Source organism: Ylistrum balloti, unplaced genomic scaffold, assembly GCF_031769215.1.
Source record: "Ylistrum balloti isolate Yb309-2 unplaced genomic scaffold, AGI_CSIRO_Ybal_v1 Utg370374, whole genome shotgun sequence".
In the NCBI taxonomy this organism is placed as follows: domain Eukaryota; kingdom Metazoa; phylum Mollusca; class Bivalvia; order Pectinida; family Pectinidae; genus Ylistrum; species Ylistrum balloti.
Genome location: NW_026782262.1, coordinates 290181 through 350203, shown reverse-complemented (window position 1 = coordinate 350203; position 60023 = coordinate 290181). Strand labels below are relative to the sequence as shown.

At 36.3% G+C, this 60023-nt stretch overlaps 5 protein-coding genes and 1 pseudogene across 6 annotated transcripts; 1 reads left to right on the top strand and 5 right to left on the bottom strand.

Moving 5' to 3' along the window:
• Window positions 1–10260: 10260 nt before the first annotated feature.
• LOC132554053 (C-type lectin domain family 4 member E-like) lies at window positions 10261–14751 on the bottom strand. Its single transcript, XM_060218349.1, has 4 exons — window positions 14691–14751; window positions 13435–13659; window positions 12539–12715; window positions 10261–10418 (listed from the first exon to the last, which is right to left on the bottom strand). Exons 1-4 carry the CDS (start codon window positions 14749–14751, stop codon window positions 10261–10263), a joined length of 621 nt encoding a protein of 206 aa, XP_060074332.1.
• Window positions 14752–18807: 4056 nt separating this feature from the next.
• LOC132554055 (transmembrane protein 230-like) lies at window positions 18808–22151 on the bottom strand. 2 transcript variants are annotated; one of them, XM_060218352.1, is made up of 4 exons: window positions 22093–22151; window positions 20353–20595; window positions 19681–19803; window positions 18808–19264 (listed from the first exon to the last, which is right to left on the bottom strand). In XM_060218352.1, the coding sequence occupies exons 2-4, from the start codon at window positions 20440–20442 to the stop codon at window positions 19127–19129; spliced, it is 351 nt and encodes a 116-aa protein (XP_060074335.1). In that variant the 5' UTR covers window positions 20443–20595; window positions 22093–22151; the 3' UTR covers window positions 18808–19126. The 2 variants fall into 2 exon arrangements, with proteins under 2 accessions (XP_060074335.1, XP_060074334.1); XM_060218351.1 differs by having other exon boundaries at window positions 22012–22098.
• Window positions 22152–22399: 248 nt separating this feature from the next.
• LOC132554044 (stAR-related lipid transfer protein 7, mitochondrial-like) lies at window positions 22400–28661 on the top strand. Its single transcript, XM_060218341.1, has 8 exons — window positions 22400–22893; window positions 24450–24679; window positions 24895–24944; window positions 25363–25473; window positions 25658–25702; window positions 25900–26037; window positions 26437–26521; window positions 27261–28661. Exons 1-8 carry the CDS (start codon window positions 22484–22486, stop codon window positions 27413–27415), a joined length of 1224 nt encoding a protein of 407 aa, XP_060074324.1. The 5' UTR covers window positions 22400–22483; the 3' UTR covers window positions 27416–28661.
• Window positions 28662–33208: 4547 nt separating this feature from the next.
• LOC132554052 (ficolin-1-like) lies at window positions 33209–39734 on the bottom strand. Its single transcript, XM_060218348.1, has 5 exons — window positions 39671–39734; window positions 36187–36299; window positions 35255–35351; window positions 33928–34089; window positions 33209–33474 (listed from the first exon to the last, which is right to left on the bottom strand). Exons 1-5 carry the CDS (start codon window positions 39732–39734, stop codon window positions 33209–33211), a joined length of 702 nt encoding a protein of 233 aa, XP_060074331.1.
• A 2392-nt stretch (window positions 39735–42126) lies between these two features.
• Window positions 42127–44429, bottom strand: LOC132554051 (toll-like receptor 4; annotated as a pseudogene).
• An 8570-nt stretch (window positions 44430–52999) lies between these two features.
• LOC132554050 (toll-like receptor 4) lies at window positions 53000–55438 on the bottom strand. The gene has a single exon (XM_060218347.1). It carries the CDS (start codon window positions 55436–55438, stop codon window positions 53000–53002), a length of 2439 nt encoding a protein of 812 aa, XP_060074330.1.
• Window positions 55439–60023: the final 4585 nt, after the last annotated feature.

Here is a 60023-nt window from a genome sequence, read left to right as displayed (position 1 = left end):
TCCGAGCTAGTCACAGCCAGGATCCTGATGGGATCGTGCGAGAACCCCGGAACCTGATTCTTCGCTAAAAACAACTCTATTCATAGCAAAGCCTCTGATTAGGGCAGAAAGAGAGGAGGACTAACCGATCTCCTTCCTGCCATAACAAGCAAGAACTCTGGCAATAGCTGTACGATAGCCAGCAATAGTGCCAGGTGGCAGATAGCGGTACCTAAACAGAAAGATTAGGAAGTCAGCAATCAAATGCAGAGGCTTCGAATGAATAAGCTTCCTTGCCGACACACCAATCACAGAAGATCATCCAACGTGACTGGTAGACGGCAGAAGAGGAAGCCCTGATTGATTGCTCAATGCAATCTGACACCTCTTGAGAAAAGCCTGCCTTGGCGTGGCTTCCAGAGATAGCCTCAGCGCGTGAAGGTGGAGGATCTCTGGTCAAGAGTGTGTCGTTCTGGGCCAAGGCTGGCGAAGGAGATTCGGTCTGGTGGGGAGAGCCAAGGGCTCCTCCACCAGAAACGACAAGAGCTCCTGAAACCAAGCTTGCCTCGGCCACAGAGGGGCTCTCAGAAGTAAGGAGCAGTGATGCTCCCAGAACTTCTGTAGAACCCTGCCCACCAGGTTGAAGGGAGGGAATGCATATGCATACGTCCCTTCCTATTCCAGAGAAAGGGCGTCCACAGCCCACGCCTTACGGTCTGGGACCGGGGAGACGAAGGTTAGCAGCTGGTTATTCAGGGAAGTGGCAAACAGGTCTATAATAGGTCTGTCCCACGCCTGACAATTCCCCTTGAAAATCAAGGGACACAGCTGCCATTCCGTCAACACCGGCTGGTGGCGCCTGGAGAGTGGCCACCAACACACTCAGCCTGCCAGAAAGATGCTTGACCGCTATGGTCACCTGCATGTCCTGGCAGAGAAGAAGGATGTGGATGGAGAGGGCACACAGGACATGAGACCTGGTGGCCCCTGTCTCTCCAGATACGCGACAACTGTTGTCGGTAGCCACACTTTGGACTGCAGGATACCCCTAAAGGACTGCAGAGCCAAATGAACAGTCTCATCTCGAGTACACTGATGTGCTCCGAGAGTTGTTCGCCAGACCACTCCCCAAGCGGCATTGGCCATCGAGGTAAGCTCACATTCCTGTCATGAACGCGTCCATGAACAGGATCATAGAGGGGATAGGCTTGGTCAGAGGTACCCCGTGGAAAACGTTCTCCTGAATGGTCCACCAGCAAGAGAACTCCCTGACCGACTGGGTAAGCGGGATCCAGGCCTCCTGGATGACGGAACCCAGTCAGACAGGAGGAACATCTGGAGAGGTCCGATGTGAATCCTCCCTAGGGGGACCACATATGCCAAGGAGTTGAGATACCCCAGAAAACTGAGGAACCAATGTACCTGGACAAGCGACCAAGTGATGAAAGTCAGAGCCAGAGCCCTGACCTTCTCAAACTTCTCCAGAGGTGGAAGGGCTAAGCCCCGAACCATGTCAAAATGGTTCCCCAGGAAGAAGAAGTCCTAATATGAAGGAACCTCTGACTTCTCTCTGGAAGGAATGAAGCCGACTCTGAGCAAGAGTTTCAGGACCAGACGAGTGTCCTTCACTAACGATTCCCACACCAAAAGAGGCATGAGGGAGTCGTCGAAATAGATCTGGACGTCTATTCTGCGTGAGTGAAGGAAACACCAGCAGCAACTTGGTGAACACAAAAGGAGCTGTCGTGAGCCCCAAGGGCATCTCTGCCTTGGCAGCATGGTCCCTACTTCCTCCTGGAGCACCCGTGCCCTTTCTGAATCCCCGGGAGGAGGAAAGAAACAAAAACGGCCAGGAGGCGAGGGACGAATCCTGAAGAAGGGGAATACCTAGACCCTCCCTGACCACCGACAAAAGCCCAAGCGTCCTCTGTAATATCCTGCCACTGGGAAAGGAAAGCAGAGAGACGTCCGCCCACAGGGAGTTCCGGATGGGGCAGATCGAGCCCCTGCCAGACCAGAGAATCGTCTGCCCACCCGGAGCCTGAGCCTGCGGGAGAAGGACATGAGCCCGGGAAAGGAGAACCACCGTCCACCCGGCCATACCCTTCGCCTTTCGCGGCCAAGAAGCAGAAATAGTCAGGAACCCTTCTTCTTGCACCCCAGGAGGTTTCTTACCCTTCCTACCCTTCCCCTTGTTGCCGTTGAAGTTGGGACTTGGGCTGTGCAGAAAACTGAGCAGCCGAAGACTTCGCCTTCTTCTTAGGAGGCACTGACCCCTGCGAGGCACTGGCCTTCTCAGCCTGAAACCTCTTCACCAGAAGTGCTGAGGCGACCGAGTCCTCCTTCATATCCTTCTGAACCCAAGGAAGAGCTCCCCTGAACAGGGTAGAGCCCTAGAAGGGGGCATTCAACAAGCGGAAATGGTAGGGTTACTGGACTGGGCGGAATTTCAGAACTGAAAACTGCCTAGCCAACACGGCATTGACGAGCAGAGAACCTGCAAGGCTGCCGTGTCCTGTATGTCGGCTGTTCTGTCTCGGATAACCGACACTCAGGCAAATCGGATACCCTGTATAGACAAACTGTCAGGAAGTCTATGTATGACAGAACTTGGATGGAAAGGTGCAACATTCTCTCCATCCTGTGGTGCTCTTTGGGATCGAGCACCACCTGGTCCACTGATTTGCCGGGCCAGGCAGCCAGCTGTCTCAACTCCAGCTGTGCTGGTTGAGAGGCCAGCTGCCCATCATGTGTGGCATAGTGGGAAGCTGAAGCCTCCGACAATTCACCAACACTGAGATGCAGACCGACAAACCCGGGAGCACGGGTAGAGAAGGAGTCCTTCTCTAAAACCGGAGCCCGGGCCGTGGCCAGAACCGAAGACATGATATTGCCTTCTGGCAGAGACCGATCTGAGCGAACGGAAGCCCGAGGAGCCACCAGGGAACCCAGAAGGATGGTGGATTCAGGCGCCGATGATGCTGAGGCGGTGGGCAAACCTCCGCCCTGAGAATCCGGGAGATGTTGGCCCGGAGGACCCGCATCCCAGAAAGCACATGCTGAGCCTCGGCTTCAGCAGTCTCAGGGCCATCTTCCCCTTGTGAACCCTCTTGGCCCAGGAGAAAGATGAATGACATCGTCTTCCTCTGCCGAGCCCGCACCCTCGATGTCCATCTCCTCCTCAATAGAGACCGAAGTCCCCTTGGGAGGAACAGGGGCCGCCAGAGGAGCCATCTCCGCAGAGGGGAACTCCTCTTTATGGCATTTGGACGCAGCGCGACCAACAGCTGTAGCTGTAGGCTTGGGTCGGAGACCCGAAGCCGACCCCTGGGAACAGGAGACCGACGGGTCCGCGCTGGAGGCGGAAGTCCTTAAGGTCTGGCAAACCTTTATAGGACCGGCCAACAAGGCCCCCGAAGTAGCAGAACATTGGGGGGATTCCGCACTGCTATGACATCTCCTAGAGGAGAGACCAAACCCTATGGGTTCCACGAGTGAAGACCCATGGGGTAAAACCCAAACCCCTGAGGGAATGGGAAGGGTCCAGCGGGCCGGGAGTGACCCCAGAACTGGCCAAGATGGCCTGCCTGAGTCTGGGGCTGGACATCCTGTCCAAAGGACCAGGATGAACCGCCACTCCCACCAGGTGGAAACCCAGACATGTACGGGCTAAGCCCGTAACTGCTGAGTAACTGTTGGTACCCAAAACCATCCGCAGGTTGGCCTGGGCGACCCAGGAATAAGTGCCCGCAGGCACCCCTACTCCTTGAGCCCGGAGGAAAGGGAGACCGGAAACCGGACTCCTGGCCTGAAGCCCCAAACCCTTGGAGGAAAACCCCCTGGGAAACCCTGCACTGGGAAATCTGGATTGGGACGGAAGTCCCAGAGCCAGAAGCCTGTGAGGGTGGGAAAACAGACCCCGCGCTGACACCAGGATTAGTGAACTCAAGTGTCACTAATCCCCGTAGCCACAGACAATCCTGACAAAAAGTCTGTGGCCCCTGACCCTATACCCGAAGGCACAGTTCCGGAGTCAAAGCGGCCCCCACCAACGACGCCACCTGGCGTGCCGAGGTCCCTGAAGGAATCAGAGACCTCGACCGGAAGTCCCTTTCCGACGGTAACACCGCCGCCTATCGAGAGCTACCGGCCAATTCGACCCTTGACTGCGCCGAGTCAGGGTCGGGCTGTCCCCCCCCCTACTCCAGGACGCACTTGGACAGGGGGAGCCACCCCCTGCTGAAGGGCGGAGCTCGGTGGAACGAGAGCACCCCCAGCAGGAACGCTCTGGTTCAGAACTTCAGGAGGGAGGTCTTAACAAGCTTACTTCCCTTACCGGAAGAAGAGGACGAATCCCTCTTCCGGCGGAAAGTTAGCTGGAAAGGCATGGGAGCCTAAGCAGCAGACTCCATGTGCAAACAAAGTTCACATAGTGAGGTCTGGCTGCAATGTCGGCAAATGGGACAGGTATCATGGGGTTCCCATTATCTATAGAAATAGGAACATCCATGCGCTGACCCCCGACGTAAACCCGGCACCTTTATCCAGCATCGAAACAATAAAAAATTGTAACAATGAAAACAAGGATAAAAAGTTTTCTAACAATCAAAAAACTACGAACGAGATCATAAAACCTACCGTACGCAGCAAGATTGTACTGCAAAAAAAAAAAAAAACGGTCGTACAAAACGGCCGACAAAGCAGCAAGAAAACAATTTCAACTTCACGAAAATCCGAGTGACGAGACAAGTAGTCACGCACTCGAACACGCGGAGGAAAAACATGGCCGGAAACGAAGTTCTCGAACAATCAAAAAACTACGAACGAGAGCACAAAGCCTACCGTACGCAGCAAGATTGCACTGCATAAATAAAACGGCCGTACAACACGGCCGACAAAGCAGCAAGAAAACAATTTCCAACTTCACGCAAATCCGAGCAACGAGACAAGTAGTTCAAGATCACCTACAATACAATAATACTGATATTGAATACACTGAATCAGACAAGAATTTGTACAAGATCACCTACACAATACACTATATCAGACAAGAATTTGTACAAGTCTACAATACACTGAATCAGCAAGAATTTGTACAAGATATACACAATACACTGAATCAGACAAGAATTTGTACAAGATCACCTACACAATACACTGAATCAGACAAGAATTTGTACAAGATCACCTACACAATACACTGAATCAGACAAGAATTTGTACAAGATCTGCAATACAATACACTGAATCAGACAAGAATTTGTACAAGATCACCTACACAATACACTGAATCAGACAAGAATTTGTACAAGATCTGCAATACAATACACTGAATCAGACAAGAATTTGTACAAGATCACCTACACAATACACTGAATCAGACAAGAATTTGTACAAGATCACCTACACAATACACTGAATCAGACAAGAATTTGTACAAGATCAACACAATACACTGAATCAGACAAGAATTTGTACAAGATCACCTACACAATACACTGAATCAGACAAGAATTTGTACAAGATCACCTACACAATACACTGAATCAGACAAGAATTTGTACAAGATCTTCAATACAATACACTGAATCAGACAAGAATTTGTACAAGATCACCTACACAATAAACTGAATCAGACAAGAATTTGTACAAGATCACCTACACAATACACTGAATCAGACAAGAATTTGTACAAGATCACCTACACAATACACTGAATCAGACAAGAATTTGTACAAGATCACCTACACAATACAATACACTGAATCAGACAAGAATTTGTACAAGATCACCTACACAATACACTGAATCAGACAAGAATTTGTACAAGATCACCTACACAATACACTGAATCAGACAAGAATTTGTACAAGATCACCTACACAATACACTGAATCAGACAAGACTTTGTACAAGATCTGCAACACAATACACTGAATCAGACAAGAATTTGTACAAGATCACCTACACAATACACTGAATCAGACAAGAATTTGTACAAGATCACCTACACAATAAACTGAATCAGACAAGAATTTGTACAAGATCACCTACACAATACACTGAATCAGACAAGAATTTGTACAAGATCACCTACACAATACACTGAATCAGACAAGAATTTGTACAAGATCACCTACACAATATACTGAATCAGACAAGAATTTGTACAAGATCACCTACACAATACACTGAATCAGACAAGAATTTGTACAAGATCACCTACACAATACACTGAATCAGACAAGAATTTGTACAAGATCACCTACACAATACACTGAATCAGACAAGAATTTGTACAAGATCACCTACACAATACACTGAATCAGACAAGAATTTGTACAAGATCACACAATACTACACAATACACTGAATCAGACAAGAATTTGTACAAGATCACCTACACAATATACTGAATCAGACAAGAATTTGTACAAGATCACCTACACAATACACTGAATCAGACAAGAATTTGTACAAGATCACCTACACAATACACTGAATCAGACAAGAATTTGTACAAGATCACCTACACAATACACTGAATCAGACAAGAATTTGTACAAGATCACCTGAATCACAATACAAGATCTGAAATACAATACAATCAGACAAGAATTTGTACAAGATCACCTACACAATACACAATACAAGATCACCTACACAATACACTGAATCAGACAAGAATTTGTACAAGATCACCTACACAATACACTGAATCAGACAAGAATTTGTACAAGATCACCTACACAATACACTGAATCAGACAAGAATTTGTACAAGATCACCTACACAATACACTGAATCAGACAAGAATTTGTTCAAGATCACCTACACAATACACTGAATCAGACAAGAATTTGTACAAGATCACCTACACAATACACTGAATCAGACAAGAATTTGTACAAGATCACCTACACAATACACTGAATCAGACAAGAATTTGTACAAGATCACCTACACAATAAACTGAATCAGACAAGAAATATACAAGATCTTCAATACAATACAGCGCGTCAGACAAGAGCTATATACCATTTCCAACACAATAAACTCTGACTAGAGTCATACAAGATGTCCAACACATTACATTCCGTACGGCTAATACAAGACTTTGACAAACTGTATTCGAGCAACACTGATCAATTGTTATCAATCTTTTGCACACTTCAACTCTTTTCAACTAATTAAGCTGAATCGGAGAACAAAATCAATTATCCAGAGTGATGCATTTGCTCCTCAGAGTCATCCTCGATACTCCAGAGTTACAATCACTTTCGCTGTATGCACTCTTTGAACATATCATGGCAAAATTGAAACAATTTTATTGGTTCCAGGAGAAAGAAACGTGACCAATCGAAGGCCGATACTGCCCGTTTGAAAATTACAAAGGAGCGACACCCAACTTCAAAGCCATTACAATATACAATTGTGCGACCACGATATTCGTTTGATGTACATCAATGGATCAAGCAAGACTTTTCGTCTTGTAAACAAGGTGTCGCACAGGAACATTCAATTTTACGAATTATGATCATATGGGCAAAATAAAAGCATCTTTACAAGGTATATTATTCCCTATCATTATCATCACAAGGAACTCTTTATCTTAAAGGCGTTTTAGGAGAGTAACAAAAAAGGGTTATTGTATATATGGATCCTGTTACCATGACTACTAAATCAAAATGTATTCCATTGCTATTTATATAAATGATTTCAACCGAGGTCTTACGACATACTCTATCTCACTATTCTGGGAAATAAACTATAGAAAGACTATGCAATGACACCTTTCTATAACGATTTAGCAATACACCAACATTGTGCCAGGGAGACTGTTTGACCCTCTATATCTCTTCCATGATACAAAAGAGGAAATCCATGCAAATGTATAATAAAGTACATTCGAAACTCGTTATCTCGAAACTCAAGGGACCATGTAAAATATTTCGACTTATCCGTATTTCGACTCAAGCGAAGTGAATAAATAAGGTTGACGATGTCATTTCCCTAACGTCGTTTACGGTTGAACGAAGTAGGGTTACGATAGCACGCAAACAGCGTGGTTTAATTTGATATTTGAAATGGCAGTAAATGAACAAATACATTTATCCTACTTTCTTCTTTTATTGTTTATTCATCTAAATAACAAACATGTTATAACAACTCCAATAAAATGCAATTATACTCACGTCGTCCCGTCCCGCACACGCGTACAATATCCTTATTGACCAAGCACATATATATAATATATTTAATGGAATGACATACAACGAAATTAAAATTTGCTTTTGATACGCTACAAGAAACGATGCCAATATGACTTTATTACGAATGCAAAAAGCGGCACTAGAAAGGTTTTACTTGTTACAGAAACACAAGCACTAGACTTAACAAATCACGCACAGATATAGACTCTATCAGTACCAAGTCGGTGACCGATGATTACAAAAAATGTCAGCAGAAAATTTCTTTTAACAATCTCAACTCGATATTTCTGTGGTATGTAACTGTATGTGCCTGTGTTTGTGGTGATATACAAAATAGCACTAAGATAAAAAAAAAACTTTCGGACCAACCATCTCAACTCGATATTACTGTGGTATCAAGGCCAGCGTGTCTTTGCTTTTGGTAATATATAGAACATCATGAAGATAAAAATAAAAATAGCATGTCACCAGCGTGAACCCTTTCAACTACCTATATAAACGTATATAATTGATGAGGTTATACTTCATTAGTCCTGGGTTTCGTCATAAAAAATTCATGAAGTACTGTAGTCATGAACAGATAACTGAGAGATAACATCTAGGATTTTGTATTAGAAACATCTTATGTTGAAACTGGATGGAGTCTTTTAATCTATTAGTTATACTGTACAATGCACGAAAATGTTTTGAATTAGCTCATTACACGCTAAATTTATCAAAGAATATTGTATCATTGTTAATCTTTCACAATTATTTATTTCAACATCATTGTTACAATAAATGTGCTCGTTTCACCTGTAATAATCTATCTTATCTTATAAGTATTTTAAGGTGTCAATGGAGGAGACACTTCATCCTCATTGCTCTGGTGGTTTTGCGACGGGCCTTCGGTATGCTATTCTGTGAGGTTGCTCATTAGTAGTGTCCAGATTAGTTTTCAGGGTTTAGGTTTCTTGGTGTTATTTTCGATGTCCTTTTAGGGTATCCATGTAAATCATTTGATCGATTTGATTTCTAACGGCATTGAACTGTTATTTTCGATTCAAACCTGCAATGGCCATTACTCAACATGTAACAAAGGAATCTGATTTATCACAAGTTTCAATGAGTTTTCTCATCGTTTATCTGTGATAATATGTTTGCTGTTGCATGCTTAGGTGTGTTTTCAGAAATGACATGATAGTGAAATCAAGGCATTACAGTTCGCCATATCGTTTTTCTTGATTTGAGTTATTCGTCCAATATTCCTTTTAAACAAACTTTGGTGACGCAGTCGTAAGGTCGAGATACGAACTAGCACCTTGCTAGATTAATTCATCAGCTAATAAATATGCGCGCTTTATAACCAAATACTGGCGATCCGTCTTACTAATTGTTTATTATAGCACTCTCTTTTGACACTTGAAATGTAAACTCGGTTATTCCATACATTATGTCGTAATGAAAAACATCTTATCGGTATTCGATCTGTTACCCTTTTTCTCTCACAAGTAACTGTAAAGAATTATTTCATTCTTTCTTTTTTTAAGGTTTCTTTTGCGTATTTGTTTTAATTAAAGGCCTAATTAGGATGCAACTTTACTAAAAAAAAAACCCACTAGCAACATGTACAGCTACCTGAAAATGATATTTAAGGTATCTATATATTTTTTGATAATGTTTCCTTACTATCAAAACTTGTTATCCTACGAATGTAGGTATGACTTGACAAGGTGGATGTGTTACATACTACTACTAATAATAATATATACTATATTCCTATGCAGTGATGATTTTAAATTTTACTGAAAGGAACTCACACATAAGGAAACACCTATATAATATATATTTGCTAACACAAGCTACCAAAGTCCTAACAACAAATAATGTATTTAAAGGTAACAAGACTTAAACCTTTTTAAATACATTGTAGTTCTTTGAAATATATCAATGAAATGTTTATTTCGTATAAAACTCCATAAAATCGTTCTTCTTTAGGCATGTGTACAGGTACACATTCGTGGTACTCTCTTTTTCTAACCTCTACTTCATTTCACATCCGAAATACCGTTTTTCGTTGCATGGAATGTCACGATAACTCCGGTTTTTTTAAAACAGCACAGTCTTCTGCTCCTTTACCATCATTCGGTTCACCGCGCTTCCAGTTTTCTGTAATGGCGGTGCCAGTACTCCACAGGAATATCCCCTCGGTAGCCTCGTCCGTTGCCCCAACATGAATGGGTATTCCTATGTTACGCAAAATGAAACATTAGTGAAATTGTGTTCCAATGACTTAAGGTTGCTTCGGACTACAGTACTTTTTTTTTTTTATGGATCAATTTTTTGCGGTTCCGTCAAAAGTTAGATTAGAAACGATTGTTAAGTTTTTCACGCAAGGCAAAAGACACTATCATTATCGCCATTGGTTTTACTTTGAATGAATCTTTGAATTTTATCTTCGAAACAAACTGACTGAAACAAAGAAAAAGGAATGTAACATAAGAAATGTGCTGAGCTTTTTATATTACTATACAAGATTTAACACACATATCCAAAATAAACGTAAATACATTAAAGCAGATAATTAAAAAGTGGAACACGACTTACAAAGATGTGTGTGAATATTTCACTTTTCAAATATTGAATCATTGATCTTTCAGTGAATTCATTTTAAAGTCCATGAAATAATGTCATGGACTTTACTAGCCAGTTTTGGTAGTATAAATATATGGTTATTAACTATACTTAAGTGTATTTCGTAAACATTTCGTCCAAATAAAAGAAGAAATATTCAGAGGACGAAATCATAGAAATGATCGTGTTTCTGGTTGACAACCTCTTAGAGCAGAGTATGAAGTTTAGATCTTCCAACAGACTATTGGCATACCTATGGGAACCAACTGCGCCCCTTTTTGTTTTTGTTTTTGTTTTGTTTTGTTTTTTTCATACGAGGTTGAATTTATCAAATCTGGTCACAAAGACATTGCAAAGTCCTTTAGTTTCACCTACATATATTCATGACGTCTTGTCAGTAAATAACAAGAAATGTATTGACTTCGTCCATCGTGTATATCAACTATAACTGGCAACCAAAAATACGACAGACTCTTGTACATCAGCTGCGTATCACGATCTTCTCCTACAACGAAACCAACATGGATTGGTTTTCCCTAATTTGAATCTTCCATTAATGGATAGCAATATTCCTGAATTTCTAACATATGGTTTTTATTCAAGGGCTTATCCCTATCATCACGATTTTCGTGCAAGAAGGCGTCAACTGACTGACAAACTAGCATAATGGTTCAAAAGATGCAGGTTGATGAAAATTAAGAGGAAGTTTTATGTTCGTCGTAGTGATCTCATTGAGAATGTTCTATTTCTTTGTGTGACATAAAGCTGAACGTATTTGATACTCATTAGTTTGCCTTTTGGTTCCGTTGTTGTATACCTTGTTCTCATTTGAGAGCGTGACATTACTTGGATTGACCAGTGTTTACATGGCGGGTGTCATCGACGAAGCAGAAGATGTTTACTCTTCCGGAATACCAGGTTTAATTCTCCTAATACTTTTTCAGGAGTTTTCGTATAAATCTTTCTTACGTTCATATTTTGCTCTAATTTTATGGAATTTTATTATGAATTATGATTATGATGCCATGTTGGTATTTTCTTGGTGTTTTTGCAACAGTGGCAGGCCTTCTGGAAAGGGAGTCATACCCAAGACACTGCCTGCCACGCTTAAATTCCGCCACACACTTGTTCACTTAGCATACGAAGGGGTATCATTCCCTAGTGTTGCTACCATATCAGCATGGATATCCTTCGGTGTTAAAAACAATTATCAGTAAATCTGAACTGTACGCGGAGAAGATTTTATTGAAATCCAAGAGATGAAACTTTCACTTCATTTGCAAAATTGTCTTTAAAAATTATATCATTATTGCTATGATAATTTACGTTTCTATCACATTGATAAATTATATGGTTCACTGGTCAATGATTAATAGATTCTATATAGTAATATTTCTCATTGAATACTGTAAAATTTTATCTTTTCCTGGGGTTCAATTTTCGTGGTTTTCCAGTAAATCGCTTTTTCGTGGACATTTGATTCGGTAGATAAATATAGCCCAATAAATCTGTTTAAACTAGTTATATCCATTCTTGGATAGCTCTTGAATTCGAGATTAAGAATACCCACGAAATCATCGGCAATAAAAACTCCACGAAAGTAAATTATTTCAAAGAAGATGAAAACTGGGTTTCATCTTGGCTTATTATATAGACAAAAGGCAAACTAATCTCTAGTCGGATTTTTTCTTTATTATTATTATCAATATCATCATTCTTATTCCGGAACTTACCTTGTAAATCCATAAGTCCTGCAATGTAGTCAAATTTCTCACTTGAGTCTAGAACGAGCAGTCTCCCTCCTAGACAACCGCAAAACGCTTCTGCTTCAGAATGCGTTTTCTTTATAGTTAGGAACAGTCTGGTATACCATCCTAGTTGTGCATTATAGACAAAACCACCAAGCTCTCCTTAAACAAAAAAGTAATTTCAGTATCATTTCTAACTGTTTTTAATAACCATGGTTGCGTCCTATATTTCTTGTGTTTATCAAGAAAGGAATAAAGTCGAGAAACTAGCATATACAATTAGTAAAATTTAAATAGTTCGCTTCCTGATTTATGGGGAAATCAAGTCATTCAAATTGGCCTTAAAACCATCAAAAAAAAACATTATTAGTTCTTTGGTGTACATACAGCTATTAATTCCCATTTAGACATTTGTTACACCAGATTTCCACCGAAAAACTTCAGATAAGAGTGATAAAAGAACTTTAACACATTACACTTTAAAAACAGAGTTATACAATATCTCCATTACAACCCACTGAGACCAGAGTTGTACCAGATCTCCAGCACAACACACTCGGACCAAAATTATACAATATCTCCAAACCAGAAGACTCGGGTCATTATTATACAAGATTTCCAACGCAGGATACATACACCAGAATTATACTAGATCTTCTAAACAATACACTCAGACCAGAGACATCTTACGTAGAAAGAATGCAGTTATAAAAGATGCCTATCCGATACTGTTCATCGAATCTATCACGTTATAACACACACAAACTTGGAATCTAGAGCAAAAGTTATTTTCCAAAGTCAACGTGTACAAAAAACAAGGTCGATACACATCCTCTGCTAACTCACACTCAGGCCAGATATATTAATTACATAAAACTTACTATTCCATAGACGATTTCCAGGTTTTGTTGATGCAATGGTCTTGCAGTTGAGGCAGCTGCATTCTCCTGAACTGTCATTATATGTAAGTAACTTGGTTACATTTGAACAGGAAGCAATGCAAACTGCCAGTGATAACTCAGTTGTTGTCAGTATAGATGAGCTGTACAACTTATCAACGCCGGTTACATCCTCCAGCCAATGATTTGATACAAATATTCCCATCACTAAAATACAAACAGATCGACTTTTAATTACTGTTACCTGTTACGTGCATGCCACGAACACATGTACTTGGTTCTTTTATAAAGTTAATTATGGGGTTAGTGAACCTTCCCATCTAGATTTTAATATTTCATTTGATTACTTTTGGTTTTCATCAATCGCCTCCTTGGGTGTCAGCATTTTGGCCCTGAACATCACTGACGAGTCCTAGAAGGACGAAACTGCTGTGTGATGTAGCATCACTGACGAGACCTAGAAGGACGAAACAGCTGTATGATACAGTCTAATTCCTTGTTTGGCTCTACTGTATCTAACTATGAATTTGTACACAAAACGTAATGAATAGTTTCGTCCGTCTAGGACTCGTTGTTGATTAAGTGTTTAAACTCTAAATGTTTACAAGCGACTGAGAGGAAAATGATCGCAAATAATGTCAAATCAAGGAAGGGAGGAGAACATGCGCCAAAGTGAAATTAATTTCTAAATGTTCATGTATCCTATATTTTTTAAAGAACATCAAGTACATGTGTACTTATTGTTGCCGTGATACTAAAACCGTGACATGCAAGTTACGCTAAACTTCAGGAACTAAAACATTCCACCAGAAATGTCTGCTATATGCAATCTCCATGATTGTACAAAAGGGCACACAAGTAAATAGCACCTTGTATTATAGATTTAAAATAAGATCATGAATTTCATCGCTTCCATTACACAGATCTATGAATCCAATGGAGTACTCGTGTTTCATGTAGATCCCTAATCTACCGCCATCTCACTATGCCGTGAATGGTGAATAAAAAAAAAGACTGTACAGATAAACAGCTTTCTTTATGAATCTAGTGATACAGAAAATTCGCTAGATATTTCGTCTTTCTAAGGCACTTCAGTAACACAAGGTACCAAAATCATACAAATGCTACGGTCTATACCAGTCAAATGTATAATACAAGTGTTGTACTCGTAAAAATTATGACGATTTAATTTATTTTCTCTCTTTTTTATCAAAAGGGATACAATTGAAACAACTTACCATATCGGAGATCGATGATAACGAGAGTTACAAATGGTAAACTTATTTTTCCAAAAGTCATCGTAACATCCAGATCACTGCAGTCTAAGTCTATGTGTCCTTGGTTACATACGATAACACTTTTTACAAGTACAGGAGTATAAAACACTCCCAAATGACGCTCCAATATTAATGACTTTTCAGTGTATGTGCATAATTGATAAGGTGTTTTATTCCGACTCTTTGGTACCGATTTTCCCCGTATGTTTCAACAAAAATGTCGCCAACATAGGTTGTTCTTAGGACATAAGCTCAGAGCAACAAGAATCACAACCATGTTGTTAGGTTTTCCATTTATTCTTTTCTTTATTTTCCCTGTCTTAGAGTTGGATAACAGGGGAGTTAACAAAGTATGGCCTTCTGTATAAACTAATTAGACAAAAAGAGTTATCACCACTCATGATACACGTTATCCGCGCACTCCAACCCACCACCGCCCTTTAAAATTACAGTAAATTTCAACCACAGGTATAATATAAGTGTTGAAATAAACAATAAAATTATATTACAATCTATTCAACAAAGGAATTCAGAAATATTATGAGTAAAAGAAATAATTTACAAGAGTTATTATCCAAAGGAGATACTAATGTGTGAAACCTCCTTAACTTGATTAAACTTATACAACTACGCAAATTCAAACTGCAACATTGCCTAAAGTTGACCTTAAAAGAATGCAATCAGCGATAAGGTATGATAAGGACACGCCCATCATGATGAAAGGTACATTAACATTTCAGCACAGAATATTGAACGATAAGAGATGTATAAACAATATATACAAATAATGGCATTAAGTATGGAACAACGTTAAATAATCCATAAGTATACCATTAGGTTCATACTAATAATGATACAGCGGGACAGCTAATTATTAAAACCTTCATGAAGCAGGCAAGTACAGAGATAACATATAGAAAAGTTGACCTCTAGGAAATATGATGATAAATGAAGCAAAAAAAACAATTTGGAAAATACATACTTCCAACATCTCACACACATTTGTTTCATCAGACCAAAATTATACCATTCATTCTAATAGTCACAAATGAATACTGTACTCCAGCAAGAAACACATTTTAGGCAGTAGCATATAGTCACAGTAAGTGAAATATCTGTTCTGGTGTGTATGACCTGTAACCAACAAAAACGTTTCCAAACAAACATAGTAAAGTACTAAACAATAGCAATTCATGATCAGTCATGAAATAATACATCAAACTAAGACACTGAAGCATCTTTGTATGGCATCAAACATCTTATTGTTATGATACAGCCATATGTCATAGATTACTATAATGGCCTCTTCAATTATTTCATGCATTATAAGGAAACTGTAATTACATTTCAATTGCTGATAACTTTCAATAGTAGTTCAAAACGCATCAATGATCATAAAACAATTAATAAATCAATCATGGAGATCAACAGTTGCAATATTTAAAGAATTTAGAAAAAATAATACAAATATGAACTGTCACCTTGTAATGAAAATAATGCATATTACATTGGGAAGCATTTGACAATGACATTTCAATTTAACATTCAGTACTTAACAGAAATGTCAATTTGTATATTTACTTCAAATGTTTTAGTTAGTGGGGATACAAATTCGTTTAAGATGAATATGTCTGATTATATCTTCAAAGTCGCTTGAAAGTATATTAAACATGAAATAATTAATATACAAAGTTCATAGGAACTCATATGATTAATGGTGGTTTCATCACCATGGTTCTCCTTGCAATATGGTATCCACTGAGCGTTTTGTGAAGGTTCCCCATCCAAGTCAATTAAGAACTCTGTTCCTAACTCCATCTTTCTCTGATTTTGTACTCCTTCCTTGAATTACAGGAGAGGTCAGGCGAACTGTCTGTGGAAGTGCAATATCTTTTAGGCTTCTGAATGTTTCGTTTTGGACGTCCCGTATTATTGTGAACAGCTTGTGATTGTTGGTCGGGGTCCGATGTAGATAATTTCACTTTACCGTTTGTAGAGACTGCTCTGACACGATATTCGATACACTGTCAGTGTCTTTCTGGGGAATGTCAGAGCCTATGAGTTTGAATTCTTTATTGATATCTATGGGTACAGTTTGTACTCCAGCATGTACTTGAACAGTCTTAGTAACATGAACGTGGTCGTCCGGTTGAGGAATCACGCTTTAGCCGGTCTACATACAAATGTATGTATAGATCAAGGTAGAAGTAGTTGTACGAGTGTCACCAAGTGAGACGATATTATATTCATTACCACACACACTCCTTTGTAAAGACCCTGAAGTTTCTGACCCTTTCCTGTGGATACATGGTATTGATAGACATAAGACAGACTGGTCAACATGTTCAGGGAGATATTCTCTTATCACCACTCATCTGTTCTTCATACCATGTAAGTGTCAAGATCAGCAGAACCATTGCCTTGTATTGGATTTACTGAACATATTGGAAACGATAGTCAGAATCTGAACAGAATTTTACAAGGACAAGATGCCGTAAAGCGTGGCTTATCCCCCGCGCACAGGTGTTGGTATGGAAGCCAAATATGCTATATATGGCACTGTAATAATTTGAGACTTCACACACTTATGTATCAGTACTTTGCACGTGATGGTCTATTACAGGGAAAGCACTAGTAGAAAATAATAAACTCACATCTCCTCAACTTCAACATTATAGATATATATAGAGAGATATAATTGAAAATTTAGAATCAACACAACAAATGTGTTTCAGTAACATTTTCAGGCATAACAGCTATCTTCAGGCAATAAAAGATTTACTATGTAAGAGATGTGAAACATAATAATAATGATAATGATCACACTCTGAGGGGCCAATGCCTTGAAGTTGTAGCTCAGAAAAAGCCTTCTTTTGAGGTTTTTAAATATATTTTTGCAAAAATTGAAAAAATATATTAAAAAAATGAAATGTTGTTAATAGCAAAAGGTTCAACTATGGCACTAAGTTAATATGTGCAGAACGTTTTGTGAAGTTGAGTGGAAAAGTTTGGAAGATATAGCCTGGAAAAGCCTCTTTTTGTGTTATTTGACTATGTTTCCATGGAAACAGAAAAAAATATAAAAAGTGAAATGTCGACAATAGCAAAAGGCACAACTAGGGCAATGACTTAATATATACAGAAAGTTTTGTGAAGTTGAGTTGAATGGTTCTAAAGTTACAGCCCGGAAAAGCACTTGGACGGACAGACGGATGGACGGACGGACGGACAGAGCCCAATTTAATAATCCCCCCTCCCCCAAAAACGTGTTTCGCGGGGGATAAAAATATCCTGATGTAGAAGTCACAGAATTGTTCATAGCGAAAACTACAGCTGGCAAAAAATCCTCCAAATTTTCCTCAGTATTGTTTACATATGGGATAAGCTTAGTTACAATCACGTTCCTTCACATGAACGTAAACAATTATGAACGCTGTAGCCAAGTCGTTCAAGGCATATCCTATGCAGTGTCAAATACATTAGCCTACCATTTTATCCATCAACCGTATCTGGTACAGTAATATGTCCCAACTTAACAACTGCAGGACTATACCAGAATATGTTTTTCAATACAATTCATGGACCTTTAGGTGAAATTCAATGAGTTTTCCAGGATATGTATAAAGCCTGGAGTCTGAGGTTTCATTTTTGTAAATGATAAACCATAACAATAGCTTATTGGATGATAATCATGGTACCACAAACCATGATACTGCCTAGATGACCATTAACAGTGTTACAAAATATTCAAATAAAAATAACATCAATTTCATAACAGAATATGATCATGAATTCAACGCCCTGACAAGGCACAAGTCAAAAACTGTCTTCCGTCAATTTTTGTCACAATGGCCAAATAGCAAATAATTAACACAATGCATTACTGATCCTAACTTTCAGATTGGAATTATCCATCGTAACTGTACATGTACCTGAGTTTGATAACATAGATATGGAACAATTTCAAATACTGATTCCTTCATTTATTCAGGATCACATAGCTCTCAATATCTGACAATGGAAAACAGAACACTTCCTGAATATGTTTCATTGCAACAAACCAATTATAACAAAGCTGTTTGGTGTTATTACACAAAATTTATTCACTGCGATTACAACATGTTGCAAGATTTTAAGTATAATAACACTATCCCCAATGAAAAATAAGTGATTTAACAATATTTCTAAATCGCATATGCGAGATTTAGATTAAGTACATTAGGGGAAATACAATATTCAGAATATCTAGGCTAATTTCAAGGAATAACAACAAATAGTTTCTGTAATTATATCAAGATATTAAAGCATTCAAGAAAAAGTTTCAAAATTTTCAAAAAATATCTTTATGAAACAAATTGTCCTTATTATTCTGCCAAGTTCTTCTGTTGCTTGATTTATCAATCAAACTCGGGTATATCATCATATGAATATCCTGTGTAGCCTTTGTAGGCGTAATAAGCAATACGGACGTGGTAGGCTCCTGGGATGAACATCAGTGCACCAATGAGGAGTACAGGCCAAGTCCTATCCTGGTACTGTTTAAAAAAATTTTAAACATAATAAACAGACTGGAAACAAGAAGATAGAAACTTATTCTCATGCTACAAAAATTAAAATATACAATTATTTACACAAAAAATAAACACACACAACCCTAAAAAAAAAAAAACAAACAAACAAAAAAAAAACAAAACAAAAAAAACTTGCCTTTTTCTATGAAAAGTGTAAGTTTAAAAAATTTCAGGGAAGAATATGATTATAACCTATTGACATGATATGGTTTGAAAAGGGAATAATGTAAATGTGTAATTCAGTATGTGAACCAAATTCTTTACATAGTTTATATAAATGGATCTGTACTCTGCCTTAAAATAATGCACAGGAAATATACCATTACGTGAGCTATGGCAGAAGCATAGAAATTTATGACAAGCGCTTTTTTCTACTGTACCTGAGCATCAATGTATCCACTTAGCAACAAGGCACCAATAATTATCAGGAGACTTCCTACTGAGAAAAGTACAACAGCCAAAAAAATGGCTTTGTATGGCACCTTTGGAGGTGGTTTCTCAAACTACAAATATGAAAATGATTCATAGTCAAAAGAAATAACATTATTTAAGTTGGTGAGAATTTGGTAATAAGCAGAAAGCACAACTAATGTAAATGGGGAGATAACTATAGCATGAATGTTCAAGTTTTTAAAACATTTTCAGCACTAGAGTTACAACTTTGGATCTCTGGAAGAGTACAACTCTCTCTAACTGTATGATATACATGTAATTACAATCGTTTATCATTTTTGAGGAGAGTCCAAATCATTCTGACATCCAATTGATGCTTTTACATTGATACTGACACAAAAAAATACAATAGAACATCAAAATATGTTTCAAATGAAGGTTCAATAGCAGTTAGCCATTCATTAAAGTTTGACTTTTTGACACCTGCTCAATTGTTGTTTATCTTTTTTTAAATTTATATATAGACATGATTTTTATATACCTAATGGTGCCATACGCACAAAACATCCTACAGCAACTACAGAGGTTATGAAGTTGTAAACTTTTAAATTTTAGATCATTTGTTGTTTGTAGAATTATACAAGTTCATGTATACTTACTTGTAGATCTATATAACCATCATCCCCTGACCTGGTCAGTTTGTGGTACTTGGCACCTTCGCCGTCAACTGCATTTCTTTTAGGCATCATTCACAATGATATTTAGTCACTTGGGAAGGTGAATAAGTCTTAAGCTCTGGTCAAAAGCATTGGGTGCATGTTCATAATTTACACATACTTCAAATTTCACTTGGCATAGTAACTGAACAACTCTCAAGTCCTCCTCATTGGATTATGTCATTGCTATAGATGAACAAAAGAAATACTTGAATTATTTTATTTTTTAAAAATTACCTTACCTTATGTCACCTTATGTTGCTTCCACCGACAGGACCTACTGGAATTTTCCGTTAATGCAGGGTAATGAATTGTATATTACCGGACTATTACAAAATTTAACAATGAATTAAAACTAACACACTACATTTGTAACATTGCTGAGGTATATACCATGTATTTACTTTCAATAAGATATTTTTCATAACAAAACAATTCATTCAAAAAACAATTTGCCTTAAATGTATACACAGCAGCTAGAAAATCTTGCATGTAATTTGTTTCCCTTCAAAAATAAAATATTCACTTACAGTATTTCCTTTTTCTACGGTATCATAAATATAAAACCTACAAATTACAATGTATATTGAGAAAAGATAGATGCTATGTGTAACAAATGATTACCTTGGTAATCTGTGAAAAAAAGGATCTATATCTTAGACACCCTACTCATGTAATAAGAAGGAGTAATGAAAAACACCCAGCTACCACTGAGGCTCGAACTAGTGACCCTTCTGTCTCTAGCCAAACACTCTACTGCTCAACTAAAGGGAAATTCCCACTAGCTGAGGCTGGTAAGGTTACCTGTACTCTCAACTTCTGTATATACACTTTCATTCCAACTCAACTTTTCATACACATATTAATTCTCATATACATCACAGGGTGATCATGTGGTTGCTATGGATATGATAATTCTCAATAATGGGTAAGGAAAGGCAGCTGATCCAAGCCACTCACAATAGGACAGCGTCATCATTTTGTATGATGAACAGCTACAGGTTTCACAACAACTTACGGTTAGTTATGTTTTGCCTGATTGTATAACAAATATCATCAAGCTTCGTGCTGACCAGCCAAACTAATACATTCGGGTCCTGATTTACCTGTCCATGCAACGGACCCATGTAAGGTTTCAATTTATATGAAGTAATAGATGTTTTTACCATCATTATTTATGATCTTAAATAATATCAAACATACATTTCATACATTTTAAGCGATATATAGCCATGGTCAGCACCGTTCGGACTACATTCATGAACAAGATGCGGAAGCCAGTTGTATGGCATCCAATAAAGCAATTGGAGATACAAAGCGTCTTGCCCATGAATGACACCGCTAAATGAAAATTCCTTGCAAAGAAGAAAGACAATTGGGGAAACCAGAGCATACCATATGACTTTAAAGCCTAAATTTGAAGTAACAGGATCACAACAATTATGGGGATTAACATTTGACAACGAGTCTTGTACACAGTACTTGTCAGTAGTCAGTACATGACCACTAAGTCATATACCAGAAAACCACGCTAAGTAAGTATTTCGAAAAGGGGTAGACTAAATAATATTGGTATAGTTTTCTCTCATTCAAATACTTTACCGTATTATAACGTGTATGTGTCGTGCCGTCTGCATATCTAACTCAAGGGGAAACTTAAGATCAACAAAAATTTTGCAATACCTCAAGGAACGTGTAAATATTGATTCCGGAAGTTGCATACGTATGATTGTTTAGAGTCATCTCCCCTGAAATTGTGTGGTCGTCAAAGCAATGTCAAGGGCATAAGAAAAGTAGGCGATAATATCCTAATTCTGCACAAGAATGCTCGTAATTCTGTAATCAAATTGCACATAACGCTAAAAAAATGTCTTAATAGTAATAAGTATAAATATTGCATGAAATTGTATGGAAACTATTTGCATAAAGATTAACAATTTTACTTTTGACCTTTGGACTAGTTTATCGACTAGTTTAGTCTGCAAGAACGTCAGCCATGTGGTAGGCCGGTGAACTTGAACTTGAAATGTCCGCCCGAGTTTCATAAGATTATTGGTGCACATATACTTCAAAAATGAGCGTGGATAACCTTTTCCTGCAATTAAGGATTTTGACTCATCGTCTTCTCTCAAACAATAAGAAGAAAACACAGCAGATTTTGTTCAAACGAGCTACAACGCTAGCTGAAAAGAAGGGGGACGCCTTCTGGCAGACAGCGATTGTCCGAAAACTTTTAGACCAATTTGGAATATTGAATGATTTGACAATTAAGCAGTGCAATGGTGTTGTTGCACAGCGTTTACGGAGAACAACACAGATTTTGTTTTTGTACAGAAGAGTTTACGGAGAGTCTGTGGTTCGGATCATTAACAGATTTAGTGATCCCTTTATGAGAAATGGAAAAATCAAGAGTGCGTTTTGTCTTTACGGAGCAGCTTTGTTTTCTTGGCAAAATAACCAACTAACTGACTCTGATCTAGAAAGGTTAGCATCTACAAACATCGTAAAAAAATATAGTGATTTGTAACCATGTGTGCACGTGTAGTAACCGTGATTCACTGATTGGTTTGTTTCATAATGTTGACCTCTGACCTTACAGAGGGCATATAGTTGTGCTTTGCATTATATATACAGAAAACATGGTCAGTGTCTTAAAATATAAGGTGCATTTTGGCGAGGGCGAGCCGCTTTTATCGCTCAGTCCCTAGCCCAAAAATTGCTTATATTTTAAGACACTGACTATGTATTATGTCCTGCAACATTGATTGAAAAACTTTTAACAGTGTTGTTTAATCTGTGTTTACCTGATGTTGAAGTTACCCTGAATTTTGCCTGAGGACAAATACCGAAATAATTGCTCCACACGGAAATAAATTTTCACACTTCATTATTTCTGTCACTGCCAAACACAGAAAAATATATGTGGTAGGTGTATTCTGACAATGGCAGTGCCAGTTGCAGGATAGATTGATATACAATGTAGTTATATACTGGTGATTGAGTCATTCAGAAATTGTTCTGTCAGTTAATCTTTTAATATTTAGTCAGTCCTGTCTTAACCAGCAACAATTCATTCCTTTATTCCATAATCAAATTTCGGTCCACATGGGGGAAGTATAGGAAATATGTTGGGAAGTAAAGGAAATGTGTACACAAAAACATATTGTAGAGCACATGTACATTCTTTATTCTAAAATTCACACTATTACTTCTGCTGAAGCTGCAAGTGAATTATACTTTAAATGCACAAAATAACAATATATGTATTAACAATTTATAGAGTTCATGGTTCTGTTAGTGGAAATCAAAACATGTGTCTGCTTTGGCTTCAATATCAGACATTATACAATTTAACAATCTAATGGCCTTCAAAAGGTTTAATTTCCATGTTGGAGCCACATCAGACTCCTCAGTAGGGAACTTGTACCAGTAGACGAAATGGTGAGATCAGATTTCTGATAATGAGGTGACTGGCGTATTCTGCTCAGTTTTTATAGAATATATTTTTTTATCTTTTAATTGTTTATCATTTGCATTTAAATTCAGAATACTTATCCATTATTTGTTTATTACTCGTATCATTTCACATCTTCAATAGCACCATCAGCATTACCTTGATGATTGACATTGGGTATCAATAGTCCTGTATGTATATTCTTATATGTTAATTGCATCCAATATTTATGATTTGTGTTACAATTGTAAATGCAAATAGGAATGTTGGTGTTGAAGTAAGAGAATTTTATGCCCCGAGACATGGCAGGGATTCTGATAGGTCATCAAAATAATTATTGTAAATGAGAGAGGTACATCTTAAATGTGTTCTTATGGAATTCTATAAGTAAAATATGGCTCGAAAATCTAAGAAACCAATTTTAGAATCTATGCATGCTATGAGCCTTAAATCTCATTACTGAATGAAATCTTTTACAAAGGGAAATATTGAGAGGATAAAAATAGTCCAATATTCTGATATTTATATAAGGTAGATTTTGATGTTTGCAAACACTAAAGAGGGATGGAAATGCTTATATTTTTAGCTGTATTGAAGACATGAAACACATACAGGACATGTTGAATGCAGACTCCGAAAATGGTGCAGGAAGTGATGTAGACAATGGTTCTCAAAGTAGGGGAAATGAAAACAATGTCAGTCAGGGTGACAGTTGTGTCAGCCGTTACTTGGAGACATGGTCCTGTGTCATGAATAACCCCAATTTCAAACTTTGGAGCAAACCTGTCGAAGGATCACGTGTTGAGGAATATAAAGGTATTGCTATTCACTTGATTTTATATTTGTATTTGTACTTGTTCAGTAATGATGGTTGTGAGCTTTCAGTTCTAGAAAAAGTAATCGGCCAAAAGACAGAGGATTTAATTGGTTTAAAATCCAAATGAATGGTAAATTTTACAGTTAAGGACTAAACAACTTTGGTATCTTGACATGTTTGTTTTAATTTAAATATCCTTCCTGTTCTTTTTTAGTATATGGCACATATCACGACATTACACCTATGTCATTCTACACAGTACAGGTACGTTGAACCAAAGCTGATGCATTTTAATTTGAATATCCAGTAATAAACCCATGTCTAATATGCAGTCTGTGTGATTTTTTCCCCTGTAAAAGTACACACAAATGCTACAATAATGCTGATTAAATTTGGGGCAGGAGGGGGCTGATATTTTCTGTATTTTGAGGCCCATTGCTATAACATAATTACGAATATGAAACTTTGATCCATGAAATAATAAGAACATGTAAATATCAACAATTTTTTTTTTTTTTTACCCAAATTCTCAGAAAATTTTCATAAACCAGCCACAGTTGAATATAGAATATATACTGTTTGTAGTTCTGACTCCAAGAGCTGCTTATCATATTCTCTATTGAAACTTGTACATGTATTTCTGTACATATGTATAGAACTGCTTTATATTTACTATTATCAGGTGGACTTGCAGTATAGAAAGAAATGGGACAAACGCGTCGTCAAACTAGATGTGGTTGACCAGGACAAAGGGTCAGGAGCAGAGATAGTTCACTGGGTTACAAAATTTGTGGTAAGTTTTAAGTGGATTAAGACTGAGTTAGCTTTTGATCAAAATATATACCATGTAACATACTGTATATAATAATGACAATAACCCAGTTTGCCTTCCTCCGATATTTTTTATCAGAATGTTGATATTATGTTATAAATACTCTTTGCCTTTATCAACAGTGTGAATTTTTGTGATTTTGTAGTGGCCAATGGCAGACAGAGAGTATGTCTTTATGCGAAGATACAAGGTAATGTTGATCACATTTATGTTGCGGACGAAATAGCTGGAAACTTTATTAGTATTAAAATCTATCGCCTTTTTATTACTATTTTATTTTTTTGTAAAGATAACTGGAATTGAAATGAAGTGTTTTAGACCAATGCTTGCATGCATAATATATATTTATAAACCCACAAATAGACTTATAATTTTAATTAAATTCAGATTGATCGTCAGAAGAATGTGATGGTGCTCATGTCTCATAGTACAGATCATCCCAGCATTCCAGAAAGCAAAAAATGTGTGCGAATTACCAAATACGAGTCAGACCTAGTCATCAAACCTCATACAAACTTCAACGAGGTAAGATATTGTTATACATTGACACTAAGTTAATTTGCATTGACTTTTTAAGACTACAGATGAAGAACCTATGTATTTATCCTTGAAACAAGGTCTTTTGATTGCCTTAATTAGCTTTTAGTTAGTTGAACTACTTTAATATTGCTGAATTGGCCTCACCTAGGTTGAGGTTGAGGTGGTACTTTTTCAGTTTTAAGTCAGTTTAACATTTTCAAAAGAAATTTGCTCATAGAGATAGCACAAATTTCTGTTCAGATGATCCTTTTGTTGTAAGTGTTACAAAGTATTAGTGTATATTACCCCAAATGAAAACTTTATGTATTGAAAATTAATCTCTTTTAATTCTTATTTATCATATTCTTCTATGTGTCAAAACAAGTTGCTTGTTCTGTGTTACAGAATGGTTTTGACTATGTTTTGACTTACTATGATGATCCCGAGTCCTCCATTCCATCAGTGGCTTATGAGTGGGTAGCAACTCAAGGTGAGTTGTCTTTCTCCCCTGTCATTTTACAAGGGAAACATCTGATGTTATATATCTGTCCCAACATGTCCTATATCCATTCAGTGTCAACTCATCTTTAAAGGACAAAGTGTTAAACACTTGTTGTGTGTGGGTGTGCCCCATGTCAATATGTAAAGTTTTAAAAGTTCAATGTATATTTTCCTAATGGTACTGGAAGTGTTCCTTTTCAAACATTCATGTAATTGTGTAATCATGACACATCTCACTGAAACTTGGGGTTAGACATTGGCATCTCTGGTAAAAGTTTACACCTGGTCAGGGTAAAACAAGGGAGAACTAAACCTTGATGTTTCTCTTGGAAGATTTTGTTGAAGTCATTTGGAGAAACAGGGATTTTTATCATTAGGATTTTGTGTTTGATAAGAGCCAGAATTCCATTACTCTATTTTTTCCTATCCCAAGAATTAAAATTCCAAAAATAATGGTACTTTAAGAAATTTTTTGACAGTTATGGGCTTAGAGAGTAGTGTATTGGTGTCGGCCTAGTTGGAGATATTACTAGCAGAGAATTAAGCTTATGATTGAATTTTTATTTTCCGAATTTGGGATTTTCAAAATTCAAAGCCATGGGTACAACTTCTGATGTAGTGAAATAAAAAAATCTCGGAAAAGCTTCAAGTTTGATGAGGAAAAGTAGGAGAAAAGACTGGAAAGTGAAATTCACATGAATCTAATATGATTTTATCAATCATTTCAGGCTTACCAAAATTTCTTGAGGAAGTCCACACTGCTGCGAGAAACCTCCAGGAAACCAATCAGAACCAGAACAGTTTGAGTAATAATGACTCTAATTCAAACCAGAACAGTTTGAGCAAGTGTGACTATACGCCAACCATTGCACAATACTGCTGATCATACTTCTGTACATATTTATACCAAAGCATTTGCAGCTTCCCTGACTTCTATGGAAAACATCACATGCTTTACAGCATTACTTTGTTTGTGATTGCAGTGTCTTAATAATCAATGATATTTCTTTATAAAGTTCAAAGGTAACTGTGAATTTTATGATTTTGTTGGTTTTTTTTTTTTTTTTTTTGTTTGGAAGGTGTATTGTATATTTCAAAGTATCGAGTTGTGTATGTGTAATGTTTTGTAAATTCCATAATCATTTGATATTATTATTTCTAAAAGTATTGCAACATGTAATATTAAGGTTCACTAATCATACAGAACCATCACAGGGAGAGTTTGTGATTTAAAACAGGACACTGAAGACAACAGAAAATTTATTTCTATTTATTCCGTTTTATGTTTACATCAGGAGGTTAGTATGTTGAACTCTGCAGAAATTAAACGGAAAAAATCAGAAATAGTAAGCGCTATATATTGATATTGAAAAAAGAACTGTTTGGTATTATTTAAAGCACTAGCAGTAAGCATGATTAAAAATAATGAATTATCTCTTTGTACCGAAGCCAGATTGCCAAATGAAAAATGTAGTCAATAATGTAAACAGTATATTTTCCTGCTTCAGTGCAAGCTCATCCTTTTCTTGCCACCTTCAAAGTGGAAAATCTTGCACCTTTTGTAAGGACTATTATTATCAACAGGGTTTATATGTAATAATTTGTGTGCTTGTTTTTCTCAAGAAGTTGTCAGAAATGACTTCAAGGTGATGTTGCTTCATAGTCAAATGTGTCTGAACTTTCTTGTATAATAATAATAATTTCTTGTATAAGTCTTAGTTTCTATTTGTGTCAAAAGGTGAATGGTGATGCTATTTTACAGTAGTCACGTAAAAAAAATCTGTTCTAAGATTAAATGTAATGATTTTGTTTTCATTTCATCATTTTTGTAAAAATGATTTAATATTTAGAAACTCATACCTTGGATAAGAACAGTACTAGTCACTTGTGCGTCTCTTGTACAATGACGTGGGTTCACCAATGAACTCTTTGAAAGTGCTGGTACCTTTGATTTTTAATAGGTTAATGATTGATATTCATTAATTGACCCAATACATGGCTATGATTGAAAAAAATTATTGGAATGACATGTAATTTAATTACATGATATCATTTCTATTTCATTTCAAACTGAAAGTGTATAATTTTGTTATCAGTTTCAATTTTGTTTGAGATGTGCTTTTGTTATTAAATCCAATTAAAATCATTTACTTACCTGTTGATATTGTGATCTAATCCAATAAGAAAAGTTCATGATAAAACATCATATTGGGTGGTACATTTGCCTCGTGCAGATTTTTTTTTAGCCAACCATTTATTCAGATCGCTCTACATCCGTAGTCTGTCATAACAATTTTTGTAATGGCTATTTGTTGAAAAGTCCTAAATGGATCTTTCTCAAATTGTATATGTAGGTTCATCTTGGTCCTTAGTTGTGCTCCGTTCATTTTGGGACTGATCAAAAAAACAAAATGGCCAACAGGCAGCAATCTTGGATTTTTTATACGCCGCCGGAGGCAGTCATATATTGGCGTCATCTTCTCTGTCCGTCCATACGTCCATTTCTTCTTTATATTTTGTGGCGGCATATATTGTGTCCAGGACACTCTTGTTCAATGAAAGTTGTTATCACTATTTCTTGAAAAGCAAGGAATGGATCTCTCTCAAATTTCATATGTATGTTTTCCCTGGTCTCTTAATGTGCAAATGAAGTTTTGGGACATATCAGAAAAACAGAATGGCCAAAAGGTGGCCATCTTGGATTTTTGACTTTGAAAGTTTGTTATCGCTATTTCATGAGAATCACTGTATAGATCTTTCTTAAATTCCATGTTTAGGATAGGTCCCTAGTTGTGCCTATTTGAGATTGGGGCTGATCAGAAAACAAAATGGCCGACAGGCAGCCACCTATGAGTTTTCCACGTAAAGATTATTATTGCTATTTCTGAAGAAGTACTGAATGGATATCTCTCAAATTTCATTTGTGTGATCCTTTTGATCTCTCCTTGTGCTCGTTTGCTTTTCGGACTAATCAGAAGAAACAAAATGGCTTCTAGGTGGCCATTTTGATTTGGCAGGTAAAAATTATTTATTTCTGCAAAGAATGTTCGAATGTCTTTTCAATAAGAGCAAAAACAGAGAAAAGAAGGGAAAATATCCAACTTTCAAAGAGCATATAAAGATCAAACAATGGTTGGAGCTAAGATCCCTCTGGGATCTCTTGTTTGTTTTTACTTCAGAAGATATTGAATAATAACCCAAAATAACACTGAGAAAGATACAATGTACCATAACTGAATATACACAGGCTTTTATTTACCCATCAAAATAAGCCAGCTTGTATAATCCTGGCGTGTGTAAAGACATATAAAATCCTTCAAAAGATGTTGAGGTTTTGCCAGGGCACTATGCATAGTACAAATGTAGCAAACAGTGACGCTGTTCATTTTTTACCGGCAGATGGAGGAATTTTCAAATCTTCCTTTGTCGTATAGGGCAAGTTCATGAAATATCGAGTGACCAGGCTAAAAAACTTATATACAAATTAATTTTCAAGCAAGTAATTAGTAATGTATTTACATCCAGTCTTCCTAAAACTTTCCCAACCGTACTTAGTAACGAAATTGGCTGTAATTACAAAAATGGTGTTATTTATGCATGCTTTCAAAGAAAATTGAAATACAAGAGACAACATATCATGACTAATTTGTCTATAACGGATTAAAAAAAAAACACTTAACGACTTCAATATGTCAATGATGTTACTCAAATCAAACTGTATGTAAAAAAAAGTGGTGTCTGACCTCATTTCTACTGTGTTACTTACCGAATATCGGTGCCATCAATAGTAGAGATGAAACAAAGAAATCATTCAGGATGTTAGCTTTACAATTATCAGTACTTTCAATTTTTTAAAGTGTGCTTATATGAAATGACGTTAGAATCATTGGTGATTTTTTTTATCAAGTTACAGTTTTTCAAAAAAAAAAAAAAAAAAAAAATCGCGAATTTGAATTTGAATATCGATCAAATATCCCATTAAATTTTGCACAGATAAAAATCTGATGGTGGGGTATTCAAATCGCCCTGCCGTCCGTCGTCCGTCCGTCCGTAAACAATTCTTGTTACTGCTATTTCTGGAAAAGTACAGGATGGATCTTTCTCAAATTTCATATGCAGGTTCCCCTTGGTCCCTAGTTGTGCATTGTACCTTTTTTGAACTGATTCGCATTCAAGATGGCCGACAGGTGGCCATCTTGGATTTTGGAAGTAAAAGTTGTTACCGCTATTTCTGGAAAAGTACTGGATGGATCTTTCTCAAATTTCATATGCAGGTTCCCCTTGGTCCCTAGTTGTGCATTGTACCTTTTTTGGACCTTTTGGCCATCTTGGATTTTGAATGTAAAAGTTTGTTACTGCTATTTCTTGGAAAGTACTGGATGGATCTTTCTCAAATTTCATATGCAGGTTTCCTTTGGTTCCAAGTTGTGCATTATACCTTTTTGGAAGGATAAGAAATCAAGATGGCTGACAGGCAGCCATCTTGGATTTTGAGAATAAAATTTTCTTACTGCTATATCTGAGGAAGTACTGGATGGATCCTTCTGATATTTCATAGATATTGGTTTCCCTTGGTTCCAAGTTGTGCATTGTACCTTTTTTGGACTGATTTGAAATCAAGGTGGCCCACAGGCAGCCATCTTGGATGTCGACAGTAATACAGCACAAGCATATTGTCCATTATCCACCTGTAACTGACTGCTATCTAATAATACTTTGGGATCTTTTTCAAATGATATTTGCTAATAGGTGCTTAATAAAAATATCTTGTGCCATCATTGAGTACATTCAATGAAGACCAGTTCATGAACATTTACAACACCTGTAACAAACAAACAAAAATAAACAAATCTTCAAGAACTGAAAACAGATCCTCAAATGGTGGGCGCCAAGATCCCTCTGGGATCTCTTGTTGAGTCATACCAGGGTTTGTCATTTGGTCGAATCGTTAAAGTCCGTGTCGGTATACATTCCTCAGCTAATTTGAGACGTCGTGAAGTTCCAATTGCAAACAAGGAAGTTAGCATTCGGGAATAAGACTGTACAGTCAGTATCGTCTAATTTAAGACTGGACATACTGTGAGTTGTGTCAATTATCATTAGATTTTCTTCTCATATGTCTTTCAGAACACTGTTCCGACAGGCAGCTTAACGGTCTGAAATATAGCTGTGGTCTATGTCAATCAAAGCTAAAACTGCACGTGTCGGAAAGTAAAATCGGGTCAAGCAGTGTAGAGCTCGTGCCTCCTACACGTGTCGGTCTATTGATGGTGTTCAATAGACGAATCATGGATATCAACACAATCATGATTATTGTTAGTAGTTAACAGGTTCACTTTAATATCACAAACAATTACGATATATGAAACATCGAAAGTAATTCCAAGTGGAGCGGGATGGGATATATTTCTTGTTTGGAAACCGGAGTTCGGTCCAAGTCAGCAACACGCCGGGTGCACAAGAAACTGAAAGTGTAAAGAAATATGTCCCATCCCAGTGTTCCGTGGTCTTTACTATATCAGCGTCTGCAATCGAAGCATCATGGTGATTCTCGATTACACAGAAACTATCAGAAGCTGATGCTGCATATCCAAAAATGAATTTATTTTCAAACTTCGAATGTTCAAATGAAAGATAGATATGACATCTTTACGGTAGTTGCAAGGGTTAGGGCGTACGTCGTAACCTATAACGTATGGGTTAGTACGGCAAATAATATTGTATTTGAAACCCATATCAAGTTGGGCCGACATCTAGCAAATATACCAATAGAAGATGAAAATGATAAAATATTTGTGCAGGTGATATACCATGTGTCACACAGGGGCCAGTAACAACGTTTCTGGGGAATGAAGGCTTGTATGGTATACTACAACAAGTTATAGTACATGCCATATCATACATGCCCAAATTCCCAAGAAACATTGTTAGAGGCCCCTGTGTGTACGTTGGTAGAAGCAACCGATTTCCACTAGGTAATGAGCTATATCGTTGCTCCGTATTTCACACAGAGAGAAACAGCACATGATTAAATCTACAAAAAACACATCCAGCGTAACAAGTAACAGAAGAGATAGGGTCAGAGGTCAGAAGAGGAAGGGTCAGAGGTCAATAGAGGTTTCAGACAGGCAATACAGGAATATAAAGGAGACGAATGTTAAAAGAATTCATGGATTACTCTACGGTATCAGACTGTAAAGTTTTGAGCCAAAGTTTGTTCACTTATGGTAACTATATCAATATATAACAAACTTTGGTCCTTATGTGTATGGTGTCATATTAAATACTACAACTTTATGGTATGTATGATGTCATATTATATTACATATACTCTTCACAAAAACATCCGGTGCTCGATTTACAGACTGCTCGTGAACAATTGCACAACCTCAAAAATGATACAACGTACATTTTTTCACATGAAGACAATTTCTTTCTCTGCTTTCGTGCTTCTATCTTCTGTCTTAGTCAGTACTGGCAATTAAACGGCAACATTTGTTTTGTGTTAAACATCTGTTATAAACCTGTCTTTAAATGCAGTTTAAAAAAATATCTAGGTTAACAGGGTTAGTTGGTAAGTTGGTAAAACTTCCTTCATTTCTTCAATACGGTTACAACATATTTTCAAACCCTATTCTCCAAGTCACCTCTTCCGTCAAAAAATGCTTCATTTCGTTCACTCCATGTTTTTCCTTTTTACCATCATGGTACTTTTTCTCAGGGGTGGTTGACGTCTGTCTGCGTAGAAATAATTCCAGTTCATAGAACTTCGTTCGTTCTCACCTAAATCCCTAACGAGGAGTCCGTTTAGATTGGACATATAACAGTTGTGGTACCACCATCCTCCATGTGCGAACTTTGCGCAGTCGCGAGATACTGCTTTGTCATTATCGTTATCGTAGGTGGAGAAATACTTCTGGTTGTGATTATTTAACATGTCCCCTGAAACATGTGTAAAGGATAAGAGGGATTTAATCATCCCACACGGCTTCATAAAAGCTTACTTGTTTGCGTACAGCTTTGTACACCAGCGCCGTACTGTACATTTTTTCTTTGATGCAAAAGGGAGGTATTTTTCTCTAAAGCTGTATAAACGAGCTATGAAATATATACATATATGTTTTTTTTAACCATTTTCAATATTCAAAATTGTGAAAAAAATGAAAATGAAAATTAGTCTTGCTTTTAGTTGTAAATGGTTAGAACTAAGTATACAGGATATGGTTTCAATCACACCAATACAGTACACTTTCTGAGAAACATAGGTAAACTTAAGACGGTTGATATGTACGCTGATGGTAAGATAGATCCTATTCGCCGATGCGGGAAAATATCCCGCAATGATAACATAATAAACACATGATATGTATGATCGTGGAGTTACACGTTACCTACCAACGTTGCCTTTGAATCCGCCGATGGTTAGTTGGTATTTCTGAGTTTCGTTCTTTATAGCAAAAATCTCGTACCAAGCATAACCAGTGGTACCATCCCATCCCTCTAACTGCACAAATAACATTTGTCCCAAGCTGAGGAGACTGTAGATGTAATCTAAACCTACAAACACATCGAATTGAAGACAAAAAAGAAATATTTCATTTATTGATAGGGTGTAAGGGTTTTTTTTTCTCTCTCTGTCAATAATTCTGTAAATTTTGTAATTTTTGAGAGACTTATTTTTTACTGTCTTCAAAGATGGAATGGAATCGCGAAAATGAAAACCCCTGAAAAATAAACTTCATAGAGAAAACATTAGGCCGCATTTCATGATTTTCATGAAAAAATTACATCTTTTCTACTTCAAGCTTGCGAAAAAGCCGAAAATGGACCATTAAAAATCTGTATGTTAATTTTTAAGGACAAATTGTGAATAGTGAAATGCAGCCTTTTGGTATAACCCCTGATATTTGATGATTCTCTACAGTAGTATTACAGTGTTTACTTGGTGTGAATTGAAAAGTTGAGGAAAACAGGATTTTCTACGATATTATTAGTAAGTGCTATAATCATTCAAATCCTGTAGTATTTCCACGAGATCCCAGAAACTGGTTGTTATTGGAAGAGAAAAACACCGGAGAGAACCAATGTGATAGTCCGTCCCAATTTTTGCAAAGTTTATGCACAGCAACCAAGGATGATAAAATGCTTTCAAGTGATCAAAGGCATAATTTGTGTTCATGTTAACTATCAATTTGAATTATAAAACTGTTTCTATAGATATGAGTGATGATGTATATTCAGACAGAAAGATATCATAAGCCATCTTATTGAAGTTGTCGAAATCATATATAGAAGGAATCTTGTAACCAATTTAAAACATGTCGTAGATACATTTTTTTTCTCTTTGTTTTTTAAAAGTTTTCGTCTTGAATTGTTGCTAAACGCTGTTTTTTCCATCGCGTTTTAAAGAGTAGAAAAAAAGACAAGTTTTTTTCCAGAAGTAAATCTGTATAAAAACTGTACATAATCATTGAACAATCCACTAAGTAGTACATGCTGCTGTTTGATGAAAACAAACAACATTTTCCATCAACTTTAAACTCTATTATCTGGATACAAGTCAATTCATCGCTTATTTGTAACAGAATCTCAAAGAATCTTTAAACAAGTTATGGTGAAGCACTCCGAAGGTTACCAAATATTTAAAGTGCTTTGTATGGTAATTGATGAGAAGTTTTAATTGCTTACTTTTTATTTTTGTTTTTCATGCTATCAAACTTACCCAGCCAGTATTCACCAAGAATATTTCCAAATCCGTGCTTATATTCAGTCCAATTTCGATAAAAATCGACGGAGCCATCAAAACGTCGTTGAATTACCTGTGCAAAATAAGGCATAGTTGAAAGTAACGAACTATTAAACACTGAAAAATATTAAAATGTTTTGTTAACAGTTTTACACATGTACCTGGTCTAGTACATATGTGCATATTGTGTAAATGGACGGATACAATGAATAAAAATGTAATTTTTGAAGATATTTCTATGAATAATATTTGATAAAATGTCAGTGTTAACATTGTCCAAACCACTGTCATAAATTTCGATTAAACATATTCTTTTCAAAGAAAGGTCTTATTCACATCCCGAAAATAAGCCGTCACAAATCTGTGGTAAAAGCAATCTTCAGTTCGTTTCCATTTTGTAGGAGGCTGAGAAAGACTCAGTGATTCAGATAAACTAAAATGAAAAAAAAAGTGACGGGTACCATTATTATTTTTTAAACATTTCAGGCTTTCTCTACCACGTGAAAGTTCGGGTTACCTCGGCTCTATAGCTGTATTTTCATTATAACCGATTCCCAATTTCTGCCAGATGATGAAGAAAAGGACTTCTATAAAAGTGGCACTGAGTCCCTACTGAATGGGATTATGTTGAAAAATATTACAATTTGTCCGCCAAAAGCAAAACCCATAAATAAAAAGGCTTACAACTTATCAATCGTACATAAAAAGATTTAACTAGTATTCTCGTCTCATCCACCAGGTATCGCACATGGAATCTTCAATTTTCCCATGACATGTTCCAGGGGTCCAGAGAACGAAATGATTGTAACCCCTAGAGTATCGAGGATGCTTGTTTCAATGAACTATATGATCCTATTAGTCTGAGGACCCCGACAGTATTTTTTATCAGAGTACTAAGCAATGCTTACCGTCCAAGGACCTCCGATTGTGTCTCGAACGCAGAACACATTGAATGAAATTCCTGGTGTTGGAGTTATTTGGTACACCCCCGAACAATCAGTACAGCAAATATCACCACAATCTGCAATCGAAAAAGACCAAGATGTCAATACTAGTCATTATGAACATTCATTGATAAAGCTATAGATTTTCATTGATAAAGCTATAGATTTTCATTGATTTCTTCAATAAATGTTTAACGGGATTTAAGTCTTACGTCGATTTTGCTGCCAATATGGTGACACAGATATAAATGTAACACTGTTCTCTATTTTGGATTGACCATGATTTACATGGCGGGTGTCGTGGTTGAAGCAGGAGATGCTTATATTTTCGGAACGTTTGGTCTTGTTCTCCTTGTACTTTTGCAGAGGTCTCCATGTAAATATTTCTTTTGTTCTTACTTTGACTTTAAGTTTGATTTAAGATTCTGTTGACCTATACGTGTTTCTCGTTTTGTTATTTATCATATCTAGCAATTTAACATTCGAAACAACTATTTATAAAGTCATGTATATATATGAGCTTTGGTTGAAATAGTGGATGTTAGATAAATCGCCAAGGTATAGAGTGTATAGTTTGACCTAGTTTTAACAAAGGAATATACCTGGTATACTTCTTTAAATCATGCACGAAGCATTAACATTCGAATATATTAACATCGTTAAACTTCTCTTTAATAAAGTGTTTAGAATATGATCCATCTGATAAGCTTAGCTTGATGTCATAATTTTGCTGGAATTATCGCCTCATGAACAACCAGTCATATGGAGGGCGGAAACTCCTTGTATACATATCTAATGGCTACCTCACTGAACAACATACGGAAGGCGTGTTGCATATGCAGATCAATTGTGTATCCAATCGTCTTGTTCCAGGACACAACCACGACAGCATGGACCGTCTCGCATCAAACGCCGCAGGTATAGAACGTCGAATCTCGTGCCTCGGATCGTTCTACCGAGTCTATATTATGATTCATTAAAAACTCAATATAAGTACATGTAGTACTCGTCAGGTCATAACTTGGTCAATACTTGGCCAATTTCGTTCATCAAACACATTCATATATGTTGAAAGGAAAAGATAATCTTTGGTGCATAGCATATGATGAACCATTTACAGTTACACAATTTTTATTGAACCGCATTGATCTTCTGTTTACTCAAGGACATTGTTATTCGTAATGTTACAAGTCTAAAGACCAGTTTTGAAACTATTCAGATTCTATTTTATCTGGAGGTTTGGTCTTTATCACAAGATATGACGTACCATTTGTGATCTTTTGTAATATATTATAACTATGAGATTTTTAACATTTGCCTTTAGGTTCGTTTGGTGTTATTTCATTTTGGATCGCTGTGTCGTTCACCTGTTGATGGCCCTAATGACCTTTTACGTGTTAACGGACCTTTAAGAATGATAATAATAATAGCCACTTTAGTAAATACAAGTCGTGCGTTGCGAATTAATGCCAGGTCCCTGTGTAGTACGTCTATGTATACCTGGCCGACCTTGTTATACAGATGGGACACATATCATACTCAACAAAACAATACTGCACATACATAGTGTATTCCCACATCAAAGGAATATTTAATGTAATTTAACTGACACGAGAATAAGATTGAACTTTTGTATGATTACGCTAAATGGTCGAACGGTTGTATGTTTAATATGCAATTATTGTAGATAAAGCCAACTGCGTTGTTTTCGTGTTGTCGTTAAAGCAATACGGTTCACAAATTCTATTGTAAAAATATCATCGTTAGCCGATTCTCATTGCGTGCTTAAGAACCTCAACAAAGTAAACTTTCTAGAACGCCTTTTGTAAATATAATGACATTTATTTTGACATTTAATGTTACAAAGTATGTCGTTCCATAATACATTTTTACCTTATATTTCATATTCTTGATATCTTGCGTGTTTGTGACTTGACAAGAAAGAGGAAAAGAATACTTTTATCTATAGTCAGTAATGCAAGGTCCCTATTTGGTCGCCTCTTTCGGTTAAGCAACAGCAAGCTCAGTTCTTACACCCTATCGGCATAGTCTTCTTATGTCATGAATTATTAAAAGTGGCTGTATTTTTTATTATTATTTATCTATTTCTAGTGTGTAAGTTTTCGTTTGATAATAGATAATTGCCATTAAGATTCACGATGGGAGATTTAAATATTTAAAGCTTTCCGAAAAATCTCGAGGGATGTACTTTTATCTCCCCATTGTGAGCTTTAATTATTCAGTCGCAATAGATGGAGGTATAACAGCATACATTATCTCCTGTTTCATAAATAATTCTACTACATTAATAATATATATATATAAACGTTATATTGTAGAACAAATGTAGAATTACAGTTTTCTTACTGATTACAATACTTTATGTGTATTTGCATGCATCAGGACTTACTCAAGATATGTGAATTCTTACAAACCTAGGGAAAATCATGAATTATTGAACATTGAAGCACGATATAGCACTTAATTTATCTTAAATTCCTTTCACCGATTGAAAATGCTAATTAAATCATCATATCGAAAACGTTAAACATAGACAATGAAAACAGAAAACTAAATCGCAAAAGCATTCCATTTGGGTGACTTATTCTTTGGTAAACTAACTGACCACATGTTCGGATTAGACCACAAGAGCATTGATCTTGTTTTTATTCTGGGAAAAAGACATTGCTTTCTTGAATCTACCATTATCTACATGGTAGGAACTATCGATGTTGCTGTATATTTGACTTTGTTTAAGAATTATCAGATGTATTGAAATTTAGAAATCTATTGAATATTGGGGCTAGTGCACCCAATCTAGGTTTTGATTTTTTCTTTGGATTACTTTTGGATTTTTTTTAAAAATTTTTCCTCGTTTGCCTCCTGCCCCTTAGCAACATTGACGAGTCAAACAAGGACGAAACAGCTGATGTAATTGAATTCCTTGTCTGAGTCTACTGTATCTAACTCTAAAGTTGTACTTAAATGCGTTTTCCACTTGTGCGGGTTTTGAACAATCTTACAGAAAACTTACTATCCTTAAACCTGAATAAGAGGTTCCTTAATCATTCTCTTTTTGTCATATTTACCCCCATTTTCATTGATTTCGAGTTTGGATTAAATTCCATCGACATATTCGAGTTTTCGTTTTGTTTTTGTGATAGTACATTCCTATTCATAGCAGGATCATTGTTGGTTACATTTGTACAAAAAGAAATAGCAATTTAATAAGATTGGCCTAACACAACAGAGTAAGATTCTAAAGATGAAATTTCGGGATACACATGTTATGATATTCTACTGAAGGTTTAGCATATTGAAACAGTAACAACGATGAACGGATATATATATATATATATATATATCAAGGAATGACATTTTATCAAACTATAACTTCTGATTTCTGAAGTTTAGCCTTGTGCGTATAATCATAATGTGTTTAACTCACCCAGAATTTGCCTTTGGTAATTTCGGACTTGTAACGTCACCATTTCCGTTTCATCACGGCTCATGATCCCAAGTGTTCGGCACAGTTTTGTTTGTGTATCAAATGTAAAAGAAACACAATGATAAAATGAACACGTTATTGCGCATTCCATCTCTGATACTACGGTCTCTGTGTTGGAGAATTTAGTGTCGGTGTTAGATCCATCTAAAGAACGGTAGGAGTGTTCACATTGTAAAGAAAAATGCAAAATTGATAAACCAAATCCACACAAACAAAGAACAAAATCTGCCAAGGAATGCATGTCACATTCACTAAAATTACAATTTGAAAACGAATTATGTCTAATTATGTAAGTATCAATATTCTGCCTGCCATTCCATTACTTGTAAAAACGAATGGATAATTTTATCTGTATCACGAATCTAGATACAGGATTTTCGAAATCCAGAGCTGGAAATCCTTTCTAACCTTTCTAAGCAATCGTAAAATTACAAGATACCGCGAAAAATGTCACAGTAAAATGCATAACAGTTGTGTTGACTTAGTCATACCATATAAACATAAGTATCATCAAACAGTAGTACTGAAAAAAGAAAATCCAAATTCATCATCCTTATCCACAAAAAAACATTGTGTCCATGCCCCCCCTCGAATTCCTGCGATTTCACGAGAATATCTGTATGTTTAAAGACAGTATCCATGACTTGTGTGGTGTAGAGACAATGATTTGCGTGTTTGTACTTTATGGATCATTGTGAGATATTGCCCTTTTTATCAACGGTAGTTATCTGTTACTTCATGCATACATTTTGCATATAAATGTTTCATCGTCACGGGCTTACGGAAGAGGGAAAGCGAGACTGAATATTATTATTCAGTCGTCCCTGTCAAGAAGACACGTTTGACATATTTTCTCATAAAGTTTTAATACCATTGCTACCAAATATAACATTTGATGACATCAAAGAGGGCAATACTGTTCATCAGTTTGTTGCAGATATATCTGAAATGTTGATCTTTAGCACAAACAAGAATTCTGTTTTCCCGGAGATTGGATGGAAGTGAATTATCAACTGTCAAATTGTCGGGGCCTATTTTCATCCTGATATTGTGGTGTTTTATAGTGGTGTTTTATGCAATCTGTTCCTTATTAGCAAGCAAAATTGCACCACACTGATTACCCAAGTGGCACCCCTTCGTTTCTGTTAATAGTTATCCTTTTACCCTATTCTAAATTGATTCCTTGATCATTCAGAGTTTCGAGCTGTGTCTCCTCTCTCCTCTACCCTCGCATTGTTCCAATCTTCGTCATATTAGCTCGCTGAAAAATATTACCGCCAAGAAAACAAATTAATTGGTACAAGTAATTTAAGTAGCTCCTATTCAACATAAATGCTAATGCTATGCGAAGTTCCGTTGAGTTTGCCGAAAAATGTACGAGAAAGTATATGCGAGATGGTTATCCAAGGAAACTTTTAAAGACATGAATGTATCTCAACGTGGATCAATAATGGATATAACTGATATAGTCAATACATTTCTTCTTATTCCAAGACATCATCAATATATTGGGAAGAAGTGATACTGAAAAAATTGCAAAATCTGTGTAACAAGTTTACATAGACTGTAAGATAAAATAAGGGTTTGTTGCCATTGATATTTAAATATTCTGTTGGAAGATCTTACCGCCAAACTCAACGACCAATGATTCAGTCATATTAACAATTCCTTCTTCCGTATATTTCATTTTTTATTTAAAAGTGCTTTTTTTTTTAGAAAATATACATTATAATTCATAGACATTTAAATTCCTTTGAAAAAAGTTCTCTTTAGAGAACGGAGGCGTTTCTTCCGTTTGACAAGGGGAAAATCAAATCGTGTAGAAGAAACGTTTTTTAGCAGGCTTGTATAAAACTCAAATTCCACATACCATTAATTCCAGCCTTAAGTAAAAATTATCACAATGGGAAAGTCACCCTGATTTGATAGTACTGAGAAAGAAACTGAAATATTTTGATATTTTACTATATAAAGGCAGGTGTGATATGGCATTTAACCATTTTTATAAGTTTCTTTTTTTAATTTATGGAAATTAGCGATGTAAAGATATAATGTGTTATTGAAGTATTTTCAAACTAATAAAATGAATGTATTTGAGAAAAAAGTCTATTAATATTCATTTAGATTAGAAACGTTCCTTATTGTCGAAGAACAAAGACTACATGCAATCACATTGTATGATTATTTACGTAAGTGATGTCAATATCAACAGAAATTCTTCTCTTGTTTGTTCTTAATACCAAACTTTATTTTAATATCAAACAAGTACAAGTACAATAGACGAAAAGTGAAACTCATCTCGATCACCGATTAGTCGTAAACTGTTCACATTAATTTGTTATTCGTTTGCTTCGGTTATAAGCGATCCAGTTCAGAAGACTTTCTTATCTCGGTATTCATACGTTTGATTCTAAAACACATTCTGTAATGAATCGCTCATGTCCTGTTTGAATACATTTCAACAACCGTTTCCGAAAGGTTTGTCGGGGAGCTGTGTTATTTGCATTTGGCCATTGTAAAAGACGAATTATGTCCCAGTTTTTGCGGATGAGCTTAAGGAACTCACTACACTTTATATCGTTAAGTAGAATAATGATATTCATATTTTCACGTCCATCGCGAAATGAATAAGTGCTGGCTAATTTCATTGCAAACATATGCAATATTCAATGTTCTTTTCATTTAACCACGGAACCAATGTTTTTGCTACCCATTTAGTGTCCTTGTCGCAGTATGATATGAATATATCATACGGATATATTTCATGCTCTAAGGGTTGTCGACAACTCACTCGTAACCAAACGCTTTTCCGCCAGGCAAGTCGAAAGAGAATACCCAAGAAGATTCCAATCAAGGCGAGAGTAACGGAGATTAATAACCAGAATTGAGCGACACAACTGTCCTGGAATTCATCACAGGATTCAAGGAACTTTGTGATGCGGACTTTTTTTCCTTCTTGTGTGCTGCATACAATGCTATCCCTGTCATGAGCAACTTTGGTCGTCTGAAACCAGACAAGAAACTCCAAATTGTCACAGCTACAAACTAAAGGATTTCCAGTCAAAACTATTTTAAAATTTTCTGATTTAGATGCACAAACATCAATTAATGAACGTTCCGTGTCTGATAAAGTAAGTATACGATTGTTACGAACATCAAGAGTTTCTAATACATGAAGATGCTTCAGAGTTTCCAGGGTAAGACGTTCCATTCGATTCCCTGTAAGATTGAGGGTTTTCAATGAATGAGATTGGTCATTGAATATAATAGAATTTAAAGTCTCAATATTGTTGAAAGCGAGATCAACATATGAAAGGTTGAACAATCCTGTGAACAATGATTCTGCATCCAAACTAAGTCTATGTCCGAGGTCACATTCTTTAGCCTCAAGGTGTGACAAGCTCGGAAATTTAGCAAATAAATGAGTACTTGGGGTTGAACACTTCCAACCAGATATGTACAATTTTTCTAAATGTATCAGACCTTGAATATATCCTTCTGAACATTCTGTTCTATGTGCAGGGTAACTGATATCCAGCACTCTCAGATTGTTGTCTTCTGAGACCATTGTTACGTCTTCGAGGACAAAATTAAAAGGATCGTGATCAAGAGAAAGATGTTGCAAATGTTTCGGTAAATACACGGTTTTTTCTTCCTGCATTGAAACGCGACGTTTCCTCGTAAATGTAACGATTTGGTACGAAGAATATACATATATTATAGATGGAAACAACACCAGCAGGCTCAAGAGTTGTGGTGACGTGATCGCATTTTTTGAGATATCTAAAACTTGCAGGCATCCCCTACTAGTCCAGGCCAACACTGCTTCCATTCTTATACCCGAAATAAAATTGCTCGTCATGTCTAATTTCCTGACACAAATCATTCCCAGAGACACCATATCTGACTTCACCAAGTAACCATTTGGACTGTAATGAACATGATTAGACGTGAGTGTTACCGATTCCATATTACGTCCTCGTAAACCATACAGGCCCAACAGAACCTCCTGAATTGTCAAGGATTTCTTGGAATCCAGTACAAGCGACACAAGACTGCTGAATGGTGATAACGAACTTGCTTCTATATTCTTCATTCCAAATTGAAGATACAAACGCGATATTTTTGAATTTGCAAGTCCTTTGAAAGATGTATTTTGAATCGACACGCGTTCCGTGCCTATATGGTCAACATCAAAGATTCTCAGCTCAGTCAAATTAAGAAATCCATTTCCAAATTGAAATCCATTGAATATATCTATCCTTAAATTTTGAAGCGATGTTAAAAAGGATATCGCATTTTCAGGGTATATCTTTTTCAAATGAAATCGATTTCCATGTAAATATAAAAATCTAAGTTGATGAAGTCGTTTGAAAACTGAGGAATCAAACGCAGAATGTTCCAAATCGTTATATGAAAGATCCAAGTATGTCAGGTTACCAAGAATGTCAAAGGTTCCAGGAGTAATACTATGCATTCCATTTCTCGCAAGTATCAGATGTTGGAGGTTTAGTAGGTCTTTAAATGAATTATTGTCTAGTATTTCAATGGTGTTATTCTCAAGATTTAATGCAGTGGTGCTGATTGGCAGATCCCGAGGTACGGCTTTCAGTTGACACCCAAAACACGTGACATCACTCTCTTTTCTGGTTACACTACAGCAGTTGGACACAGCACCTATATTAAACAACAAACACATTTTAAAAATGAATTCTTGATTACTCTAGTATACGATATTATTGAACTGCACATTAAAGACTAACTTTTATTGGTGTTTGATTAATGAAGTAATAATGACAGTAAGGACAAGTAAATTGTTTTGAGACAATCTGCCCCTTTATCAAGACACAAAGTATTACAAAAGTCACATTACGTAAATATGCTACTTACAATTTGATAGGGATCACACCTAATAATTAGCAAAATTTTCTTTTAATAAAATAATAGCATATATTTGTTGGTTTATTCTGTACCGAGGTCTATGTGTTTGTTTATGTGGTCAGTCACCCGTAACGCCTACACGTCACGTGTACACGCACAAGCCTCTTACGTGCAGATTGTCATCAATACGTTTGTGGCAGAATCTCTCGCTTTTTGCTTTACATTTTGAATTTTAATGGTTTCAAAATGCCCCGACAGCAGGCTAGAAGACGTCTAAGCACTTCAGATATGGACAGGGGCATTGGTATGATCCAGTCTGGTAGGTCACAAAGGGAGGTGGCCAATGACATTGGTGTGTCCCAGAGTGTTGTATCCCGTATGAGGAATCGTTACCAAAATTAAGGAACTGTCTCCAGAAGACATGGTGGGGGTCGGGAACGACTTACCTCGCAGCGTCAAGACCGCTATCTTGTTATTGCAGCTCGACGTCAAAGGTTCATCAAAGCTACGTCACTACGTAATGACTTCCAGAATGCCACCGGAACTCGTATCTCCACACAAACTATGAGAAATAGACTTCGTGATGCTGGTTTAAGGTCGCGCAGACCTGCTGTGAGAATTCCTTTGACGTTACGACATGTTCAAGCTAGATTTGCTTGGGTTCGTGATCATGTGAATTGGAACCTCCATGACTGGTCCCCCGTACTTTTTACAGACGAGTCTAGATTCTGCTTAGCTTTCACTGACCGACGTGCCAGGGTGTGGCGACTACCAAATGAGACGTTCCATGCCGCTAACGTTTCCCAACATGACCGATACGGTAGTGGATCTGTTATGGTTTGGGATGGCATTAGCACGCAAGACAAGACCAACCTTCATGTGTTCCTTAATGGCAGTTTGACTGCACAGAGGTACTGTGACGAAGTCCTGGACGTGTACGTCAGGCCTTATGCTGGTGCTATAGGTCCGGAATTCATTCTTATGGACGATAATGCGCGACCACACAGAGCTCGTGTGACTGAACAGTATGTGGAAAGAGAAACAATTAAGAGGATGGACTGGCCAGCCCGATCTCCAGATCTCAATCCTATAGAACACGTGTGGGACATTCTTCAGAACGCTGTTTCGGAGAGAAACATCCAACCTAGAACGCTTCAGGAACTTCAAGCAGCTCTCGTCGCTGAATGGACAAGTATTCCCCAAAACAGGATACGAGACTTGATAAGAAGCATGCGCCGCCGCTGCCAGAGCGTAATTGATGCTCGAGGACGTTATATTCGATACTAACACTGTATTTTTCGCTGAACGACACTGTTTCGTAGGACTTAATTTTTCGCCCCTTTTGTCGTAATTTGCGATTTTCGGGGTATCTGTGTACAATGAGCATTGAAGCAAATTAATACTGTTATTCTTCGCTTGGTGTTGTTAAATCTTCACCGAACTTACACATTAAATAAAAAAGTGTTCCCTATCAAATTGTGAATAGTATAGATCATAAAGCATAGACAAAGTTGTTACAAACTATAATCGAGAACGATAGTGTAAAGCGTCCCGAGAACCCATTCGGCCTTTACCCTTTGTAAAGACCAAAAATATCTCAATCTTAGGGTTGAAAGGTGATGAATGAGCTTAAGATGATTTTTTGCTCGTTAACAAGGGCTAAAATATAGAGTCTATTAAATAATATTAACGGTATGGATATTGTTACTGGGCACTTTTTCCCCCGAATTTCCATCATTGATTTCACTCGATTGCAGACAGTTACATATAAAAATCATATATATACATACAATTTTTATATCAACTCGATTTCAGACTCGAAATTCCACTGGGAAAAGTTATTTACGTTATTTCTTGTAAAAATATGGTTTTCTTGATAAGATATCGCATTAGCTCTCTTGTACCTAAGACGAAAATCTGTAATATTTATGATATCTACTCGATTTGTATCTGATGGCTTTTAAGGTTGCTGTATATACACATAATATCTGTCATATAGAAGAAATTTTATCTTTTATTTTATATATAAAATGCAATTGCACAATACTCAGAATGAACATCGCATTTGAATTCATTGAAGTTTATTTTTCAAGGTCGCGTATCAAAAGTCTATACATTTGCATGTGTATATGGTTCCAGTCGGTATTGTTTTTCATGGTACATTTTCCATATTCCACCATGTACGTAACAATTGTGGGCTATTGTAGTTGTGCATCTTTCTTTTAACATGACATACACGTGCAGCTCATGTTCCGGAGAAAGACCAATAAATATGTCTCTCGATAAATATTTCAAATTAAGCTACTGAAAATATGAAAACATTTACTATTGTATTGCATTCTTACACTGTAACATTACCTACTCAGCAACAATAAATAATTCATATGAAAATACTAATTTCATGTTAATGAACATATCGACTGTGCAACAAATGATCCGGTTATATATTGACGTTAGGTTATCTAACCATACGAAAACATTGTACGATGTTTATTTGCCGAAATATTTGCTATTAAATGCCAATGTCCTCTGTAAAGTTCGACATTTTGTTTCAAATGATATACAATTTACTAGATCATTTGCACGTTTGAAAGAGTCAGTATTGCAAAGCTTCTAATCGATTCAAAAGTAAGTAAATAAAGTAACAAGCTACTACCGGAATACCTATAGGTTAGTTGCTTGTGTACTAAGGAACAAACAGTAATTTAAAGTGCAGTATACTTGTAAACAAGATCTTGGTTATAGATGGGGTTCAAAGCTTGGCTATGGCACATTTTACCCGACCCCTTAGTCAGTAAAAGGATACTTGAAAAATTATCCTTACTTAGAAAAAGTTGCATTTCAAATATACTAATATACAAATACTTATTAAGTTTAGCTTGCAATAATAATAATAATAATAAAACTTTATTTATCGACTTGATCTACAACCTGAAATGTCTCTCAGGGTCCCCAAGATTAGTAGACATTCTAAAGTTGAATATAACTTAGATGAAAGGTATACTGTAAAAACACTTGCAATATGAATGACACTCTTTTTCATACAATGATAACTATGATAACGTAAACCCAAATTATTACAGAAATCACAAACCTCTTGCTTACATATACATGCTACAGTATTGCTTTATTGCTCTGTTTCTGAAAGAGCTGAATAATGGTGATGATCTTACATCAACAGAAAGATGGCTCCAGATTTTACAGCTGAACACAATAAAACTAATTTGGTTATGTGCTTGGAAAAGTACAAAAAATGCCGTTCTCTCTGTTTCAACATTTCATTTTCAGTACACCTTCTAAATTATTAAAATCACATTGAATTTTTTTTTTATGTACGACTAACTTTCAAGATGCAGACAATGTAAAATCGTCCTCACACGTATCTGTCTCGTCATAGATATAACGATTTCCTGTTCTTCCAGGTATAACAACATCAATTCAACATCATGTATACGATTGTATCTGGTAATTAAAAGTCAGTAATAATGTAAAAAAAAAAGAAGCTATTGATTTAAAAGAAGGAAATTAAACAAAAACAGATCTCTCAATTATCTTCCAAGGACCAGTTTACGTTTTTAAATGTCAAAATGTCAAAGTTAATTTATACCGTGAACAAGTAGGTCACCCTTTCTAATGTATACATTGAATAAGAAGGTCAAATTATCTGTCAAGTACCATTATATGTTTTAAAATATTTTAAGTTTTCCGATAACACAGTGTCCGGTAACCTCGAAGTCTAAAGATGTCTAGGTAATAACATAAAAAACATTTAACATCTAAAATGTCAATGTGTAGCGTGAATAAGTAGATCAGAGTTTGTGGTATATAAAGTGAATAAGTAGGTCACAATGTTTAATGTATGGAGTGAATAATTAAGTCAAAGTTTATAACGTATCAAGTGAATAAGTTGGTCACAACATTTAATGTCTAGAGTGAATAATAAGGTCAAAGTTTATAATGCATACAGTGAATAAATAGGTCAAAGAGTTCAACGTCAATAAGTAGGTCAGAACTTATAATGTATGTATAATGAACAGAATGAATATGAATACATAGAAGTTTATAATACATGTATATACAGTAAGTAAGTACTTGAATGTCACAGTCGATATATTGATATGATATGTGTCTTGCTGTATAACAAACAGTGGACAAGGTGGTATCCTTCCATACCACCGACATTTGATAAGGAAGTGTTAAGCGATACCACAAAAAATAAATAAATAATAAGTATCATGCGATACAACAAAAACATTGAATAGGGAAGTGTATCCTGCAATATCACAAACAGCGAATAAAAAGGAAAAGTCTATCCTGTGATACCAAAAATAGAGAACAAGGAGGTGCAATGTATCCTGTGATACCAAAAACAGTTATCAAGGAGGTACATTGTATGCTGTGATACCAAAAACAGTTAACAGGGAAGTGCAATGTATCCTGTGATACCATAAACAGTTAACAAGGATGTACAATGTATCCTGTGATACCATAAACAGTTAACAAGGATGTACATATGTATCCTGTGATACCATAAACAGTTAACAAGGAGTACAATGTAACAAAACAGTTAACAAGGATGTACAATGTATCCTGTGATACCATAAACAGTTAACAAGGATGTACAATGTATCCTGTGATACCATAAACAGTTAACAGGGATGTACAATGTATCCTGTGATACCATAAACAGTTAACAAGGATGTACAATGTATCCTGTGATACCATAAACAGTTAACAAGGATGTACAATGTATCCTGTGATACCATAAACAGTTAACAAGGATGTACAATGTATCCTGTGATACCATAAACAGTTAACAAGGATGTACAATGTATCCTGTGATATCATAAACAGTTAACAAGGAGGTACATTGTATCATATGATACCATAAACAGTTAACAAGGATGTACAATGTATCCTGTGATACCATAAACAGTTAACAAGGATGTACATTTCACAAACAGGAAGTGGACCATTATGACTTATTATACAGTGCCAAGTTAGATGTGAACAATAACAGATATAGTGAGTAAATTATTTACAAAGAGTCGCAATGAAATACCATTGCTGTTATCTCATGCTGAAATGAATTGTGATCAATGTTTAAATAGAGTTTAGTCAAACCTATCCCAAAAGAAGTTAATATCATCTGTAATACGTGTAAATGAATTAAAGAAATATCTCGTCCACGTTGCAAAGTTCTAGCTGTTATGGACCTTTTATGAACTTATTCTAATTACTTTAATAGCTTTTGTTAGCATCAGGATATCTCTTCTGTGATCAGTTGAATACTCCCACCCATGCCGTCTAAATATAGCGCATCTGGCAACCCGGAACTGAAAGGTTACGATCACAGATTTTAAGCAGGGTGTCGGGTAAATACACTAGTGTGTATGCTCTTTCTGTTATCATTACAATTTTATTACTTCAATAGGCTTATTTTCTGTTAATTTCATAATTTACACAACTATTTCATTCTGTTCGGCTTAAAACAACGCACATCTGATATGACGCAATCAGGGCCGCGCAATTGTTTGTAAATCGATCTGATAAGATAAATCCGCGAATTAAATATCACATGTTTATCTAAATGAAAAACTGGGGTGTACGATTTCCATAATAAAACAAAAGTAGATGATTTTGTACAATTTTCTTCAAAAACATCCCATGTTATCATAACGTATTCGAAATGTATATTTAAAAGTAAACAAAAGTGAATGGATTTTTATGAAGTAAACAAGATTTCCTACATCGAATCTCTTTATCTGAATATTCCAATATAATACAGCAGATTAACATGATTACGTATTTCTCTGAGAGACCCTTCATTCGGGAAGTAATCGAGAGGAAAAGGCATTCTGTACATAAAAAATTCTTGTGAAATGGTGTGTGAAGTCACTTGTAATGGATGCGTCATACCCTAGTGGCCCTGTTACGGTAACAATATATTACAATACCACAAATCTTTTATATGAAATACAACTACATCACAAACAGGGGATAAGGTGGTATCCTACGTTAGAACAAATTGTAGATAATCTTGTGATATGACAAAATCATAAAGTTAATAGATATCTTGTGATACCACAAATAGTTTACAGAAGGTATCATGCAATACCACAAACAGTGAATATGAGATATTTCCAAAACCACACGCAAGTAATAGGAGGTATCCTACGATACCACAAACAGTGAATGATAAGGTACCATACGATACCAGTTAAAAAGAGGTATCCTACGATACCAAAAAAGTGAATAGGATGTGTCTTGCGATACCACAAGCAGTGAAAAGCAGTGAAGAACACCACTAATAATAATAATTAGTTGGTCGTAGCATTAATTTATAAACAATGGAAATTGTTATAGAAATCAATTACAATATTATCAGCAATGAGTAATATTAAAATATATATGCTGCAATACCATGTTGAAGTGAATTTTAGTTAAATCTATTCCAAAAGAAAAGAATACCAACTGTCTTTATGTCACAACAGTAAAACAAGTGAACAGATCTTTAGAACGACACCGATACACAGGTAGGATAATTGTTAATTACTTAACGCAAAACCTCAAGTTTTACAATAAACAACAAACATTATCAATACATTGAATATCTTTACCTGAATATCGAAATATCCTACAAAAGCAGACCAGCACAATCACATATTTATACATCCTTCTGAAAGAGCATTCATTCAGGAAGTAATCGGGAGAATAGGGATTCTATATATATACTTTCTTGTGAAACGTTGTGTTTAGTCAGGTCTGACGGACTTGCTATCGTCAGGGTATGACGATATGAATAACTGAACAAACTGTTACTGATAGTGATTCTTTGTAACAACAGTTGTGACGGAATGTACCCACTACAGTGAAGTCAATAAAAGGTAAAGAGACACCTTAACCTGCGGACATCGTTGTGTGGACTCTCCATTATGACGCTGGGTAAATTACTCGTGTGTTTAGTGTGATTTTACAACGAGAAAACAAAAAAAACCTGATTTTATTTTAAGGATTAAGGTACGATGCTCTGTATACACAAAAAACGATTTTAACCTTTAGTTAATAGTTTGAATTAACATAACTATTCGGAACGCTTATGTTGAGGAAAAATATCCTGGTCTTTTAGCTTAACAGTAATGCAGTTAAGCATTATTTTTAACATAAAAAAACCCACACACATAGGGGCATGGTGTAGAAAGGATAGAAAATTTAATTTACACGGTGCCTGTTTTGCTTGACTTTTCTTTTCATTGTCTTTTCATTTTTCAATAAGACGGCAATTGATATTTTGAAATGTCACTTACTAGAAATTAAGTAGTTGGGGATGGTAAACACCAACAATTTGCCTTCCTTTTCAATCCATAACATTGCCGTCCATTCATAACCAAACGTCTTGAATGTTTGATGATATCGTGCATCGAGCAGGTATGCCGATCATACGCAGATACACAGTTTTTATTATTTTTTTCTTGCGTTATTCGATTCCACAATTTTAAAAGAATGTTGTTTGTCTACATATACGATGTGGTTCGTGAACCAGAATGTACTTAACGTGAGACATGGAAATCCGTGTATACGTTATATCACAGCTTGTTTCACTGCTTTTCTTGTAGAATAAGGTTTGAATTATATATTTATAGAAAGATTTAAATGTAGACAGTTGAAAAAGAACAAAGAAAATTAGATCAGATGTTCCAGAATAAAAACGGGTCTCCCTCTTCGTCGACGACACCTGCCATGTTATTGTCAACACATGTATACTATAATAGCGTCAAGCTGTCGAAGAAGAACTAGGTTTACAACAAAGGGACCATTAGTCATACTAACGAGAACTAGGTTAACAACAAATAAACAATCAGGTATATTAACGAGAACTAGGTTTACAACAAAGAAACCATCAGGTATACGAAAGGAAGAACTAGGTTTACAACAAAGAAACCAATAGACATACTAACGAGAACTAGGTTTACAACAAAGAAACCATCAGGTCAATAAAGTTAGTCTTCCATGGAACCCAACCAAGCAAGCAAAGATAGGAGCAGGTTTTTTCCTTCGAAATTCTGTTTATCTTTAAGTATTATCAGTTTACGGTTGTAAGGGCATTTTGGATGATACCAAAACCAAACTATTTATACATTTGTTTCATAAACCGACTAATTTACATAGCAATCGTTTTTTTATTTGAATGCGTTTTAGCAACCTTGATGACGTCAATCTAAAACTTATCAGAGCCCATGAGGTGTTTTTACACGAGTGATGACCGAATTATTTAACAGGTGTTGATGATCCGATAACATTTAATTTCTTTTTCGTTTTTATTATATTTTTTCGCCAAAATTGCTTGACTAATTGTTAAGCGGCTGCGTGTAATGAGTCCAGGCCAAACTACAAACTTGATTCAGAAGCTGATTCTGTTATAAAGCGATCGTTTCCTCTTTGAATGCGTTTTACCAACCGTTTCCAAAAAGTTTGAGTAGCTGCAATCAATTGGCGTCGATCGGTATTCTTTTCATTTGGCCAATGTAGGGGACGAATTATGTCCCAGTTCTTACGGATGAGCTTAGGAAACTCACTACACTTTATATCGTTAAGTAGAATAATGATATTCATATTTTCACGTCCATCGCGAAATGAATAAGTGCTGGCTAATTTCATTGCAAACATTGGCCATTGATGTTCTAGAAAAGCACAGCTCACAACAAAAACAGTTTTATGTGAATTATCTATAGCGTTCAAAATGTTATCGGCTTGATCAAGGCCAGGACTGAAGCTCTTTTCATCAATGCAATATTCAATGTTCTTTTCATTTAACCACGGAACCAATGTTTTTGCTACCCATTTAGTGTCCTTGTCGCAGTATGATATGAATACATCATACGGATATATTTCATGCTCTAAGGGTTGTCGACAACTCACTCGTAACCAAACGCTTTTCCGCCAGGCAAGTCGAAAGAGAATACCCAAGAAGATTCCAATCAAGGCGAGAGTAACGGAGATTAATAACCAGAATTGAGCGACACAACTGTCCTGGAATTCATCAAAGGTTTCAAGGAACTTTGTGATGCGGACTTTTTTTCCTTCTTGTGTGCTGCATACAATGCTATCCCTGTCATGAGCAACTTTGGTCGTCTGAAACCAGACAAGAAACTCCAAATTGTCACAGCTGCAAACTAAAGGATTTCCAGTCAAAACTATTTTAAAATTTTCTGATTTAGATGCACAAACATCAATTAATGAACGTTCCGTGTCTGATAAAGCAGATATACGATTGTTACGAACATCAAGAGTTTCTAATACATGAAGATGCTCCAGAGTTTCCAGGGCAAGACGTTCCATTCGATTCCCTGTAAGATTGAGGGTTTTCAATGAATGAGATTGGTCATTGAATATAATAGAATTTAAAGTCTCAATATTGTTGAAAGCGAGATCAACATATGAAAGGTTGAACATTCCTGTGAACAGTGATTCTGCATCCAAACTAAGTCTATCTCCGAGGTCACATTCTTTAGCCTCAAGGTGTGACAAGCTCGGAAATTTAGCAAATAAATGAGTACTTGGGGTTGAACACTTCCAACCAGATATGTACAATTTTTCTAAATGTATCAGACCTTGAATATATCCTTCTGAACATTCTGTTCTATGTGCAGGGTAACTGATATCCAGCACTCTCAGATTGTTGTCTTCTGCGACCATTGTTACGTCTTCGAGGACAAAATTAAAAGGATCGTGATCAAGAGAAAGATGTTGCAAATGTTTCGGTAAATACACGGTTTTTTCTTCGTGCATTGAAACGCGACGTTTCCTCGTAAATGTAACGATTTGGTACGAAGAATATACATATATTATAGATGGAAACAACACCAGCAGGCTCAAGAGTTGTGGTGACGTGATCGCATTTTTTGAGATATCTAAAACTTGCAGGCATCCCCTACTAGTCCAGGCCAACACTGCTTCCATTCTTATACCCGAAATAAAATTGCTCGTCATGTCTAATTTCCTGACACAAATCATTCCCAGAGACACCATATCTGACTTCGCCAAGTAACCATTTGGACTGTAATGAACATGATTAGACGTGAGTGTTACCGATTCCATATTACGTCCTCGTAAACCATACAGGCCCAACAGAACCTCCTGAATTGTCAAGGATTTCTTGGAATCCAGTACAAGCGACACAAGACTGCTGAATGGTGATAACGAACTTGCTTCTATATTCTTCATTCCAAATTGAAGATACAAACGCGATATTTTTGAATTTGCAAGTCCTTTGAAAGATGTATTTTGAATCGACACGCGTTCCGTGCCTATATGGTCAACATCAAAGATTCTCAGCTCAGTCAAATTAAGAAATCCATTTCCAAATTGAAATCCATTGAATATATCTATCCTTAAATTTTGAAGCGATGTTAAAAAGGATATCGCATTTTCAGGGTATATCTTTTTCAAATGAAATCGATTTCCATGTAAATATAAAAATCTAAGTTGATGAAGTCGTTTGAAAACTGAGGAATCAAACGCAGAATGTTCCAAATCGTTATATGAAAGATCCAAGTATGTCAGGTTCCCAAGAATGTCAAAGGTTCCAGGAGTAATACTATGCATTCCATTTCTCGCAAGTATCAGATGTTGGAGGTTTAGTAGGTCTTTAAATGAATTATTGTCTAGTATTTCAATGGTGTTATTCTCAAGATTTAATGCAGTGGTGCTGATTGGCAGATCCCGAGGTACGGCTTTCAGTTGACACCCAAAACACGTGACATCACTCTCTTTTCTGGTTACACTACAGCAGTTGGACACAGCACCTATATTAAACAACAAACACATTTTAAAAATGAATTCTTGATTACTCTAGTATACGATATTATTGAACTGCACATTAAAGACTAACTTTTATTGGTGTTTGATTAATGAAGTAATAATGACAGTAAGGACAAGTAAATTGTTTTGAGACAATCTGCCCCTTTATCAAGACACAAAGTATTACAAAAGTCACATTACGTAAATATGCTACTTACAATTTGATAGGGATCACACCTAATAATTAGCAAAATTTTCTTTTAAGATAAAATAATACGTATTCCATATATTTGTTGGTTTATATCTGTACCGAGGTCTATGTGTATCGGATGTTTATGTGGTCAGTCACCCGTAACGCCTACACGTCACGTGTACACGCACGAGCCTCTTACGTGCAGATTGTCATCAATACGTTTGTGGCAGAATCTCTCGCTTTTTGCTTTACATTTTGAATTTTAATGGTTTCAAAATGCCCCGACAGCAGGCTAGAAGACGTCTAAGCACTTCAGATATGGACAGGGGCATTGGTATGATCCAGTCTGGTAGGTCACAAAGGGAGGTGGCCAATGACATTGGTGTGTCCCAGAGTGTTGTATCACGTATGAGGAATCGTTACCAAAATTAAGGAACTGTCTCCAGAACACATGGTGGGGGTCGGGAACGACTTACCTCGCAGCGTCAAGACCGCTATCTTGTTATTGCAGCTCGACGTCAAAGGTTCATCAAAGCTACGTCACTACGTAATGACTTCCAGAATGCCACCGGAACTCGTATCTCCACACAAACTATGAGAAATAGACTTCGTGATGCTGGTTTAAGGTCGCGCAGACCTGCTGTGAGAATTCCTTTGACGTTACGACATGTTCAAGCTAGATTTGCTTGGGTTCGTGATCATGTGAATTGGAACCTCCATGACTGGTCCCCCGTACTTTTTACAGACGAGTCTAGATTCTGCTTAGCTTTCACTGACCGACGTGCCAGGGTGTGGCGACTACCAAATGAGACGTTCCATGCCGCTAACGTTTCCCAACATGACCGATACGGTAGTGGATCTGTTATGGTTTGGGATGGCATTAGCACGCAAGACAAGACCAACCTTCATGTGTTCCTTAATGGCAGTTTGACTGCACAGAGGTACTGTGACGAAGTCCTGGACGTGTACGTCAGGCCTTATGCTGGTGCTATAGGTCCGGAATTCATTCTTATGGACGATAATGCGCGACCACACAGAGCTCGTGTGACTGAACAGTATGTGGAAAGAGAAACAATTAAGAGGATGGACTGGCCAGCCCGATCTCCAGATCTCAATCCTATAGAACACGTGTGGGACATTCTTCAGAACGCTGTTTCGGAGAGAAACATCCAACCTAGAACGCTTCAGGAACTTCAAGCAGCTCTCGTCGCTGAATGGACAAGTATTCCCCAAAACAGGATACGAGACTTGATAAGAAGCATGCGCCGCCGCTGCCAGAGCGTAATTGATGCTCGAGGACGTTATATTCGATACTAACACTGTATTTTTCGCTGAACGACACTGTTTCGTAGGACTTAATTTTTCGCCCCTTTTGTCGTAATTTGCGATTTTCGGGGTATCTGTGTACAATGAGCATTGAAGCAAATTAATACTGTTATTCTTCGCTTGGTGATACCGTTACACATTAAATAAAAAAGTGTTCCCTATCAAATTGTGAATAGTATAGATCATAAAGCATAGACAAAGTTGTTACAAACTATAATCGAGAACGATAGTGTAAAGCGTCCCGAGAACCCATTCGGCCTTTACCCTTTGTAAAGACCAAAAATATCTCAATCTTAGGGTTGAAAGGTGATGAATGAGCTTAAGATAATTTTTTGCTCGTTAACAAGGGCTAAAATATAGAGTCTATTAAATAATATTAACGGTATGGATATTGTTACTGGACACTTTTTTTCCCCGAATTTCCATCATTGATTTCACTCGATTGCAGACAGTTACATATAAAAATCATATATTTATATATATATACATACAATTTTTATATCAACTCGATTTCAGACTCGAAATTCCACTGGGAAAAGTTATTTTCGTTATTTCTTGTAAAAATATGGTTTTCTTGATAAGATATCGCATTAGCTCTCTTGTACCTAAGACGAAAATCTGTAATATTTATGATATCTACTCGATTTGTATCTGATGGCTTTTAAGGTTGCTGTATATGCACATAATATCTGTCATATAGAAGAAATTTTATCTTTTATTTTATATATAAAATGCAATTGCACAATACTCAGAATGAACATCGCATTTGAATTCATTTAAGTTTATTTTTCAAGGTCGCGTATCAAAAGTCTATACATTTGCATGTGTATATGGTTCCAGTCGGTATTGATTTTCATGGTACATTTTCCATATTCCACCATGTACGTAACAATTGTGGGCTATTGTAGTTGTGCATCTTTCTTTTAACATGACATACACGTGCAGCTCATGTTCCGGAGAAAGACCAATAAATATGTCTCTCGATAAATATTTCAAATTAAGCTACTGAAAATATGAAAACATTTACTATTGTATTGCATTCTTACACTGTAACATTACCTACTCAGCAACAATAAATAATTCATATGAAAATACTAATTTCATGTTAATGAACATATCGACTGTGCAACAAATGATCCGGTTATATATTGACGTTAGATTATCTAACCATACGAAAACATTGTACGATGTTTATTTGCCGAAATATTTGCTATTAAATGCCAATGTCCTCTGTAAAGTTCGACATTTTGTTTCAAATGATATACAATTTACTAGATCATTTGCACGTTTGAAAGAGTCAGTATTGCAAAGCTTCTAATCGATTCAAAAGTAAGTAAATAAAGTAACAAGCTACTACCGGAATACCTATAGGTTAGTTGCTTGTGTACTAAGGAACAAACAGTAATTTAAAGTGCAGTATACTTGTAAACAAGATCTTGGTTATGGATGGGGTTCAAAGCTTGGCTATGGCACATTTTACCCGACCCCTTAGTCAGGAAAAGGATACTTGAAAAATTATCCTTACTTAGAAAAAGTTGCATTTCAAATATACTAATATGCAAATACTTATTAAGTTTAGCTTGCAATAATAATAATAATAATAAAACTTTATTTATCGACTTGATCTACAACCTGAAATGTCTCTCAGGGTCCCCAAGATTAGTAGACATTCTAAAGTTGAATATAACTTAGATGAAAGGTATACTGTAAAAACACTTGCAATATGAATGACACTCTTTTTCATACAATGATAACTATGATAACGTAAACCCAAATTATTACAGAAAGCACAAACTTCTTGCTTACATATACATGCTACAGTATTGCTTTATTGCTCTGTTTCTGAAAGAGCTGAATAATGGTGATGATCTTGCATCAACAGAAAGATGGCTCCAGATTTTACAGCTGAACACAATAAAACTAATTTGGTTATGTGCTTGGAAAAGTACAAAAAATGCCGTTCTCTCTGTTTCAACATTTCATTTTCAGTACACCTTCTAAATTATGAAAATCACATTGAATTTTTTTTTATGTACGACTAACTTTCAAGATGCAGACAATGTAAAATCGTCCTCACACGTATCTGTCTCGTCATAGATATAACGATTTCCTGTTCTTCCAGGTATAACAACATCAATTCAACATCATGTATACGATTGTATCTGGTAATTAAAAGTCAGTAATAATGTAAAAAAAAGAAGCTATTGATTTAAAAGAAGAAAATTAAACAAAAACAGATCTCTCAATTATCTTCCAAGGACCAGTTTACGTTTTTAAATGTCAAAATGTCAAAGTTAATTTATACCGTGAACAAGTAGGTCACCCTTTCTAATGTATACATTGAATAAGAAGGTCAAATTATCTGTCAAGTACCATTATATGTTTTAAAATATTTAAAGTTTTCCGATAACACAGTGTCCGGTAACCTCGAAGTCTAAAGATGTCTAGGTAATAACATAAAAAACATTTAACATCTAAAATGTCAATGTGTAGCGTGAATAAGTAGATCAGAGTTTGTGGTATATAAAGTGAATAAGTAGGTCACAATGTTTAATGTATGGAGTGAATAATTAAGTCAAAGTTTATAACGTATCAAGTGAATAAGTTGGTCACAACATTTAATGTCTAGAGTGAATAATAAGGTCAAAGTTTATAATTCATACAGTGAATAAATAGGTCAAAGAGTTCAAAGTCAATAAGTAGGTCAGAACTTATAATGTATGTATAATAAACAGAATGAATATGAATACATAGAAGTTTATAATACATGTATATACAGTAAGTAAGTACTTGAATGTCACAGTCGATATATTGATATGATATGTGTCTTGCTGTATAACAAACAGTGGACAAGGTGGTATCCTTCCATACCACCGACATTTGATAAGGAAGTGTTAAGCGATACCACAAAAAATAAATAAATAATAAGTATCATGCGATACAACAAAAACATTGAATAGGGAAGTGTATCCTGCAATATCACAAACAGCGAATAAAAAGGAAAAGTCTATCCTGTGATACCAAAAATAGAGAACAAGGAGGTGCAATGTATCCTGTGATACCAAAAACAGTTATCAAGGAGGTACATTGTAT

Excerpts from the sequence above, each read along its gene's own strand:
- LOC132554044 (XM_060218341.1), top strand. The coding sequence starts at position 22,484 with ATGAGCGTGGATAACCTTTTCCTGCAATTAAGGATTTTGACTCATCGT. Across the intron at positions 25,474-25,657 it reads ACTGGGTTACAAAATTTGTG|TGGCCAATGGCAGACAGAGA; the intron begins GTAAGTTTTAAG and ends GTGATTTTGTAG. Across the intron at positions 26,522-27,260 it reads TGAGTGGGTAGCAACTCAAG|GCTTACCAAAATTTCTTGAG; the intron begins GTGAGTTGTCTT and ends CAATCATTTCAG.
- LOC132554052 (XM_060218348.1), bottom strand. The coding sequence starts at position 39,734 with ATGAGCCGTGATGAAACGGAAATGGTGACGTTACAAGTCCGAAATTAC. Across the intron at positions 34,090-35,254 it reads TCTTGGTGAATACTGGCTGG|GTTTAGATTACATCTACAGT; the intron begins GTAAGTTTGATA and ends ATGTGTTTGTAG. Across the intron at positions 33,475-33,927 it reads CGGATTCAAAGGCAACGTTG|GGGACATGTTAAATAATCAC; the intron begins GTAGGTAACGTG and ends CACATGTTTCAG.
- LOC132554053 (XM_060218349.1), bottom strand. The coding sequence starts at position 14,751 with ATGACTTTTGGAAAAATAAGTTTACCATTTGTAACTCTCGTTATCATC. Across the intron at positions 13,660-14,690 it reads TATCATCGATCTCCGATATG|TGATGGGAATATTTGTATCA; the intron begins GTAAGTTGTTTC and ends TTTGTATTTTAG. Across the intron at positions 12,716-13,434 it reads TGGAAATCGTCTATGGAATA|GAGAGCTTGGTGGTTTTGTC; the intron begins GTAAGTTTTATG and ends TTTTTGTTTAAG.
- LOC132554055 (XM_060218352.1), bottom strand. The coding sequence starts at position 20,442 with ATGATGCCTAAAAGAAATGCAGTTGACGGCGAAGGTGCCAAGTACCAC. Across the intron at positions 19,804-20,352 it reads ATGGTTATATAGATCTACAA|TTTGAGAAACCACCTCCAAA; the intron begins GTAAGTATACAT and ends TCATATTTGTAG. Across the intron at positions 19,265-19,680 it reads GTGGATACATTGATGCTCAG|TACCAGGATAGGACTTGGCC; the intron begins GTACAGTAGAAA and ends TTTTTTAAACAG.
- LOC132554050 (XM_060218347.1), bottom strand. The coding sequence starts at position 55,438 with ATGTGTTTGTTGTTTAATATAGGTGCTGTGTCCAACTGCTGTAGTGTA.